The 72,089-nt window shown below is 35.1% G+C and overlaps 1 long non-coding RNA gene across 1 annotated transcript; it reads right to left on the minus strand.

The window, feature by feature from the left end:
* Window positions 1-37,803: 37,803 nt before the first annotated feature.
* On the minus strand, window positions 37,804-39,042 carry LOC139840247 (uncharacterized). Its single transcript, XR_011757285.1, has 3 exons — window positions 38,950-39,042; window positions 38,750-38,856; window positions 37,804-37,964 (listed from the first exon to the last, which is right to left on the minus strand). It is a non-coding gene; the product is annotated as an uncharacterized lncRNA (long non-coding RNA).
* Window positions 39,043-72,089: the final 33,047 nt, after the last annotated feature.

Below are 72,089 nucleotides of genomic sequence, written 5' to 3' on the forward strand. Positions count from 1 at the left end.
TGAGTAAATAAGATGAGTTTATATGTTTAAAATGGGCTCATATGATATAATCATATTTAAGTGGGTAAATATGTTATTATTAAAGTTAAGAAGGGTATATATGATAAAAACTCTAAATAAATAATAAAATATTTAATTAATGTTAATGACATCATCAAGATGGCTTAGATTTTTTTTCTTTTTCTTTTTGATTTTTTCTTAACAAAAGAAATAGCCTAATAATGACATCATCATTATAGGATTTTAATAGAAACTATAGATTTTAAAAAAAAGATTTTGTATTCGATAAAAAAGAATGAACGCTTCTTTCTCTTTTAGATATATTTTTAATTTTTAATTTTTTTTTGGTAAGCGAGAAAACCCTCTTATGAACGTGCACATTGGCTCACCCATAGAAGGTAAAACCTCGGGTAATCAAGTCCCCCGAGCGCGAGACCTGGTACCGGGTGAATTGCGCATTATGCGCACCCTCTAGTCACACTCCCTTTTTGAACAATTTGGCATGACCAGGAATTGAACCCGGATGGTGTGCTTCATTGGACAACTCGGTGGCCACTCAGGCAAGCCTGAATGGTTTTTAATTTTTAATTTTTAATTTTTAAAAAGGTTATATTCTAAACTTATATTACAGAACTTAGTAATGCGCATGTAAAATAGTGTGAATATAACTTAAAATCAATCTTATTCCACGATTCACTAATATATCTGAATTACATGTTGATGTTGATTAATTTAAGAGAATGCTTACATCACTTCATTTTTACTATTCACAATCTATGTAGACTATTTTACCATTTATCTAATAACTATTTTCATTAGGATAAAATTGATTATAAAGTTTATTTTATTTGTATATGATAAAAATGAAGTAGTACAATGATCACAATCTAAAAGCTATGAATACTAATATAATAATATACTAAAACACCTCTCTATTATTATTATTATTATTATTATTATTATTATTATTATTATTATTATTATTATTATTATTATTATTATTATTACTTTATTTGAACTACATGTTTGATTAATTTAAGAGAATGTGATTCTTACATCACCTCATTTTTGCTATACACAACCAAAATAATTATGTAGACTATTATACCCTTTATCTAATAACTGTTTTCTTTAAATAAATATTTTCATTAGAATAAAATGATGATAAAATTTATTATGATAGTATATGATAAAAATGAAGTGGTATAATGATCACAATCTAAAAGTTATGAATACTACCATATATACTCAGTTTTTCATGCATAGAACAAAAAGCGAAATATAATAATATACTAAAACAGAAAGAATCCTCCCTCGATTATTATTATTATTATTATTATTATTATTATTATTATTATTATTATTATTATTATTATTATTATTATTATATTAATTGTTATTTATTAATTATTAATATTCAAATACATATTTTCTAATAACAATAATAGTAATAATAATATAATATAATTAGTATAACATAACATAATACAATACAATAAAATATATACTATTTAAGAAATTTTAATAAATTAAGATAGATGAAACAAGCTTATTAAGTATTTCTGTATGTGTCAAACGAACAGTTACCTAGGGAAACGATTAGAAAATGTGTCATTTATTTTTTAATTTGATTTGATATATACTTTAATTTAATATTTAATATATACAGACAAAAAGTAACACAATTAAAAACATGTGACATCTGATGTAAAACATCAGTTACAATTTATAATTTTGTTTTGATCACAAGATATATATGTTCTTATGATATGAAAATATATTAAACTAGTAACTGAATATTATTGTTTTTCTCTTCATAACGAATTAAGGTTGTTTGAGAAATGATTTATTAAAAGCAGTGTCTAAACACCGATTAACGAATTACCTTTTTATTAGTTTAAAAACAACTTGCTTGTGAATAAATTTTATTAACTAAAACACCACAAACAAAAACAATTTTTTTTATTCAAAGTCTAAAATTAACAATAATAATACTTTAAATAAATATTTTATATAATCCATATATAAAATTTAATTTAACATTAATTAAAGGAAGGGGAAAATACCTGACGTTGCTCCCACCTGCAAAATAAAAAAAAATAATAAGAAGAAAATAGATTATTATTATTATTATTATTATTATTATTATTATTATTATTATTATTATTATTATTATTATTATTATTATTATTATTATTATTATTATTATTATTTAAAAAAAAAACAAGATATTGATTACTAAATCCAAGAGCAAATACATATTATGCTCCACCCACACAAAGTATGAATTCAATTCTAAAGATTTTAAAAAGTATATACAAAACTCAACACATGTCGATTGTTATGATATGTATGTATAGATTTATGGATTTTGAATCACAAAAAAAAAAAAATATTAACATCTCCAATAGTACTCCGTATGATTTTTACTTAATTTGAAAAAACTCAAAAAGAATATACGAAATAATCATGTAAGCAATATTTTCATAAAAGATAAAGATCTGACCGATCTATAGGCCACACGAGTTGATGTTCTCCAAAATCACAGTTCGATTGAAAAATCTGTACAACAAATAAAATTGATAATTACAATCATATAATTTTAGTTTATATTTATAATTAATTATTTTACTATTTATAATCTTTATATTTATATATATATATATATATATATATATATATATATATATATATATATATAAATAATAAAATAAAATATAGTAAAATCTACATTAAAGTCTACATAATTTTTTATACATAAAATCAAACATTTAAAGTGGCCTACCCCTTAACTTGTTTAGGATCAAATGAAGTTGAAATTGGGTGATGGTGATAGACTGATAGAACTTGTCCAAGTTGTGCTTGTGAGAGTGTTTTCTTCAATTAAACTTGTGATAAAAATGCAAATAAAATGAGTAATAGAAAGATAGAGAATTAGTTATTATGACAAAAGGTCCAAAATAACAACTCACACATATGTGTTCACTTTATAAAATGTGAATGCTTTATGTAAATACAAACAAATTTATTAAATTAAATTAAGATGCATAATGAGTTAAATAATTTTTATATTAAATTCTAAAATAATACTCCATAACATTCTTACATTAATTGTAATATATATATATATATATATATATATATATATATATATATATATATATATATATATATATATATATATATATATATATATATATATATATATATATATATATATATATGTGTGTGTGTGTGTGTGTGTGTGTGTGTGTGCGCGTGTGCGCGCGCGCGACACACACACACATATATATATATATTATCTATGGAAGTTTTAATTTAGAACACTAATTAAAAATTTTATATTTGCGTTTTATGTTTTTCGCCTACATTTTACTTCTACGTTTTACGCTTTACGTTTTACGTTTACATTTATATTTATAAATTACGCTAATGTTTACTCTGCATGTTTTATGGTTTACATTTACACATACATTTTACATTTTTGTTTTAAGTTTTTTTTTTTTTTACATTTTACGTTTACGTATACATTTTACAATTAATATTTTCATTAATATTTAAGCAATGTACATCATACAGATTAAGAACTTAGTGTATATATATATATATACACGCACACACACATATATATATACAATATATACACACACTATCTCTCTATATCTCTCTCTCTCTCTCTCTATATATATATATATATATATATATATATATATATATATATATATATATATATATATATATATATATATATATATATATATAGAGAGAGAGAGAGAAAGAGATAGAGAGAGATAGAGAGTGTGTGTGTGTGTGAGAGTTTGAGTTTGTTGATGGTTAACATCAATTCAGGAAATTGAATGGCAACAATAATAATTAGGTGGCTATTACAATTTACACATGTAAAAACAAACTGGATCAGTTACATTTATATTTATTTCTACACTAATAATAGTAAAACAAAGAAAGTGGTTATATTTTACTTATATATAAATAAACCATATAATTTCATTTCCGTTTCATCATTATAAGCTATATATTATAAACAATGCTGTTGTATGTGATAAACTTTTATATCGTGTATCTATATAAACAAAACATTACCGGTTACCGGAAGAACCGGTTAAAATAATTATGTGACATCTTTATTTTTCTCTATATACCACATGGATATTAACTAAAGGTTTATGACCTACAAATAAGTCATATACTTTCAAGTATGTTCAGTGTAGGTGATATACTCTAAAAAATACAATTCTAGTTAATAAACTTTCAAAATGGGTGTTAATGTAAACAAAATATGACCGGTTACCTACTAGACGAGTAAAACTAATTATTTTTCTTTTTGAATTTTATGTAACATTTTTAGATTTGAGGTTCATCTCTTCGCGCTCTACAACTCTCTTCTTTGAATTTATTGATTTGAGGTAGTCATAAAACTCCATTTTTTCAATTCTTCATAATTATGATGTTATTATGCTTGACCTAAGTTAGTTTATATCCCGAATTACTTTATTAATTAGGTTGGAGTTAAGATCATCTTTAATCTTATACATTCATGTACTTGTTATTTACTCAGTACATTCTAAGGTGAGTTATAGTCATACTTTTTCTACTATTTTAAATTCTTTGTGGGATGAGAATACATGCATTTTCTTTTTACATGTTAGACACAAGTAATCAAAAATGGTAAATTATTCATTGTGAGTTGTACGAAAATTATACCTTAGCTTGGTAACTTGTAATTACTGGTCTCTGCACCGATAGGCGCGAATCATATTAATAGATCTATTGAGCTTGACCGCCTCATTCCTTGCTAGTCACGTTAGTCTTTAAGGGAATAGTTAGTACTTCGTAGAAGATACACCTGTACAGTGTATGGTCCATAAAAGGGTAGATAAAACGAGTTAAGTTGGGTTGCTAAGTGCTCACGGGAAATATGTAATAATATTTCAACATTAAATCTTGTGGTCTAATTATATTCAAATTGTTATACTAAACCTATATCTCACCAACATTTTTAATGTTGACAGTTTACGCACGTGTTTTATTCTCAGGTACTTAAGTGATTGATTATGTGCTTCCGCTAGCTAGAGAGTCTGCATACTGTGTCGCAGATTTTATTTAAATATTTATCAATATTGCATTCAATTTTCATACAATTTATCGTTATGGTTGTTGGTTGACATTTTAAGTCAACATTTATTACATTTGGTTTGTCTTTAAAACTTACGAATGTTTGGTTTTTCCTTTTTGGGAATTCTCTTTTCAATAAATGAATGCAATGGTTGTTTAAAAATATTCATTTAGAGTTATCGATCAAGGCTTTGAGACCGAATTAACGTTGGTCGTCAGGTGGCTTTCAGACCGGACGTTAAACATATGTCTTTTTATACCCTGGATCTATAATAACGTATCATTCCCTTTCCCTTTGTTTCTAATTCGTGTTCAAAATAAACCCTAAATCTCTAATTCGATCGATTGGGGTTCTTAGACAATTAAATTAATCATGGTTTACTGTGTTTGTGGTAGGCGAGCTGTTGTCCATAAGTTGACGACCCAGAGAGACGTTTTTATACTTGCCCAATCGAGGTAAAATTTTCAATCTTTTATTGGTTTTGTAGGGTAATTTTGTTGTTGCTAGAATACATCTGATTGTATGTTTTTTCTGTTACTTAGTGGTCGGATTGCAAATTATTCTTGTGGTTAGATCCACCCATGTGCCCAAGAGCTATAAGCATTCTTCCTGGTTTACTTGCTTTGAAAGATTTGCTGGAAAAAATGTTAGGAGATTGAAGATGATGTTATTTTTGAGTTGGATTTCCTTTGCTATTTATTTTATCGTTTTAAAGTAGGTTATTTAGTCAGTTGGTTGTAGCTAGTAGCTATTTATGTTTCAATTATGGTTGTATTTTGGATATAAGATGAATCAGTGAATGTGTATTCTTCTTTTGCTAAACATGTGTGTGCAATATATGTAAAACTATTAGTTAAAACACAACAATAAAACACAAATGTAAAGCTATTAGTTAAAACACAACAATAATACACAAACTACTAATGTGGTTGTTAGTTAAAACACAACAATAATACCATAAACAATAATATGCAATAACCACTTCATAAATCAAAACATTTCAGATAAATACTTAATGTTAAACGAGTTCAAAAAGTACAAAATACCATATACTACTGATGTGACTTACTAGTTCAAAAGATGACATAAACTAAGTTCAAAACATAACATAACATGTTCAAAAGATTACACAAAACATAACATAAACTAAGTTTAACTGCATAAATTAAATAATATGATCAAACATAATAGAAATCATAAAATCGTTAGGTGGCGTTTGGTTGGAGGATTTGAAATCCTAGGATTTAAAATCCCATAGGATTTGAAATCCCAAAGGATTTAAAATGGGATTATAGCCAAAATGCCCATTCCCAGCAAGTTTCTTGCGCTGGAGCCTAAATTTTTTTTTTTTTGCCAGGTTGCCCTCGCAAGACGCAAGGTGCCTTGCGAGTTGCCCTCGCAAGGCGCAAGCTTGCGTCCTTGCGTCTTGCGAACTTGCGACCTTATCTGATCAGTAATACGATTCTGTGGATAAGATTTCGTCAGGTATCCTAGATTTTTACGGATAATATTTTGTTCCTATATATAGATTGACCCTGAGACTTTGAAATCACAGTCTCATAAAAATTTCAAAAGTTTTCAATGCAGAGCTTATACCCACGTTAAAGTACTATTTTAACCATTTTTTCACTAATTTTTGTCATTATGAATTGTGTTAATGATGATAATTTGTTGTTAATATATGTTGCGGGGATTCTTTTGAGTACATTAACAACATACCCATATATATGCCACGAGATTGTTTTAGAATTCGGTTAAGACTCCCAATTGCGCCCGTAAAACCAATGAATCGGAGAATATTGTTAAAAAATGTTCTTAAAAATATTGACTTCCCACCCAATGCAGCTGTTTCAATGAGATACATTTTTAATAATCAAGTTTTTGATATTACTGATGATGATGAAGACTTTCAAGAGTTTTTACAATATGCAATTGTAAATGGTCCTATTGATATTTATATTGTCGATAGAGTAATAATGCATCAGCCACAACGAAATCTAGAAACAAAATACTCGACAAACCAGCCACTACTACAACAAAACCAAGAAAAAGAGGTACCAAAAAAACCAAAATAATCAAAACCACCAAAACCACCAAAACACCAACCACAACAATTCTTACTACAACATGATACCGAAGAAAACCTCGCAAGTAACAATTTGGAAGTGGAAGAATCTGAATTGCCACTTCCAAACACAGAAGAGTTTGATTTGCATAACTATGGTCATGAAAACGTATGTAAAATTAAAGAATTAGACCACCCGTTTGAGGTACCTCTTGTCGAAGATAGTGATTCAGATGGAGAAAAAGACCGAGACACAGAATTCCAATATGAAGAAGAAAAGCAAGATCCTTTCTGGAATATGCCAACTCTTTTGAGTCAGCATGAGGAATAGCGCGAACAGACGACTGAAATACCAACCATGTATAGGGTGTCAGATTTAATTAAAGTCCGTCAAACTTTCTTGAACAAAGAAGAGTTTATAAACACACTATTTACAAAATGTCTTGAAGAAAACTTCCAAATAAAGCCTGTAAAGTCAGACAAATCTCGATACACCGCTAAATGTGTGTTGCCAAACTGTGAGTGGAAATGTAGTGCTTACAGAATACGATTCACTGAAAACTTTATGGTAAAGAAACTGCATGACGAACACACATGCTCACGCACACTAATTATGGAAAACAATAAACATGCAACCAAAAAGGTGTTGGGTAGTATGCTTGTGGATTTATTCAAATATGCAAACCGGGAATATAAAGCAAACGATATACGTGCGGATATAGGCAGCCGATTCGGTGTCAGCATATCTTACAATCAAGCATGGAGGGCCAAATGTCATACATTACAGATGCTTCGTGGGAGTAGTGAAGAGTCGTACCAAATGCTTCCAATTTACCTACATAACATTAAGATTCACAACCCCGGAAGCGTAACGAATTTGATCACAGACAAAGAAAATAGATTTCTGATGTGTTATTATTCCCTTGGCGTAGTTGTAAGTATCACTATTACCATTTAATAAAATTTTTAATGTTTGCGTTCCTTGCGTATCGATTAAAAAATTAAAAACATATTTGTTTTAACATTGTTCGTTCCCGCAGATTCAATCATTTGTTCAACATTGTTGCCCGATAATCATCGTCGATGGAGCGCATTTGAAGGCAAAATACTTGGGTACGAATTTAGTTGCTGTTGCGATGGATGGCAATAATGGAATTTTGCCATTGGCTTATGGAATTGCTGGCGGCGAGACAAACGAGTCTTTGGATTGGTTTTTGGGCAACCTACGAGACCATTTGATGACTTGGGGAATGGGTGATCGTATGTCAGAGCTTACTTTTATTTCGGATCGAGGTTTGCCAATAGCACATGGTGTTTCAACCGTGTTCCCCGAAGCGTTTCACTGTTTCTGCGCTCGTCATTTGTTTGCAAGCATTAAAAGTAAATCCAACAAATTCAAATATTTTGAATGACATTATTGGAAAATGGTCAAAGCTTATCGTGCGTCGGATTTTGAGGATCATCTTAATGTATTTAGAAGAAGATTGAAAGCGTCTTACAAAATTTTAAGTGATGTCGGGTTCCACAAATGGTCTAGAAGTAGAGCGGAACATGTTAGGTATTCATACCTTACTAGCAACAGTGTAGAGTCTGTTAATGCACTATCCGTACATGCTCGAAAACTACCTGTTTGCATGTTATTGGAATTTTTTCGCGCTTCGGTACAAGATTGGTATTTCAAACATCGCAACCAATCGGTTAGTCTTACTTCAACTGTTACTCCATATGCTGAACATAAACTAGCTAAGAGGACGAAAAAGTCAAGAAGATGGCAAGCAATTCCATCGACAAACAATCTAGTAGAAGTGCGCGATGGACGAAAAAATGGCCTTGTTAATCTAGCAGATAAAGTTTGTTCATGTGGGCAGTGGTAGGGATCAGGCATACCTTGCGGACATGTTATTGCAGCAGCACGAATGTTTAGAGTAGCTGATGTTACTCAATTTGTATCTCATTGGTTCACGACAGAAACTTATATAAGCACGTATATGGAACACATCCTTCCTTTGCCCCATCGGTCTGAATGGTCGGATCCGGGGCCCAACATCCTACCAATTATAAACCCTCCCATTAAGCCGAAAAGAGCTCCCGGACGCCCAAAATCAATAAAACGTCATCCGTCAACGAGTGAAGACACTGACAAAATAGTAAGAACATGCACTCGTTGCAAAGAACCAGGTCATAGTAGGGATACGTGCAAATCTTCAGTTGATCGAACTGCTGAACCAACCACGAAAAGGGTAGTAAAAACATCGGCCTCAACTTCAAAGTTGATAAAGGGTAAGGAGAAACTCACTGACAAAGAAGCGTTTCATGCTTATCACTCTCAGTTTTATGCAACGTGCAATCTAGCGAGCGATAATTAGTAAACCAATCTCCAAGTTTCTGTTTATTTTCTTTTCCTATTGTATTTTTTATGTCATATCGATGGTTGTAATAAATTCTCGAAGTTTATCTATGTTATGTGTGATAATCTATATTTTGGTTTATCTATGCTATCATTAAACCTTGAGTCCAACCATGTACAGATACGCAAGGTCGCAAGATAGACCTTGCGACTTCATTAACACGTACGCAAGGTCGCAAGATAGACCTTGCGACTTCATTAACACGTACGCAAGGTCACAAGATAGACCTTGCGACTTCATTAACCCATACGCAAGGTCGCAAGATTGACCTTGCGACCTAATCAACACATACGCAAGGTCGCAAGATAGTCCATCTTTCTTCCATAACCCTGCTACTCTGCTACTCTTACAGTCTATTCTTTCCAACCTACCAGTAAGTACTTGTATCATATAATTACAACCTGTGCATAATTTCATAAAACAACAAGTTCAACAACACATATACATATCAACAAGGGTACAATCATACAACCTGTGCAGCCTTTTTAGCATCCTTTGTCGCATCTTTTTCCTCTGGTGGTGGCGGTAGTGTATCAAAATGTGCACGGAAGAAAGTCCTTGAAATTCTGTTCCTATATTCCTGTGCAGCCTTTTTTGGATCTCCAATGTCATCAAGCCCCCCCTGTGCAAACACCAGTCTCTCCATATGGATGCACACCCAAACACCACAGTCACCGGTTTCACCTGCCTGCACTGGCACATTACGCCCAGCTTCAATCATCAACTCCATACTCTCATTGTTTTGGTAGTAATCTTCAAGCTGTGATTCTGGCGTCTTGTTATAGTAGTCAATCGCGTGCAAGTAGACGGGCAAGTTTTCACACAACATTGTGAAAACATGTTGTAGCTGTTCACTTGCAAGACCGGGTAAACTGTCGTACACATAAACTTTCATTTCTTCTAACTTTAATGATAGCAGCAAGAAATGTTCTGGTTGTCTAAAGTGTACTGGGATCAAGATCTGAAACAGAAGAGAATGTTTATTCAGAAAACCATCCATACGCAAGGACGCAAAAGGAACCTTGCGTCCAAATTATACGAAGACGCAAGGTCGCAAGACTTACCTTGCATCCAAGAACATTACGAGACGCAAGGTCGCAAGACTAACCTTGCTTCCAAGTACATTTGCAGACGCAAGGTCGCAATATGTACCTTGCGCCTGTTCCAGTTTACAAAAAACATCACTACCATTTTGCTTACTAATTATAAACAACACCAGATTAATAATTAGAATGTTTACCTGATCACATGAAGACCAAGCTGGATACATTTCATCACTACCATCCCCAAGAGCAATTATATACGTGTAATTTGGTTCCCTAAAGACAGTGATTCCTTCATTATCTTTGAAATTAGGATCTTTGGTCTTGGCCTGCTTCAACTTCTCCTCCTTTTGCTTCAACCTCTCCTCCTTCTCCTTCGGACTTAATCCCCAAAATTCTTTAAAGTTTGCAAGCTGAGCCAGGAATCCAGATGGCATAATTGTCCATCGAGAACTTGCTTTAACCACCTCATGTGGAAACTCAGGAGTGTTAAACATCTGGCTTGCTCTGGGGAGAAATCTCTGACGATATCTTAAAAGAAATGTAGCCCAGTCATCAATGTGCTACAAATTAAGAAGACAGGTTAGGATATTTGGGTACAAATTAAATCATGTCATAAACAAAACATTAAGGAGATCACTCACCAAGTTCTCCAAATATCCTGCGTTTCCTAACCCCAGCAAGCGAATCCAAAACTCCGTACTAAGGTAAATGAACTGATCACTTTGAAAGATGAACATGCAACGGGTCTCTTGCTTGCTCTGTATAATTGTCGTGGGATCTTTTGCAGGGGGTGCATGCTTTCTCTGATCTCTCCATGCTTTAGTGGGTGGTGGTTTAAGATAACCTTGATCATTGATAAGTCTGTCGATCATGGCCCAGATTTCTTCTTCAGTAGCCCAGTCCTTTTCCTTCCTTTTTCTCTTAAAACACACCTTTACATCCTTTCACTTACATTCTTTGGTCCTTCTGTTTCAACAGGTGCAACGATATCAACTACCATAGCATCAGGTTGTCCATCAACAGCTTTCTGATCAACCATTTGCTCATCAACAAATTGCTCATCTGTATCTAGGTTGACCACATTCATGTTTTCCACTTTCTCAATGACATGTCAGGACAACTGTGCAAAACAGGAAATCTGGTTAGTAAAAAACACAGACGCAAGGACGCAATAATAACCTTGCATCCATATAGCGCAAGGACGCAAGAATAACTTTGCGTCCACTAAGCGCAAGGACGCAAGATTAACCTTGCGTCCACATCAGTGAAGCAAGAACAACAAATATTTATGATTTTAAAAAAAAAACACAATTATAATATTATAATGCAGCAATTTACCTTCTCAATTGGTTTTCTATATCCAGGTGAAGTAAACGGGGATCTTAATGCGCGCGTGAGCCATCTTTCTCTAATTCAACGTCGTATTTGCATCGGAGAAGGGTTGACAATCTCATTGTCAGAGAAAGATTTATCATAATACGTATCGTCCTAAGCAAATAACAAATAAAAAACATAAATTATATAAATTCAGATGAGAACAAATATTCAAATGCAAAAAATAAAAATGCCCATTGGAGCATTTTTATATACCGGATACTCTTGCTCTGGAAAAGGGTTTTCTTCGTATTCCGACAATTTCCTTTTACATTCACTTAATTCATTTTCAACTTTGTCCAACCGCTCTTTAAATTCTTTTTCACTTTTGTCTACCCACTCGGTCAACAATGCTACCACACGATGTAATTCTTGTACCTCGGTATTTTGATGTGTTAGTGTCTGTGTCTGTGTCTGTATCTGCTCTACAGTTTCTGGAATTATTGGGGTTTCTTCTTGCTGGATCTCCTGTTCAACTAAAGTTCCAAGAAATAACGCGTCACTATCAATCCACCATTGACACTCCTCTGTATCAGTGGGGAAGAGACCACGTAGAGGTTTCTTGTTCTTGGGACAATCATCCTGCATAATCAAACACGACTTTATACACCACAAAAATACTTGGAACTTTTCTGGTCAAACAGACGCAAGGACGCAAACAAAGCTTTGCGTCTCCAATGTAGCACGTACGCAAAGCCGCAAGTACAACCTTGTGTCCAAGCTTAAGAAAGACGCAAGGACGCAGGAATGGTCTTGCGTCCTTGCCATTTCCTCTCTGTTTCAACAGTCAATTACCAATCAATGGTAATTCCAAATATTAAATGCAACTGACCTGAATATCTAAGAGTTTAATGTAATCAGAGATTCCAAAAGTCTCCGCTGTTGTACGCTTCCAAAAAAGAGCCCTCGGTACTCCATTCTTGTCTATTTTTGTAGCAAAGGATTTAATGGTACGACGGTAAGCCTCGAGGATCCAAATCTACAAATCATTTGTTTTAACAATATCAATATATATATTATCTTTAAATAATAAAAGTATTTGAAATCAAACATGTAGTTACCTTAAATGCCCACATAAATCCCGCCAAAGTGTATGCCTTGTCGCTCTCTAATTGGCTTTCCCGAACACCAAACCCTTCACTAACCGCTTCGTAAGTCGGTTCCCACATACGAGACCCCCATGGGTACTTATTAACACTTGAAAAATCTTCAACTAAATATAAGAACTTCTTGTTCACCACATGGGCAGATTGTTTACCCATAAAAGCTCTCTCTACAACTAATATGATTGCTAGTCGAACCACATCATCGTCCGAAACACCAACCCGGCTACTTTTTAGTAGCTTCTTTTCAATATCACCAATCAAAATGTTTGTGCTCTCTTTAATGGACGGAAATACACGTTGTCTAATTGGAGCCTGATCATATACATACTTATGTATATGTATATATTCAGTGCGAAAGGCCATTTGAAGGCGAAAGCACAAGACACTTGAACCGTAGTGTGAATGCGGTGGGATTGCGCAGAACATTAAAGAGTGCGAAGGCTTCTCGCAGTGTTTATGCGGAATGTATAAGTGCCCGCACAACTTACTTCCGCGTAACTCCTGGACCTATAAATAGGGAGCTTGGCCTCTCATTTTAGGTTGTTGATTCTGGAAGGGTTGCCCTAGCCATATTGATTTCTCTCGTGATTTTGCCCGAGACTAAATCATTGTTTGGTTAAGGTAATTTGCGAAGACCGGGACATGGTTGTTGATCATTTAGCACTTAATGAAATATGACAATAAGGTCCCAAAACCATAATCGACATCCACTATACCCCCTCATTGCACTCAATCCTTGATTAACCGTAATAGGATAATCCATGATTGATCAATTGGCGCCATCCATGGGACACGAATAGAATTGAAATGAGAAATTCGCGTTCGTTTTAATCGAGCTATTCAACTCATTTTTTAATTCTAATCGTGCTGTTTTCTGTCTTATATTACAGGAATAAGTAATTTGTGCAACAGCAGTTGCAAGCAAAGCGAAATGACGAAGCAACAAAAGCTTTCGTTTACTAAGAAAGTTGTTAATGAGAATTTGAAAGTGCGTAAAGCGCACAAAGCTTGTGTAAGCGAAAGCTCGCTAGCAAAACTGAACAAAGAACAATATGCGAGAATAATAAGCACAATACATAAGAAAAAAGGATTTAAAAAGCGAAAAGCAGTAGAAATGTTTGAAAAATGGCAATTCGCGCCCATTACATTTCCATTTGAGCAAAGTCGCGAAATGAATGACATGCCGTTGGTCATTTCGTGTAAAATTGCGAATACCGGGATCACAATCATGAAAATTCATGTTGAATTGTTGATACTGGCAGTAGTATTGATTTGATATACGAGCAATGTTTTTGCCAATTGCCAGAATGCATCAAGGTGGAACTAAAACCGACCGCGATATCCTTATCTGGTTTTGCGGGTGAATCTGCTTGGCCTATGGGGCAGTTATCCTTAGAAATTGAATTGTGTGATGAAACAGAGGAAAAAGTGACAAGGCAAGCGCGGTTAGATTTTTATGTTATATGCGCTGCTTCGCGTTATAACATGTTATTGGGAAGATATGCGTTGCGGAAGCTTGGCATAGTGCCATCTACAATACATGGAATGGTCAAATTCACTACCTGCAAGGGTGTGGCAACGATAAATTCTATGGCTATGCCATCGATTTGTGCGGCTATAAGCATGAAAGATGCAATTGTTCCGCATAAAATTGAAGATGATAATATGGTTGTTATAAATCCTAAGTATGTTGATCAAAAAATTAAAATTGGGATCAAGTTGAATGCAGAAATAAGAAAGAAGATTGTGCAGTTGCTGGTCGCGTATATGGATGTATTTGCGTGGAGTGAGCAAGATATGACCGGAGTTCCGCGTAATGTTTCAGAGCATAGATTAAATGCTAATCCTGCGTTAAAACCTATTGTACAACAGCGCAGAGGAATGGCTCTAGACCGCATGAAGTGGTTGTCTGCGAAAGTTGCTAAATTGGTCAATGCGGGAATATTGCGCGAAGTAAAATATCAAACATGGGTTGCAAATCCTGTTTTGGTAAAAAAGCCAGATGGTTCGTGGAGGATGTGTATAGATTTCAAGGACATAAATAAAGCTTGTCCGAAGGACAACTATCCACTTCCTGAAATTGATCTTAAAGTGGAATCTTTGCATGATTATCCCTACAAATGCTTTTTGGATGCCGCAAAAGGATACCATCAAATACCAATGGCGTTGGAAAATGAAGATAAAACCGCATTCCATACTGGAAAAGGCATTTATTGTTATATCAAAATGCCTTTTGGTTTGAAGAATGCGGGAGCCACTTATCAGCGGTTAATTGATAAAGCATTTGAAGGTCAGATAGGCAGCAATATGGAAGCTTATGTTGATGACCTTGTTATAAAAAGTAAAACACAAGAAAGTATTTTGGTAGATATACAAGAAACATTTGAAAGTTTGCGGAAAATAAACATGAAGTTGAATCCGTCTAAGTGCAGTTTCGGAGAAAGGGAAGGCAAGTTTCTGGGATACTATGTCACTGAGCAGGGCATACAAGCAAATCCTAAGAAAATTGCCGCAATCGAAAACATGACTGCGCCTAAAACCGTTAAAGAAGTGCAAAGTCTAACTGGAAAAATCGCGGCTTTAACTAGATTTCTTTTGAAGGCCGCTGAACGTCAGTTGCCTTTCTTTCGCACTCTTAAAGGATGTTTAAAGCAGAAGAACTTTGCATGGACTGAAGAGGCTGATAAGGCATTTCAAGAAATGAAGCAATTGCTTGCTGCATTACCTACATTGATTGCGCCTGTTGATGGTGAAATATTATATCTTTACATTTCGGTCGTGAATGAAGCATTTAGCTCAGTACTTATCGCGGAAAGGAACAAGGTTCAAAAGCCAGTCTATTTTGTTAGCAAGGCGCTTGCGGGAAGTGAAATAAATTATGCGCTGATAGAGAAATTTATTTACGCGTTAGTTTTAACTTCACGGTGATTGTGCAGATACTTTCAAGGTCATCCAATACATGTTTTAATTGATTTGCCGGTTAAAAATGTGTTGAACAAACCTGCGGTATCTGGAAGACTTGCCCAATGGGTGATTGAGCTTGGAGCATTTGAAATATCATATATACCGCGTACATCTGTAAAGGGGCAAGTTTTGGCAGATTACCTCACAGAAATGACGGGTGATTTAGAGGTGATCCATGAAAGAACGCAATTAATGCCACCCTCGCATGAGATCTGGGATTTATATACAGATGGTGCCTCATGTATTGAAGGGGCAGGTGCGGGGCTAGTGTTGACAAATTCAAGTGGAGAAGAGCACACGTACGCACTGCGCTTTAATTTTGATGTGACTAACAATGAGGCTGAATATGAAGCATTGCTTGCGGGATTGAATTTGGCACGTAAGATGAATATAACGCATCTGCGCGCATATGTTGATTCGCAACTGGTGGCAAATCAATTCAATGGCTCTTTTGAAGCACATGAGTTGTCCATGCAGAAGTATTTGAAACTTGTAAAGGAATCTGCAGAAAAGTTTGAGTTCTTTGAATTATCACAAGTGTCGAGAAGTCAAAATAAAAAAGCAGACGCGTTATGCAAACTTGCTGCATTAGCGTTTTCGCACTTTCAAAAACAGGTGTGGGTGGAAGAACTTCCTAATAAGTCCATTGATGAAAATTTATTTGTTGCGGTTATAGAAGAAGTTGGACCAAATTGGATGGATCCTATTGTCAATTATCTGCGAAATGGTACGTTGCCAGAAGATAAAAAGGAGGCTCGTTTGGTACGTGAAAGAGCACCCATGTATGTACTTGAAAATAATGCGTTATATCGTAAATCATATTTGGGACCATTAATGCGGTGTGTGGGACCCGCAGAAGCTGCAACCATTGTTGAAGAGGTGCATAGTGGATCTTGTGCTCTTCACTCGGGATATAAAACTATTGCTGGCAAGATAATGCGCATGGGCTATTTCTGGCCTACTCTATATCGTGATGTTGCACAAATTGTTAAGCGGTGTAAAAGCTGTCAAAGACATGCACCGCAGAATCGCAAACCACGACATGATATGATTCCAATTGATTCACCGTGACCATTTTATAAATAGGCCATCGATATTGTGGGACCCTTTCCACCAGGTGCAGGAAATGTAAAGTTCCTGATTGTAGCTATTGATTATTTCACTAAATGGGTGGAGGCAAAGGCCTTACGCACAATTACGGGAGTGCAAGTGCGGAATTTTGTATGGGAATACATTGTATGTAGATTTGGTATTCCGCGGGAACTTGTAAGTGATAATGGAGCGCAGATTTCAAAAGATCCATTTTTAAGTTGGTGTGCGGAACTAAATATAATTCAAAGATTCACATCTGTGGCACATCCGCAAGCAAATGGATTGTGTGAAGTCACTAACCGCGACATTGTTAGCGGTATTAAAAAACGTTTGAATGAAAAGCGGAAAGGATGGGTTGATGAACTTTCAAATGTACTATGGGCTCATCGCACTACTTTCAAGAAAAGTACAGGCGAAACACCTTTTAGCCTAGTATATGGTTCCGAAGCAATGATCCCCGCAGAAATCTTTGTTGAAACGCACAGAGTTGCTAATTTTGATGAAAGTGCGAATGCGGAAGGCATTTGTGAAAATATAAATTTCATTGAAGAACGCAAGCTTATGGCCGCAATACGTGAGGCAAATAATAAGCAGCAAATTGCTAAGTATTATAACAAGAAGGTGCGCGCATTAGCCTTTGATGTTGGAGAATGGATTTTGCGTAATAATGAAGCAAGTCGTGCTGAGAAACAAGGGAAGTTGGGACCCAATTGGGAGGGACCATACCAGATAGTGGGAATTAATGCAGCAGGCTCTTATAAACTCCAAGACATCGAAGGGCGCAATATACCTAACGCGTGGCATGCTACTTTGTTGAAATGATATTATATGTAAATAACAAAAGTATGCGAAATTTTATGTGCATTCTAGTGATTCATGTTAATGTGTGTAGCAAATAAGTTTGCAATATTGTGTAAAATGAATAAAACTAAAGGTTTTTGTTCATCATAATGATTGTATGTCTATGCGTAATTTCAAAGTACAACGCGTTTAATACAACCATAAATGAAATCAAACAAGTGATGGAGAAGAGCACTTGATGCTAAATGAAAACAATTTGACGTGTATGCGAAAGGAATTCAGTTTGTTAACTTTCTCCCAAAGTATTAGATCTATCCATACTTGGATGCTTCGCAATAAACACAAATTTTTGCCTAAGGATCGTTTCGGCGGACTTAGAAGATTCATAATGTGCAGAATAGCACGTGCATACAGGTTGTTTCGCATAAAGTAGTTGTTTGTTATGTGCACAATAATAAACAATGAAATTGCAAAGGACAATGCTAGTAATTATGAATGATATAATCAAAGCGCTATATAATTAAAGGCAATTGCAATTGATAAATAAAATTTTATTATAAGTTCCGCGGAAGGTACAACAAATCATATCATTAAAACGCGCTTATAAATGCGCTTACATAATGCGAAATCCTATTCTTGGGTAGTTAAGTCTAAACTAATGATGTCTTCGACGGGAGCATCCTTGTTTTGACTTATAGCTTCTAATTTTGGAATAGGGATAACGCGGATTCCTTCCCTAGCCAATGCGACCATCTATTCTGCCTCTTCAATAGGGCAGATTAATTTCTCAATATACTCTGGCATTGGCTCCGGAAGAACAACAATCTTGCCAACCTCCTGAAGAAATTTTACTCGCTCAAGTTGTTGTAGCGCAGTCACATAAGTATCAAATTTCTGCGAAACGTCCGCAGAATCCATGATTTTTTGCCCAAGTTCAGGCAAATGTTCGTGGAGTTTCGCAAAGCTAGATTCTGCGGTTGCTTTTGCGGATAAGGCTGCGGTTAGTTCAGTTTGGGTTCGCAAGAGTTTGTTTTTCATTGTATCATGCGCGACTTGAAGGTTGTCCATTTCAATTGCTTTTTCAGAAAGTTGCTTTTTTAAATCATCCACGGAATTTTTTGTTGTTTGTAATTCCGTGGTGATGGAAGAGAGTTGGGACTGTGTGATTACGTGCTTGGTTTGTTCTTTCTTCAAAATTTCAGCAAACTTCTCTTGTCGGGACATTGCATCATATGCAGATGCAAGTGTCATATAGAAGTTCTGCGCGAAACAGTTGAATGAGTCGCTGTATGAAAGTTTGCTAAGTTCAGAGCATAGATCATGGGGAAGGGCAAGCTTCATATGTTGCCTTTGGTCCAGTGCGGCTTCTGGAGAGGCGCATAGATAACCCTGCAGGCCATCTATTTTGATTGACTTTATTGCGCTGGGAGGAGTGCGCCAGATGTATTCATATTTGGATAAGTCGAAGGTTGGTGGAGAACTAGCCTGTGTAGATGGTGGTGGAGTAATGGATGTCTCTGCTGCAACACGTATAAGGAATATAAACGAAGGAAGAAATATTAAAATGACAGAACACTATAGGTGTTATTGGAAATACAAATTATAATATGTGACGATTCGCATTACCAGTCTCAGATGCAGGTGGAACAACTGAGCTAGACCGCGTAAACCTCTTCGTGGATCCTGTAAGTGGAGAGGTAGCGGGTCATTTGCTGGGAGTCATTGTTGTTCGTTGAGCGCTGGTGGTAGGAGATTTTTGTGCAGCCTTTGATGATGAGTTTGACTCGGGGCTCTTAAGCCTCTCTGCGAGAAATGCTTTTGTGTCATCTTTCTTTTCGATTTCAGAAACCCTCATGATGATGATGATGATGATGATGAGTAAATGTGAAAGTTGTTTGTGTGAATGAATCGATATAACGGAGAGAGAAAGTATGATGGAAAAAATGATAATCAACTTCTATATATATGGAGGAAAATGTAATTTCAACGGTATAATCCCTTAACGGCTATATGCGCAGATAAAAACTCAGCAAATACAACAATAGCCGTTACGGAAAAATAATAATACTTTTATGCCTCACTGTAGTGCGTGCATCATATGCACAAAAGGACAAACTATAACTTTTTCTTTTTTAAGAGTTTATTGTCTTACTTTTTCTGCGAAAATGTAACACAATAAACTGGGAGGACTTGATCGTATACATACTTATGTATATGTATATATTCAGTGCGAAAGGCCATTTGAAGGCGAAAGCACAAGACAATTGAACCGCAGTGTGAATGTGGTGGGATTGCGCAGAACATTAAAGAGTGCGAAGGCTTCTCGCAGTGTTTATGCGGAATGTCTAAGTGCCCGCACAACTTACTTCCGCGTAACTCCTGGACTTATAAATAGGGAGCTTGGCCTCTCATTTTAGGTTGTTGATTCTGGAAGGGTTGCCCTAGCCATATTGATTTCTCTCGTGACTTTGCCCGAGAATAAATCATTGTTTGGTTAAGGTAATTTGCGAAGACCGAGACATGGTTGTTGATCGTTTAGCACTTAACGAAATATGACAATAAGGTCCCAAAACCATAATCGACATCCACTATACCCCCTCATTGCACTCAATCCTTGATTAACCGTAATAGGATAATCTAGGATTGATCAGAGCCGTCTCCTTTTCATAATTTTTAGGGATGTAATGTGCCATATCCGTACGGGTACCAAACAAAAACCCCGTTACTAGACAAAATTCACGGCGACCAAATCTAATAGAAAAATTAGGCTTGAATCTAAACCATATGTCATCTTGCTCCTCTGGGTACTTATCATCATCAATTCTTTCCGGCCGTACAGTTTTACGTTGGAGCATTGCACGTACAAGTCCGGGATCATTTCCCATGTATTCAAGATCTAACCATACACCAAAACACGTTTCTTTAAATATTTTTATTTGATTTTCGGTCATTACTTTCTTCACATCACCTATAATACTTATTTTATTCTTCATCATCAGTTTACCTTCAACCCACCCCTGTAGAATTAACAATAACAACATCAGCATAATATACACAAATACGCAAGATTGGTCTTGCGTCCTAAACTACAGGTACGCAAGGTCGCAAATTTGGTCTTGCTACCATATATAAACCGGAACGCAAGGACGCAAAATGAACCTTGCGTCCTGGACAGTCAAGTTATTTTGACCAGCAACAAATTGTTGTTTCACCAAAAAACTATACAAAACAAGAGATAATATACCCCATTAATTAAAAAAAAGCAAGAATAAGGTTAAATAATGATGATTATCATAGAGACATTTCATCGAACAGTTGGTGTGCACATTTTCACATTTATATATGAACATATGAAATTGATATACAACTCCCATATAACTAACATATATAGTGAAAGAAGAACTAACCTGAGGATTTGCCATTGTTATTAGGTTGATTTCTTGATTTCTTTCGTAGTTAAAATGAAGCAGACGAAGACGATGGTGACGTAGTTGGTGACGTAGGCACTGGTACGTGGTGGTTGTGGTGAATACGATGGATGAACTGGTGGTAGTGCAGGTGGTGATGGTGGTTACGATCTACTGTTCGAACGAGAGAGGAGATGATGGAGGTTTGCGTATTTGCGTTTGGCTAGGTTTCACGTAATTTGTTTCTCTGCGTCTGGGTAAGTGTGTGTGTGTCAAGTGAATGTTATTATCAGGTTTATAACCTAATAATAACAAACGCAAGACGCAAGAACGCAAGAGCCATAAAATTTGCGTCTTGCGTCCAGTCACAAGGTTTGATTTGCGTCTTTGCGTATGGTATGATTAATATTTTTTTGTTGCTGCTGTTTGATTTTTTTTTATTTGTTTAACTTCTGTTAATGTATATGTCCATCTATAAAAGTTTTTGGTACTCAATTAAATTTGAGTTCTTTTATTTGTTACTGCTTAAGTGTAAGTTTATAAAAGTTATTGACCAAATTACTCCCGTCGTCCTTGAACTTGTACTGAAATTAAAATGACCAATAAAACAGATAGGCTAAAATTAAAATACCATTTCATTAACCAGAATGACATACTACAAACACACAAACTAAGTAGTACAAAAGGCCCTACGACCTACTTTATTACAAGATCAACCAAGATTAATTAAATTGGAGCAGCATACATAATCTGAGCATTCAACACCTCTCGATCAGAAGGATACACCAACTCATCTTCATCAGCAAAGAAGTTGTTCAACAACATGCCATACGGCAATCCACTCCCACCAGCTGCAGGCAATCCTGCCATCCGATTAGCAACCACACATGCCAGATTAATTGGGATTTGTTCGAGCAAACACATCAAAATCAAAACATCAGTTACAGATAGCTCCACATCAGCATCATCTCGAAACATGACATTCTTCTTGATGACGTTCATCATCTGTTGATACTGGTCCTGAATATCTTCCTCCCTGATAATGACAGGACCACTGTTTGGCATGTAAAAACCAGGTTTACATAGTCCCGAAACAAACCCAAAAGCGGAGAATGAATTTCCTGTAGCTGACCTCCTCGGGGCTTTTTTCACATCCTTGCTAAGACTGAAAAACTTGAAATCTCCATCTGGAATATCCAGAATCTCACCAAACTCCTCCAACGTCCAATCGTAGGAATAACTGATGTGCAGAAAGTAGTATATGAATTGTTGTATAAAATAATATGGAAAAATACTGATTAGAGATTGCTACACACTAACGGGCAGTGTACCCGATCGTGTAGTAGTATAATAACTGGTTTAGTTCCGTGTATCGTTCCAAAGACAGTTGTATTAGTCAAACTAGAATTATAAACTATATTATGATTAACTAAGTAAATGAAGCTTAAAGGTACAAGTTTTATGTTTTGGTGGCTATTTAACGATTTAGCCAAATCAGAGAAGGTTAAATGTAAAAACAATATTTTTGGTCTTTTAAGTTTATAAGATGAAAATAAGTGCAAAGAAAGCAAGTAAGATAGTTTTGATATCAATTTAAGGAAAAATGCTCATCTAGACTTTTTACCCTCGATGTTGAATGTTATTTAGGATTAAGACCGGATTGATTGGTTATGCACGAGAACTAATTGATCGGTTTACCAAGAGTAGTCTTGAGTAAACACTCAAATGGGATTACAAGACGCAAGTGATGTTCTTGTCATCTAAGACCTCCTATTTGTATTCAACTAATTCAACTAGTCTAAAGACTTGAAGAATGATCAAGTCAATGGTGTGTCGATCATGATCCACTCCTATGTCAACTTATGATTTAGCCTAGTTCATTCCCTTGGTCCGGTTAAATGCTCAATTCACCCAACCCAAGTAATCAATTTAGGGTGGTAATAAGATCCCTATAAACGTCACTAGATAAGGCAAATTACTAACACCTATTAGTTATATGGAATCGAGTAATGAAAATATGTATAATATAATCTAGGGAATTGATCGTTCACCTATATAACTACACATATCAATTAGGCTATCCGAAAGTGTCTACAAGAGTCGTTCTTACATTCCTATGTAAGCTGACCATTTGAACTCAACTTATCCCTTTTGGTAAAAGATGGATAAACACATGTCACTAGGTGTAAATCAATACATTAATTTAACAAGATGATGTTTCTTAATCAAATGAACATATCAATTAGTTGAATCGAAAGGATTAAACTTTAACAAGAATGGTTCTTGTATTCAAACATTAAACTATCGTGCATAATAACAATCAATCAAAAGTAAACATTCAACATCTCGGTTATTTATCTAGACAAACATTATAGAGTTTAGCCAACAATCATAATTACAAACAAAATAACAATCAACTGATAAGTAGAATTCATTGTTGGAGAACAAGAAAACTGTAGTGACCCGAACTTTTCCATGTTTATATATATTAATTGAGATTGATATTTACATGATTAAATGTTTCCAACATGTTAAGCAATCAAACTTGTTAAGACTTGATTAATTGAAATATGTTTCATATAGACAATTGACCACCCAAGTTGATCGGTGATTCACGAACGTTAAAACTTGTAAAAACTATATGATGACATATATATGGATATATATATATATATATATATATATATATATAGTTAACATGATACTATGATAAGAAAACATATCATAAAGTATATTAACAATGAACTACATATGTAAAAACAAGACTACTAACTTAATGATTTTTAAACGAGACATATATGTAACGATTATCGTTGTAAAGACATTTAATGTATATATATCATATTAAGAGATATTCATACATGATAATATCATGATAATATAATAATTTAAAATCTCATTCGATATTATAAACATTGAGTTAACAACATTTAACAAGATCGTTAACCTAAAGGTTTCAAAACAACACTTACATGTAACGACTAACGATGACTTAACGACTCAGTTAAAATGTATATACATGTAGTGTTTTAATATGTATTTATACACTTTTGAAAGACTTCAATACACTTATCAAAATACTTCTACTTAACAAAAATGCTTACAATTACATCCTCGTTCAGTTTCATCAACAATTCTACTCGTATGCACCCGTATTCGTACTCGTACAATACACAGCTTTTAGATGTATGTACTATTGGTATATACACTCCAATGATCAGCTCTTAGCAGCCCATGTGAGTCACCTAACACATGTGGGAACCATAATTTGGCAACTAGCATGAAATATCTCATAAAATTACAAAAATATGAGTAATCATTCATGACTTATTTACATGAAAACAAAATTACATATCCTTTATATCTAATCCATACACCAACGACCAAAAACACCTACAAACACTTTCATTCTTCAATTTTCTTCATCTAATTGATCTCTCTCAAGTTCTATCTTCAAGTTCTAAGTGTTCTTCATAAATTCCAAAAGTTCTAGTTTCATAAAATCAAGAATACTTTCAAGTTTGCTAGCTCACTTCCAATCTTGTAAGGTGATCATCCAACCTCAAGAAATCTTTGTTTCTTACAGTAGGTTATCATTCTAATACAAGGTAATAATCATATTCAAACTTTGGTTCAATTTCTATAACTATAACAATCTTATTTCAAGTGATGATCTTACTTGAACTTGTTTTCGTGTCATGATTCTGCTTCAAGAACTTCGAGCCATCCAAGGATCCATTGAAGCTAGATCCATTTTTCACTTTTCCAGTAGGTTTATCCAAGGAAATTAAGGTAGTAATGATGTTCATAACATCATTCGATTCATACATATAAAGCTATCTTATTCGAAGGTTTAAACTTGTAATCACTAGAACATAGTTTAGTTAATTCTAAACTTGTTCGCAAACAAAAGTTAATCCTTCTAACTTGACTTTTAAAATCAACTAAACACATGTTCTATATCTATATGATATGCTAACTTAATGATTTAAAACCTGGAAACACGAAAAACACCGTAAAACCGGATTTACGCCGTCGTAGTAACACCGCGGGCTGTTTTGGGATAGTTAATTAAAAACTATGATAAACTTTGATTTAAAAGTTGTTATTCTGAGAAAATGATTTTTATTATGAACATGAAACTATATCCAAAAATTATGGTTAAACTCAAAGTGGAAGTATGTTTTCTAAAATGGTCATCTAGACGTCGTTCTTTCGACTGAAATGACTACCTTTACAAAAACGACTTGTAACTTATTTTTCCGACTATAAATCTATACTTTTTCTGTTTAGATTCATAAAATATAGTTCAATATGAAACCATAGCAATTTGATTCACTCAAAACGGATTTAAAATGAAGAAGTTATGGGTAAAACAAGATTGGATAATTTTTCTCATTTTAGCTACGTGAAAATTGGTAACAAATCTATTCCAACCATAACTTAATCAACTTGTATTGTATATTATGTAATCTTGAGATACCATAGACACGTATACAATGTTTCGACCTATCATGTCGACACATCTATATATATTTCGGAACAACCATAGACACTCTATATGTGAATGTTGGAGTTAGCTATACAGGGTTGAGGTTGATTCCAAAATATATATAGTTTGAGTTGTGATCAATACTGAGATACGTATACACTGGGTCGTGGATTGATTCAAGATAATATTTATCGATTTATTTCTGTACATCTAACTGTGGACAACTAGTTGTAGGTTACTAACGAGGACAGCTGACTTAATAAACTTAAAACATCAAAATATGTTAAAAGTGTTGTAAATATATTTTGAACATACTTTGATATATATGTATATATTGTTATAGGTTCGTGAATCAACCAGTAGCCAAGTCTTACTTCCCGACGAAGTAAAAATATGTGAAAGTGAGTTATAGTCCCACTTTTAAAATCTAATATTTTTGGGATGAGAATACATGCAGGTTTTATAAATGATTTACAAAATAGACACAAGTACGTGAAATTACATTCTATGGTTGAATTATCAAAATCGAATATGCCCCTTTTTATTAAGTCTGGTAATCTAAGAATTAGGGAACAGACACCCTAATTGACGCGAATCCTAAAGATAGATCTATTGGGCCTAACAAACCCCATCCAAAGTACCGGATGCTTTAGTACTTCGAAATTTATATCATATCCGAAGGGTGTCCCGGAATGATGGGGATATTCTTATATATGCATCTTGTTATTGTCGGTTACCAGGTGTTCACCATATGAATGATTTTTATCTCTATGTATGGGATGTGTATTGAAATATGAAATCTTGTGGTCTATTGTTACGATTTGATATATATAGGTTAAACCTATAACTCACCAACATTTTTGTTGACGTTTAAAGCATGTTTATTCTCAGGTGAATATTAAGAGCTTTCGCTGTTGCATACTAAAATAAGGACAAGATTTGGAGTCCATGTTTGTATGATATTGTGTAAAAACTGCATTCAAGAAACTGATTTCGATGTAACATATTTGTATTGTAAACCATTATGTAATGGTCGTGTGTAAACAGGATATTTTAGATTATCATTATTTGATAATCTACGTAAAGCTTTTTAAACCTTTATTTTTGAAATAAAGGTTATGGTTTGTTTTAAAAATGAATGCAGTCTTTGAAAAACGTCTCATATAGAGGTCAAAACCTCGCAACGAAATCAATTAATATGGAACGTTTTTAATCAATAAGAACGGGACATTTCAGTTGGTATCCGAGCGTTGGTCTTAGAGAACCAGAAAATTTGCATTAGTGTGTCTTATCGAGTTTGTTAGGATGCATTAGTGAGTCTGGACTTCGACCGTGTTTTCTTTAAAAATGATTGCTTAACATTTTTGTTGGAAACTATATATTTTTAACATATGAATATTATGTGATATATTAATCTCTTAACGTGTTTGATATTATGTGATAGATGTCTACCTCTAGAACAAGTCCCATTGACTCACCTAATAATAATGAAGAGTCAAATGTAAATTGGAATGATTTGTGGACTGATTCACAAGTTCCCGAAGAGGAACCAGAAGAAGTGTCGGAACCGGAAGAAGAATCGGAACCGGAAGAAGAATCGGAACCGGATGAAGAAATAGAACCGGTGGGGGAAATAATAAAACGGTTAAGTAAAAGAAAATCCTCAACCAACCGACCAAAGTTAATTATGGTCAATGGTGTTTCCGCCAAGGAAGCAAAATATTGGGAGGATTACCAATTCTCCGATGAATCGGATTCCGACGAGAATTCCGATGATGTTATAGAAATTACCCCAACTGAATTTAAAAAGGCAAAAGAAAATAATAAGGGAAAGGGCATAAAAATAGAGAAATCTAATTCCAACCCCGATGAACTTTATATGTATCGTCAACCCCCGAAGTCCTTAAGTTGTAACAATGACCCGGGAACCTCTAAACCACCAGGTTTTTCTAAACCAATGTGGACAACGACGGCTCGTATTAGGGGAACATCATATATCCCTAGAAACTTGGCAAAATGAACCAAAACCGAAGAAGAAGAAACGAGCGAGTCGGAGTAAGATAGTTGTATTCGTGTGGTGTAATATATGTAATATAGTGTTCTTATGCTTTATGATATATCTAAAAATTGCTTGTATTAATAAGTATTTTTTTATGAAACTAACTCTTGTCTATTTTACAGTTTAAAAACACAAAATGGATAGACAACCCAATATTTTAAGAGACCTACCCGGAGACATGATTGATGAAATCTTGTCTAGAGTCGGCCAGAATTCTTCGGCACAACTATTTAAGGCGAGATCAGTTTGTAAGACATTCGAAGAACGTTCCAAGAATGTCTTGGTTTATAAGAGACTTTCGTTTGAAAGATGGGGGATATCACATTGGGAAACCCATAAGTTACGATGTGTTTACTTTGACGCATATATTGCGGGGAACCCAAATGCTATTTTACGCAACGGGTTAAGAAATTATTTTGACTCAATATATCCGAATATTGGACTTCGTGATTTAGAAAAAGCGGCTAACATGCAACATAAAGAAGCATGTTATGCTTACGGATTAGTAATGTTCGCTTCTCACCAAAGTGAGAACAAGAACATCGGGCTACAACTATTAAACAAAACGTTTCCACAAGTGACGGAGTCGGTAATTGGGGTAAGAAATGAGGTTTTTAGATTATTACGGGACTGTTGGACATTACGTAACCCTCGTCCCTTTGATGACGTTACAACACGCTGTCTTATCAACAGCCATAACGGTTATGTTGCACAAGACCAAGGATGGGAAGTAGTCCTAGTAAAACCAGAATGCATGACTTGTTTCTGGACGTATGAATTACGTGTCTTTATTGCCTTTGCCGAACGACTTGTGTACTAGCTAGAATTGTCTTCACAACTATCTTGTATCAAAGTTATTGTGTGCTATATTTCATGCTTTATGTAAAATAAGCGGTATTGTAAGTTTGTAAAATATTGTATAAAAGTTTGAACGCGAAATATTATTACAATCAGTTTTTCATATAGAATTGTAGTAGTTGAATTGTATATTAGCTACTAAGTATGAACTTAACGGGTAGGTACTACCCGAATTTAAACTTATAAAACGCTAATATGAAGAAAAAGCTTTTATAAATGAGTTCATATTATGCTACGAAATACTATTAACTACTCTTAATATTCTGTATGATTAACTTGTTCCATTTAACTATTTTGAAGGAAATGGCACCGACTACTCGACACACCGTGAATATGAATGAAGAGGAATTCCGTACTTTTCTAGCTTCAAACATAGCCGCAGTACAGGCTGCGCTACATACCAACAATAACCTTGGATCTAGCAGTACAGGAAATCATGTAGGATGCACCTACAAAGAATTCACTGCCTGCAAACCTTTGGAATTTGATGGAACCGAAGGACCGATCGGATTGAAACGGTGGACCGAGAAGGTTGAATCGGTGTTTGCCATAAGTAAGTGTACTGAAGAGGACAAAGTGAAGTACGCTACGCATACCTTCACAGGTTCTGCGTTAACATGGTGGAATACCTATCTAGAGCAAGTGGGACAAGATGATGCGTACGCACTACCGTGGTCAGCATTCAAGCACTTGATGAACGAGAAGTACCGTCCCAGAACCGAGGTCAATAAGCTCAAGACAGAACTTAGAGGGTTACGAACCCAAGGATTTGATATTACCACGTACGAAAGACGATTCACAGAATTGTGCCTATTGTGTCCGGGAGCATTCGAAGATGAGGAAGAGAAGATCGACGCGTTTGTGAAAGGATTACCGGAAAGAATCCAAGAAGATATAAGTTCACACGAGCCCGCCTCCATACAACAGGCATGTAGAATGGCTCACAAACTAGTGAACCAGATTGAAGAAAGAATTAAAGAACAGACTGCTGAAGAGGCCAATGTGAAGCAAGTCAAAAGAAAGTGGGAGGAAAACGGTGATAAGAATCACCAATACAACAACAACAGTAATTACAACAATAATCGCAACAATTATCCCAACAATCGCAACATCAATCGCAACTACAACAAACGGCCCAACAACAACAACAACAACAACAACAATAACAGCAACTACAACAATCATCCCAACAACAATAATAACCGCAACAACAACAACAATCAGAAGCAGCTATGCCAAAGGTGTGAAAAGAATCACTCGGAGTTCTGCACCAAATTTTGCAACAAGTGTAAAAGAAATGGTCATAGCGCGGTGAAGTGTGAGGTCTACGGACCAGGGGCTAATAGAATGAAAGGAACAAATGGTGTCGGAACGAGTAATGGCGGAGCAAGTAGTGTCGGAGCAAGTTATGCCAATGTAGTTTGTTATAAATGTGGAAAACCAGGCCACATTATTAGAAATTGCCCGAACCAGGAGAACACGAATGGACAAGGCCATGGAAGAGTTTTCAATATTAATGCGATAGAGGCACAGGAAGACCCGGAGCTTGTTACGGGTACGTTTCTTATTGACAATAAATCTGCTTACGTTTTATTTGATTCGGGTGCGGATAGAAGCTATATGAGTAGAGATTTTTGTGCTAAATTAAGTTGTCCATTGACGCCTTTGGATAGTAAATTTTTACTCGAATTAGCAAATGGTAAATTAATTTCAGCAGATAATATATGTCGGAATCGAGAAATTAAACTGGTTAGCGAAACATTTAAGATTGATTTGATACCAGTAGAGTTAGGGAGTTTTGATGTGATAATCGGTATGGACTGGTTGAAAGAAGTGAAAGCGGAGATCGTTTGTTACAAAAATGCAATTCGCATTATAAGAGAAAAAGGAAAACCCTTAATGGTGTACGGAGAAAAGGGCAACACGAAGCTACATCTTATTAGTAATTTGAAGGCACAAAAACTAATAAGAAAAGGTTGCTACGCTGTTCTAGCACACGTCGAGAAAGTACAAACTGAAGAAAAGAGCATCAATGATGTTCCCATTGCAAAAGAATTTCCCGATGTATTTCCGAAAGAATTACCGGGATTACCCCCACATCGATCCGTTGAATTTCAAATAGATCTTGTACCAGGAGCTGCACCAATAGCTCGTGCTCCTTACAGACTCGCACCCAGCGAGATGAAAGAACTGCAAAGCCAATTACAAGAACTTTTAGAGCGTGGTTTCATTCGACCAAGCACATCACCGTGGGGAGCTCCTGTTTTGTTTGTCAAGAAGAAAGATGGTACATTCAGGTTGTGTATCGACTACCGAGAGTTGAACAAACTTACCATCAAGAACCGCTACCCACTACCGAGAATCGACGACTTATTTGATCAACTACAAGGCTCGTCTGTTTATTCAAAGATTGACTTACGTTCCGGGTATCATCAAATGCAGGTGAAAGAAGATGATATTCCAAAGACTGCTTTCAGAACACGTTACGGTCATTACGAGTTTATGGTCATGCCGTTTGGTTTAACTAATGCACCAGCTGTGTTCATGGACCTTATGAACCGAGTGTGTGGACCATACCTTGACAAGTTTGTCATTGTTTTCATTGATGACATACTTATTTACTCAAAGAATGACCAAGAACACGGTGACCATTTGAGAAAGGTGTTAGAAGTATTGAGGAAGGAAGAATTGTACGCTAAGTTTTCAAAGTGTGCATTTTGGTTGGAAGAAGTTCAATTCCTCGGTCACATAGTGAACAAAGAAGGTATTAAGGTGGATCCGGCAAAGATAGAAACTGTTGAAAAGTGGGAAACCCCGAAAACTCCGAAACACATACGCCAGTTTTTAGGACTAGCTGGTTACTACAGAAGGTTCATCCAAGACTTTTCCAGAATAGCAAAACCCTTGACTGCATTAACGCATAAAGGGAAGAAATTTGAATGGAATGATGAACAAGAGAAAGCGTTTCAGTTATTGAAGAAAAAGCTAACTACGGCACCTATATTGTCATTGCCTGAAGGGAATGATGATTTTGTGATTTATTGTGATGCATCAAAGCAAGGTCTCGGTTGTGTATTAATGCAACGAACGAAGGTGATTGCTTATGCGTCTAGACAATTGAAGATTCACGAACAAAATTATACGACGCATGATTTGGAATTAGGCGCGGTTGTTTTTGCATTAAAGACTTGGAGGCACTACTTATATGGGGTCAAAAGTATTATATATACCGACCACAAAAGTCTTCAACACATATTTAATCAGAAACAACTGAATATGAGGCAGCGTAGGTGGATTGAATTATTGAATGATTACGACTTTGAGATTCGTTACCACCCGGGGAAGGCAAATGTGGTAGCCGATGCCTTGAGCAGGAAGGACAGAGAACCCATTCGAGTAAAATCTATGAATATAATGATTCATAATAACCTTACTACTCAAATAAAGGAGGCGCAACAATGAGTTTTAAAAGAGGGAAATTTAAAGGATGAAATACCCAAAGGATCGGAGAAGCATCTTAATATTCGGGAAGACGGAACCCGGTATAGGGCTGAAAGGATTTGGGTACCAAAATTTGGAGATATGAGAGAAATGGTACTTAGAGAAGCTCATAAAACCAGATACTCAATACATCCTGGAACGGGGAAGATGTACAAGGATCTCAAGAAACATTTTTGGTGGCCGGGTATGAAAGCCGATGTTGCTAAATACGTAGGAGAATGTTTGACGTGTTCTAAGGTCAAAGCTGAGCATCAGAAACCATCAGGTCTACTTCAACAACCCGAAATCCCGGAATGGAAATGGGAAAATATTACCATGGATTTCATCACTAAATTGCCAAGGACTGCAAGTGGTTTTGATACTATTTGGGTAATAGTTGATCGTCTCACCAAATCGGCACACTTCCTGCCAATAAGAGAAGATGACAAGATGGAGAAGTTAGCACGACTGTATTTGAAGGAAGTCATCTCCAGACATGGAATACCAATCTCTATTATCTCTGATAGGGATGGCAGATTTATTTCAAGATTCTGGCAGACATTACAGCAAGCATTAGGAACTCGTCTAGATATGAGTACTGCCTATCATCCACAAACTGATGGGCAGAGCGAAAGGACGATACAAATGCTTGAAGACATGCTACGAGCATGTGTTATTGATTTCGGAAACAGTTGGGATCGACATCTACCGTTAGCAGAATTTTCCTACAACAACAGCTACCATTCAAGCATTGAGATGGCGCCGTTTGAAGCACTTTATGGTAGAAAGTGCAGGTCTCCTATTTGTTGGAGTGAAGTGGGGGATAGATAGATTACGGGTCCGGAGATTATACAAGAAACTACCGAGAAGATCATCCAAATTCAACAACGGTTGAAAACCGCCCAAAGTCGACAAAAGAGCTACGCTGACATTAAAAGAAAAGATATAGAATTTGAAATTGGAGAGATGGTCATGCTTAAAGTTGCACCTTGGAAAGGCGTTGTTCGATTTGGTAAACGAGGGAAATTAAATCCAAGGTATATTGGACCATTCAAGATTATTGATCGTGTCGGACCAGTAAATTACCGACTAGAGTTACCTCAACAACTCGCGGCTGTACATAACACTTTCCACGTCTCGAATTTGAAGAAATGTTTTGCTAAAGAAGATCTCACTATTCCATTAGATGAAATCCAAATCAACGAAAAACTTCAATTCATCGAAGAACCCGTCGAAATAATGGATCGTGAGGTTAAAAGACTTAAGCAAAACAAGATACCAATTGTTAAGGTTCGATGGAATGCTCGTAGAGGACCCGAGTTCACCTGGGAGCGTGAAGATCAGATGAAGAAGAAATACCCGCATCTATTTCCAGAAGATTCGTTAACACCTTCAACAGCTTAAAATTTCGGGACGAAATTTATTTAACGGGTAGGTACTGTAGTGACCCGAACTTTTCCATGTTTATATATATTAATTGAGATTGATATTTACATGATTAAATGTTTCCAACATGTTAAGCAATCAAACTTGTTAAGACTTGATTAATTGAAATATGTTTCATATAGACAATTGACCACCCAAGTTGATCGGTGATTCACGAACGTTAAAACTTGTAAAAACTATATGATGACATATATATGGATATATATATATATATATATATATATATATATATATATATATATATATATATATATATATATATATATATATATATAGTTAACATGATACTATGATAAGAAAACATATCATAAAGTATATTAACAATGAACTACATATGTAAAAACAAGACTACTAACTTAATGATTTTTAAACGAGACATATATGTAACGATTATCGTTGTAAAGACATTTAATGTATATATATCATATTAAGAGATATTCATACATGATAATATCATGATAATATAATAATTTAAAATCTCATTCGATATTATAAACATTGAGTTAACAACATTTAACAAGATCGTTAACCTAAAGGTTTCAAAACAACACTTACATGTAACGACTAACGATGACTTAACGACTCAGTTAAAATGTATATACATGTAGTGTTTTAATATGTATTTATACACTTTTGAAAGACTTCAATACACTTATCAAAATACTTCTACTTAACAAAAATGCTTACAATTACATCCTCGTTCAGTTTCATCAACAATTCTACTCGTATGCACCCGTATTCGTACTCGTACAATACACAGCTTTTAGATGTATGTACTATTGGTATATACACTCCAATGATCAGCTCTTAGCAGCCCATGTGAGTCACCTAACACATGTGGGAACCATCATTTGGCAACTAGCATGAAATATCTCATAAAATTACAAAAATATGAGTAATCATTCATGACTTATTTACATGAAAACAAAATTACATATCCTTTATATCTAATCCATACACCAACGACCAAAAACACCTACAAACACTTTCATTCTTCAATTTTCTTCATCTAATTGATCTCTCTCAAGTTCTATCTTCAAGTTCTAAGTGTTCTTCATAAATTCCAAAAGTTCTAGTTTCATAAAATCAAGAATACTTTCAAGTTTGCTAGCTCACTTCCAATCTTGTAAGGTGATCATCCAACCTCAAGAAATCTTTGTTTCTTACAGTAGGTTATCATTCTAATACAAGGTAATAATCATATTCAAACTTTGGTTCAATTTCTATAACTATAACAATCTTATTTCAAGTGATGATCTTACTTGAACTTGTTTTCGTGTCATGATTCTGCTTCAAGAACTTCGAGCCATCCAAGGATCCATTGAAGCTAGATCCATTTTTCACTTTTACAGTAGGTTTATCCAAGGAAATTAAGGTAGTAATGATGTTCATAACATCATTCGATTCATACATATAAAGCTATCTTATTCGAAGGTTTAAACTTGTAATCACTAGAACATAGTTTAGTTAATTCTAAACTTGTTGGCAAACAAAAGTTAATCCTTCTAACTTGACTTTTAAAATCAACTAAACACATGTTCTATATCTATATGATATGCTAACTTAATGATTTAAAACCTGGAAACACGAAAAACACCGTAAAACCGGATTTACGCCGTCGTAGTAACACCGCGGCCTGTTTTGGGATAGTTAATTAAAAACTATGATAAACTTTGATTTAAAAGTTGTTATTCTGAGAAAATGATTTTTATTATGAACATGAAACTATATCCAAAAATTATGGTTAAACTCAAAGTGGAAGTATGTTTTCTAAAATGGTCATCTAGACGTCGTTCTTTCGACTGAAATGACTACCTTTACAAAAACGACTTGTAACTTATTTTTCCGACTATAAATCTATACTTTTTCTGTTTAGATTCATAAAATATAGTTCAATATGAAACCATAGCAATTTGATTCACTCAAAACGGATTTAAAATGAAGAAGTTATGGGTAAAACAAGATTGGATAATTTTTCTCATTTTAGCTACGTGAAAATTGGTAACAAATCTATTCCAACCATAACTTAATCAACTTGTATTGTATATTATGTAATCTTGAGATACCATAGACACGTATACAATGTTTCGACCTATCATGTCGACACATCTATATATATTTCGGAACAACCATAGACACTCTATATGTGAATGTTGGAGTTAGCTATACAGGGTTGAGGTTGATTCCAAAATATATATAGTTTGAGTTGTGATCAATACTGAGATACGTATACACTGGGTCGTGGATTGATTCAAGATAATATTTATCGATTTATTTCTGTACATCTAACTGTGGACAACTAGTTGTAGGTTACTAACGAGGACAGCTGACTTAATAAACTTAAAACATCAAAATATGTTAAAAGTGTTGTAAATATATTTTGAACATACTTTGATATATATGTATATATTGTTATAGGTTCGTGAATCAACCAGTAGCCAAGTCTTACTTCCCGACGAAGTAAAAATCTGTGAAAGTGAGTTATAGTCCCACTTTTAAAATCTAATATTTTTGGGATGAGAATACATGCAGGTTTTATAAATGATTTACAAAATAGACACAAGTACGTGAAATTACATTCTATGGTTGAATTATCAAAATCGAATATGCCCCTTTTTATTAAATCTGGTAATCTAAGAATTAGGGAACAGACACCCTAATTGACGCGAATCCTAAAGATAGATCTATTGGGCCTAACAAACCCCATCCAAAGTACCGGATGCTTTAGTACTTCGAAATTTATATCATATCCGAAGGGTGTCCCGGAATGATGGGGATATTCTTATATATGCATCTTGTTATTGTCGGTTACCAGGTGTTCACCATATGAATGATTTTTATCTCTATGTATGGGATGTGTATTGAAATATGAAATCTTGTGGTCTATTGTTACGATTTGATATATATAGGTTAAACCTATAACTCACCAACATTTTTGTTGACGTTTAAAGCATGTTTATTCTCAGGTGAATATTAAGAGCTTTCGCTGTTGCATACTAAAATAAGGACAAGATTTGGAGTCCATGTTTGTATGATATTGTGTAAAAACTGCATTCAAGAAACTGATTTCGATGTAACATATTTGTATTTTAAACCATTATGTAATGGTCGTGTGTAAACAGGATATTTTAGATTATCATTATTTGATAATCTACGTAAAGCTTTTTAAACCTTTATTTATGAAATAAAGGTTATGGTTTGTTTTAAAAATGAATGCAGTCTTTGAAAAACGTCTCATATAGAGGTCAAAACCTCGCAACGAAATCAATTAATATGGAACGTTTTTAATCAATAAGAACGGGACATTTCAAAAACAACCTACTAGAGAATGAATCTTGGATGGAGAAGGTTTTGATCTTTGAAGACTTGATGTTGAGCCTCTTCCAAGAGCTTGGAGTTCACCAAATTTGCTCCCAAAATCGTTTCTGTAACCTCTGGTTTCGTATGTGATAAAACAGTTCCTCAATCAGTAGCTTTTAAAGTGGAGAAAGTAGGTCAGAAAGTCAAAAGTGGCTGAAACCTACTTCTGGACGGCGTCCTAAAGGCTGGACGGCGTCCCGTTGTAAAGAGCTAGACGGCGTCCCAATTCCCCGGACGGCGTCCAAGAATAAAGCGCTGGACGGCGTCCCAAAGCCCCGGACGGCATCCAAGTGTAAAGAAAGCTACTGTCTCGTTTTGTTTTCAGTCTTCTTTCATTTGGACGAAGCCTAACACATTTGAAGCTTTGTTTTACCATTTTAGAGCACTAAATAGACCTTAACTCGTATCGGGATCAACCAAGGTCATAAATCATCAAAACTCTTTATAAATCATCTCCGATACAAATTTGCATATCTTGGCCTATCACTTGTAGAAACGCCTTCATTATCCTTGATTCTAGAGCATTTTCACACGATATTGCGATAGATATATATGATGTTATTGAGCAATATCAATAACCAAACATGTTCACGTGAACACATTTCAGTTTACGTGGATCAAACACATAGTTAGCATAGAATTCCCTAACAAATCTGGGATAGTACTCATTAACTTGACGATATAGAAAAGCTCCAACATCTATTCCCAGTCAGTACGCGGAAAAACCACCTTGAGCAACAACGTTAATACCAGGAAGAATGGGACGGTCGGCTAATAGTCGTCGTCTTTCAGCAACTTGTTGTGATGACTCTCCTTGTGATGGTCGGTGTGAAGCTCTAGCTCTTCTGTCCTTGGATATTAACTGAGATTAACTGTAAATAACAAACTAATTAAAAATAATTATCATACAAACAAATAATAAATACTATAATTAGTGAAGAAAAATGCTTAAATTAGTACCTTAAAGTGCTTTTAATCAATGAATTGCACAAGGATGGAATTTTTATGAGACTGTGCAATAACATGTTCCAGGGTTATACTATAAATAGGGTAAAATCTTATCCGACAAAAATCTAAGAAATCTCACTAAATCTTATCTGAAAATCCAACATCTGATCAGATAAGGTCGCAAGTTCGCAAGACGCAAGGACGCAATCTTGCGCCTTGCGAGGGCAACTCGCAAGGCACCTTGCGTCTTGCGAGGGCAACCTGGCAATTTTTTTTTTGGGCTCCAGCGCAAGAAACTTGCTGGGAATGGGCATTTTGGCTATAATCCCATTTAAAATCCTAGTATTTGAAATCCCATACCCTGTTTGGTTCAAGAATTTCATCCAAAGGATTTCAAAACCAAAATACATCATCTTCTTTCTTTTACAAAATCACAATTACTTCAATAGTTCTATCTTCATCAAAAAAAAATGATAAGAACAAACACTAACAAAAAGACCAGTTCACACACCAAATTTCTATTTTTATCTCTCTACATAAAAAACTATTGTGCAGGTAACGATTTGAATAAAAACAAAACTTGCAAGAAAACAAAGATAAATTAAGTCATACAGTTTATGGAACTTTATTAGTTTCATAAAGTTACCTGAAATGAAGAATATGGAAACAATAGCAGTGGAAAACAATTATTAGAGTTTCATAAAGTTACCTGAAATGAAGAATATGAAACTTAACGATTGAGATATAATCAATAAGCAAGTCAACTTGAATCAAACCTTGATACTCCGTATTTGATATTAGGTTATATTGTTTAACCTAAAAAAATTAAGAAATTTGCAATTAGATGCCCTTTGCAGATAGAATTGGATAGAAGAAGAAATTAAAAAAAAAAAAAAATTGAATCTTTACCTTGTACTCCGTAATAAATTTTTATGGAGAGAAAGTGGAGTTGATAGTTTAATGGAACTGAGATAGATTTAGTAATGGGGAAGATAGAGATTTTTTAGGGAAAGAAGAAAAGTGGGTGGGTTTTGTAAGAGAAGACATCAGGGATTTGAAATCCTCCCCCAACCCCAAGGATTTAAGAATCCCTTGTACGTATCATTTTAAATGCAAATCCCATTCTCAAAAACTTCAACCAAACACATCATTTCACTGGATTTCAAATGCAAATCCCATGAAACTCATGAAATGACACCAACCAAACGCACCCTTAGTGCATTTAACATTATTTAGGTAGATTTATAATAATTGATGACAACGTAATTTACATACCGTAACAGACATTTAAATCCTTGACATAGTAATCCTCATCGTCTCCTCTAGTCTGGTACTTGTCGCTCTCCATTGATGTTAGGGTTTCAATCATAAAAGAACTGATGCAAAGTTCTAATGTTCGGGTTTTAATGGTTATGGTGTGTTTCGAATTAAAAAAGAATGTAAAGTGAAGAGACACCGTATGATTAAAGGGTTGGAATGCAATGTAATACCCTTTTTGCTCATCACGTAGTAGGCACATGATGCCTAATTCCATCTAATTCACACGTCGGTTTAGGCTATGGATGATTTCAGAAATGTTTTCAAACGATAAGGATGATACATTTTTAAAAAAACACAGGTAATGTATCAGAAATCAGTGTAAAACCATAAGGATGATTTCAGTAATTTTGTCATGTTTTTTTAGCGTGTCTTAAATGATTTTTAAAAAATAAAAAATAAAAAATTCATTTGGGGGTCTATTAAAAAAAGTATTTAAGGTATAGAACGAAATTATTTTCCACAACAATGCGCGAGCATCACCACTCGTTAATAACATAAATATACACTACATAAAATTATATTCGGATACTCCGAACTATCTCTATGACTATATCTCCCACGTTTGTCCTAAAATGTATACCTCAAATTTTACATCTACTACTACCCTCAGCTCCCAAATGGTAAAATCAAATTTCTCCGAAATGGTAGAATCAAATTTCAGTAGGTTTTAAATCATGATTGAAATTCAATATACGCTATAAGCGATAGTCAAGTCGCCAACAAATCGACGTTTACTTAAAATGAAAGAAGATTTGAAAATTAATCAATTCTCAGTTGTTTTCTTCTAAGTTGGGGCACATCAGTGACGAATTCAGGATTAAAACTCAATTGGGTTTCAAAATATTTTTTAAAGCGAATTATATTTTAAAGGTAATTTAGTAGTTGTTTACATAAAAAAAAAAAACTATAATTCCTAAAATTATATGGGTCTTATAGTTAAATTTAGTGGTGTAATGTACGATTTGAAAATACATTGTAATTTTTTTTTTCAAAGTTGTGGTTTTAAGGACCCCACCCTCATAGCACTAGACTCGCCACTGGAGCACGTGCCTTGGCTTTTCGGTTTGTAGTCTGTTTTTAACTTCTTCGAGAGGCTATAGGGTTTTTCCCTATAGTCATTAATGTTATGTGCTAATTGCTTCTTTATAAGAAAATTTTTGATGAGTGATACTTTTTGCCAAAAAAAAGAAATTTTTTTTTTGAACAGCAAAACAAAATTTTATTACTCAATATGTAAAGTTCAGTACATCATGAACATACAAGTACAACTTGAAAGTGAGCAGCATCGCAAATTACATAAAAACTAAAAATTGCGACATATGCTGAGATAGCAAACAGACTAGGAAACGAAACTAGGAAATATTAAGGTACACTTGTGTAGTGACCCGAACTTTTCCATGTTTATATATATTAATTGAGATTGATATTTACATGATTAAATATTTCCAACATGTTAAGCAATCAAACTTGTTAAGACTTGATTAATTGAAATATGTTTCATATAGACAATTGACCACCCAAGTTGACCGGCGATTCACGAACGTTAAAACTTGTAAAAACGACATGACGATATATATATGGATATACATATGGTTAACATGAGATTATGATAAGTAAGTATCTCCATAAGTATATTAACAATGAGTTATATACATATAAACAAGACTACTAACTTAAGGATTTCGAAACGAGACATATATGTAACGATTATCGTTGTAACGACATTTAAATGTATATATATCATATTAAGATATATTAATATATCATAATATCATGATAATATAATAATTTAACATCTCATTAGATATAATAAACAATGGGTTAACAACATTAATTGAGATCGTTAACTTAAAGGTTTCAAAACAACACTTACATGTAACGACTAACGATGACTTAACGACTCAATTAAAATGTATATACATGTAGTGTATTTAGATGTATTAAAATACTTTTGGAAGACTTCAAGACATATATCAAAACACTCATACTTAACGAAAATGGTTACAGTTACTTTCCCATTCTTTTCTTTCATCAAGAATTCTAGTCGTATTCTTACCCGTATTATACACAGCTTCAAAACGTACTTACTATGGGTATATACTAATAGGAACTAGCATGGGATTACACTCTTGATTATGTCATGTATGACTAATCAATTTTAACTTCTACCATGAGCTAGTCAACTAACTAGAACTCCTTTTAACCCCACTCACCACTCACCAATTACCACTCATCATTCACTCCATTTCACTTCCAATTCTCTTTCTAATTCTCTCTCAACACACACACTATTATGAACGTATTTTTCCAGTAGTTAATCATCACCTTCATCAAAAATCACTTCAAGAATCAAGCTATAATCATCATAGGAAGAACACTTCAAGAACACTTCAAAAATCCCTTCAAGTTTACTAATTTACTTCCAAGCTTTCTAATCCATTCCAAGTAATCATCTAAGATCAAGAAACCTTTGTTATATACAGTAGGTTATCTTTCTTATTCAAGGTAATATTCATATTCAAACTTTGATTCAATTTCTATAACTATAAACTATCTTAATTCGAGTAAAAATCTTACTTGAACTTGTTTTTGTGTCATGATCCTACTTCAAGAACTTTCAAGCCATCCAAGATTCTTTGAAGCTAGATCATTTCTTGTCACTTCCAGTAGGTTTACCTACTAAACTTGAGGTAGTAATGATGTTCATAACATCATTCGATTCATATATATAAAACTATCTTATTCGAAGGTTTAAACTCGTAATCACTAGAACATAGTTTAGTTAATTCTAAACTTGTTCGCAAACAAAAGTTAATCCTTCTAACTTGACTTTTAAAATTAACTAAACACTTGTTCTATATCTATATGATATGCTAACTTAATGATTTAAAACCTGGAAACACGAAAAACACCGTAAAACCGGATTTACGCCGTCGTAGTAACACCGCGGGCTGTTTTGGGTTAGTTAATTAAAAACTATGATAAACTTTGATTTAAAAGTTGTTATTCTGAGAAAATAATTTTTATTATGAACATGAAACTATATCCAAAAATTATGGTTAAACTCAAAGTGGAAGTATGTTTTCTAAAATGGTCATCTAGACGTCGTTCTTTCGACTGAAATGACTACCATTACAAAAACGACTTGTAACTTATTTTTCTGACTATAAACCTATACTTTTTCTATTTAGATTCATAAAATAGAGTTCAATATGAAACCATAGCAATTTGATTCACTCAAAACGGATTTAAAATGAAGAAGTTATGGATAAAACAAGATTGGATAATTTTTCTCATTTTAGCTACGTGAAAATTGGTAACAAATCTATTCCAACCATAACTTAATCAACTTGTATTGTATACTATGTAATCTTGAGATACCATAGACACGTATACAATGTTTCAACCTATCATGTCGACACATCTATATATATTTCGGAACAACCATAGACACTCTATATGTGAATGTCGGAGTTAGCTATACAGGGTTGAGGTTGATTCCAAAATATATATAGTTTGAGTTGTGATCAATACTGAGATACGTATACACTGGGTCGTGGATTGATTCAAGATAATATTTATCGATTTATTTCTGTACATCCAACTGTGGACAACTAGTTGTAGGTTACTAACGAGGACAGCTGACTTAATAAACTTAAAACATCAAAATATATTAAAAGTGTTGTAAATATATTTTGAACATACTTTAATATACATGTATATATTGTTATAGGTTCGTGAATCAACAGTGGCCAAGTCTTACTTCTCGAAGAAGTAAAAATCTGTGAAAGTGAGTTATAGTCCCACTTTTAAAATCTAATATTTTTGGGATGAGAATACATGCAGGTTTTATAAATGATTTACAAAATAGACACAAGTACGTGAAACTACATTCTATGGTTGAATTATCGAAATCGAATATGCCCCTTTTTATTAAGTCTGGTAATCTAAGAATTAGGGAACAGACACCCTAATTGACGCGAATCCTAAAGATAGATCTATTGGGCCTAACAAACCCCATCCAAAGTATCGGATGCTTTAGTACTTCGAAATTTATATCATATCCGAAGGGTGTCCCGGAATGATGGGATTATTCTTATATATGCATCTTGTTAATGTCGGTTACCAGGTGTTCACCATATGAATGATTTTTATCTCTATGTATGGGATGTATATTGAAATATGAAATCTTGTGGTCTATTGTTACAATTTGATATATATAGGTTAAACCTATAACTCACCAACATTTTTGTTGACGTTTAAAGCATGTTTATTCTCAGGTGAATACTAAGAGCTTCTGCTGTTGCATACTAAAATAAGGACAAGATTTGGAGTCCATGTTTGTATGATACTGTGTAAAAACTGCATTCAAGAAACTGATTTCGATGTTACATATTTGTATTGTAAACCATTATGTAATGGTCGTGTATAAACAGGATATTTTAGTTTATCATTATTTGATAATCTACGTAAAGCTTTTTAAACCTTTATTTATGAAATAAAGGTTATGGTTTGTTTTAAAAATGAATGCAGTCTTTGAAAAACGTCTCATATAGAGGTCAAAACCTCGCAACGAAATCAATTAATATGGAACGTTTTTAATCAATAAGAACGGGACATTTCAGTTGGTATCCGAGCGTTGGTCTTAGAGAACCAGAATTTTGCATTAGTGTGTCTTATCGAGTTTGTTAGGATGCATTAGTGAGTCTGGACTTCGACCGTTTTTACTTGAAAAATGATTGCTTAACAAATTTTGTTGGAAACTATATATTTTTAACATGTGAATATTATGTGATATATTAATCTCTTAACGCGTTTGATATTATGTGATAGATGTCTACCTCTAGAACAAGTCCCAATGACTCACCTAATAATAATGAAGAGTCAAATGTAAATTGGAATGATTCGTGGACTGTTTCACAAGTTCCCGAAGAGGAACCGGAAGAAGAGTCGGAACCGGAAGAAGAATCAGAACCGGAAGAAGAATCGGAACCGGATGAAGAAATAGAACCGGTGGGGGAAATAATAAAACTGTTAAGTAAAAGAAAATCTTCAACCAACCGACCAAGGTTAATTATGGTCAATGGTGTTTCCGCCAAGGAAGCAAAATATTGGGAGGATTACCAATTCTCCGATGAATCGGATTCCGACGAGAATTCCGACGATGTTATAGAAATTACCCCAAATGAATTTAAAAAGGCAAAAGAAAATAATAAGGGAAAGGGCATAAAAATAGAGAAATCTAATTCCAACCCCGATGAACTTTATATGTATCGTCAACCCCCGAAGTCCTTAAGTTGTAACAATGACCCGGGAACCTCTAAACCACCAGGTTTTTCTAAACCAATGTGGATAACGACGGCTCGTATTAGGGGAACATCATATATCCCTAGAAACTTGGCAAAACGAACCAAAACCAAAGAAGAAGAAACAAGCGAGTCGGAATAAGATAGTTGTATTTGTGTGGTGTAATATATGTAATATAGTGTGCTTATGCTTTATGATATATGTAAAAATTGCTTGTATTAATAAGTATTTTTTTTATGAATCTAACTCTTGTCTATTTTACAGTATAAAAACACAAAATGGATAGACAACCCAATATTTTAAGAGACCTACCCGGAGACATGATTGATGAAATCTTGTCTAGAGTCGGTCAGAATTCTTCGGCACAACTATTTAAGGCGAGATCAGTTTGTAAGACATTCGAAGAACGTTCCAAGAATGCCTTGGTTTATAAAAGGATTTCGTTCGAAAGATGGGGGATATCACATTTGGAAATCCATAAGTTACGATGTGTTTACTTTGACGCATATATTGCGGGGAACCCAAATGCTATTTTACGCAATGGGTTAAGAAATTATTTTGACTCAATATATCCGAATATTGGACTTCGTGATTTAGAAAAAGCGGCTAACATGCAACATAAAGAAGCATGTTATGCTTACGGATTAGTAATGTTCGCTTCTCACCAAAGTGAGAACAAGAACATCGGCCTACAACTATTAAACAAAACGTTACCACAAGTGACGGAGTCGGTAATTGGGGTAAGAAATGAGGTTTTTAGATTGTTACGGGACTGTTGGACATTACGTAACCCTCGTCCCTTTGACGACGTTACAACACGCTGTCTTATCAACGGCCATAACGGTTATGTTCCACAAGACCAAGGATGGGAAGTAGTCCTAGTAAAACCAGAATGCATGACTTGTTTCTGGACGTATGAATTACGTGTCTTTATTGCCTTTGCTGAACGACTTGTGTACTAGCAAGAATTATCTTCACAACTATCTTGTATCAAAGTTATTGTGTGCTATATTTCATGCTTTATGTAAAATAAGCGGTATTGTAAGTTTGTAAAATATTGTATAAAAGTTTGAACGCGAAATATTATTATAATCAGTTTTTCATATAGAATTGTAGTAGTTGAATTGTATATTAGCTACTAAGTATGAACTTAACGGGTAGGTACTACCCGAATTTAAACTTATAAAACGCTAATATGAAGAAAAAGCTTTTATAAATGAGTTCATATTATGCTATGAAATACTATTAACTACTCTTAATATTCTGTATGATTAACTTGTTCCATTTGACTATTTTGAAGGAAATGGCACCGACTACTCGACACACCGTGAATATGAATGAAGAGGAATTCCGTACTTTTCTAGCTTCAAACATAGCCGCAGTACAGGCTGCGCTATGTAGTGATCCGAACTTTTCCATGTTTATATATATTAATTGAGATTGATATTTACATGATTAAATGTTTCCAACATGTTAAGCAATCAAACTTGTTAAGACTTGATTAATTGAAATATGTTTCATATAGACAATTGACCACCCAAGTTGACCGGTGATTCACGAACGTTAAAACTTATAAAAACTATATGATGACATATATATGGATATATATATAGTTAACATGATACTATGATAAGTAAACATATCATTAAGTATATTAACAATGAACTACATATGTAAAAACAAGACTACTAACTTAATGATTTTTAAACGACACATATATGTAACGATTATCGTTGTAAAGACATTTAATGTATATATATATCATATTAAGAGATATTCATACATGATAATATCATGATAATATAATAATTTAAAATCTCATTTGATATTATAAACATTGGGTTAACAACATTTAACAAGATCGTTAACCTAAAGGTTTCAAAACAACACTTACATGTAACGACTAACGATGACTTAACGACTCAGTTAAAATGTATATACATGTAGTGTTTTAATATGTATTTATACACTTTTGAAAGACTTCAATACACTTATCAAAATACTTCTACTTAACAAAAATTCTTACAATTACATCCTCGTTCAGTTTCATCAACAATTCTACTCGTATGCACCCGTATTCGTACTCGTACAATACACAGCTTTTAGATGTATGTACTATTGGTATATACACTCCAATGATCAGCTCTTAGTAGCCCATGTGAGTCACCTAACACATGTGGGAACCATCATTTGGCAACTAGCATGAAATATCTCATAAAATTACAAAAATATGAGTAATCATTCATGACTTATTTACATGAAAACAAAATTACATATCCTTTATATCTAATCCATACACCAACGACCAAAAATACCTACAAACACTTTCATTCTTCAATTTTATTCATCTAATTGATCTCTCTCAAGTTCTATCTTCAAGTTCTAAGTGTTCTTCATATATTCTACAAGTTCTAGTTACATAAAATCAAGAATACTTTCAAGTTTGCTAGCTCACTTCCAATCTTGTAAGGTGATCATCCAACCTCAAGAAATCTTTGTTTCTTATAGTAGGTTATCATTCTAATACAAGGTAATAATCATATTCAAACTTTGGTTCAATTTCTATAACTATAACAATCTTATTTCAAGTGATGATCTTACTTGAACTTGTTTTCGTGTCATGATTCTGCTTCAAGAACTTCGAGCCATCCAAGAATCCGTTGAAGCTAGATCCATTTTTCTCTTTTCCAGTAGGTTTACCTACTAAACTTGAGGTAGTAATGATGTTCATAACATCATTCGATTCATATATATAAAACTATCTTATTCGAAGGTTTAAACTCGTAATCACTAGAACATAGTTTAGTTAATTCTAAACTTGTTCGCAAACAAAAGTTAATACTTCTAACTTGACTTTTAAAATTAACTAAACACATGTTCTATATCTATATGATATGCTAACTTAATGATTTAAAACCTGGAAACACGAAAAACACCGTAAAACCGGATTTACGCCGTCGTAGTAACACCGCGGGCTGTTTTGGGTTAGTTAATTAAAAACTATGATAAACTTTGATTTAAAAGTTGTTATTCGGAGAAAATGATTTTTATTACGAACATGAAACTATATCCAAAAATTATGGTTAAACTCAAAGTGGAAGTATGTTTTCTAAAATGGTCATCTAGACGTCGTTCTTTCGACTGAAATGACTACCTTTACAAAAACGACTTGTAACTTATTTTTCTGACTATAAACCTATACATTTTCTGTTTAGATTCATAAAATAGAGTTCAATATGAAACCATAGCAATTTGATTCACTCAAAACGGATTTAAAATGAAGAAGTTATGGATAAAACAAGATTGGATAATTTTTCCCATTTTAGCTACGTGAAAATTGGTAACAAATCTATTCCAACCATAACTTAATCAACTTGTATTGTATATTATGTAATCTTGAGATACCATAGACACGTATACAATGTTTCGACCTATCATGTCGACACATCTATATATATTTCGGAACAACCATAGACACTCTATATGTGAATGTTGGAGTTAGCTATACAGGGTTGAGGTTGATTCCAAAATATATATAGTTTGATTTGTGATCAATACTGAGATACGTATACACTGGGTCGTGGATTGATTCAAGATAATATTTATCGATTTATTTCTGTACATCTAACTGTGGACAACTAGTTGTAGGTTACTAACGAGGACAGCTGACTTAATAGACTTAAAACATCAAAATATATTAAAAGTGTTGTAAATATATTTTGAACATACTTTGATATATATGTATATATTGTTATAGGTTCGTGAATCAACCAGTGGCCAAGTCTTACTTCCCGACGAAGTAAAAATATGTGAAAGTGAGTTATAGTCCCACTTTTAAAATCTAATATTTTTGGGATGAGAATACATGCAGGTTTTATAAATGATTTACAAAATAGACACAAGTACGTGAAACTACATTCTATGGTTGAATTATCGAAATCGAATATGCCCCTTTTTATTAAGTCTGGTAATCTAAGAATTAGGGAACAGACACCCTAATTGACGCGAATCCTAAAGATAGATCTATTGGGCCTAACAAACCCCATCCAAAGTACCGGATGCTTTAGTACTTCGAAATTTATATCATATCCGAAGGGTGTCCCGGAATGATGGGGATATTCTTATATATGCATCTTGTTAATGTCGGTTACCAGGTGTTCACCATATGAATGATTTTTATCTCTATGTATGGGATATGTATTGAAATATGAAATCTTGTGGTCTATTATTATGATTTGATATATATAGGTTAAACCTATAACTCACCAACATTTTTGTTGACGTTTTAAGCATGTTTATTCTCAGGTGATTATTAAGAGCTTCCGCTGTCGCATACTTAAATAAGGACGAGATTTGGAGTCCATGCTTGTATGATATTGTGTAAAAACTGCATTCAAGAAACTTATTTTGTTGTAACATATTTGTATTGTAAACCATTATGTAATGGTCGTGTGTAAACAGGATATTTTAGATTATCATTATTTGATAATCTACGTAAAGCTTTTTAAACCTTTATTGTTGAAATAAAGGTTATGGTTTGTTTTAAAATGAATGCAGTCTTTGAAAAAACGTCTCATATAGAGGTCAAAACCTCGCAACGAAATCAATTAATATGGAACGTTTTTAATCAATAAGAACGGGACATTTCAGTTGGTATCCGAGCGTTGGTCTTAGAGAACAAGAATTTTGCATTAGTGTGTCTTATCGAGTTTGTTAGGATGCATTAGTGAGTCTGGATTTCGACCGTGTTTACTTGAAAAATGATTGCTTAACAAATTTTGTTGGAAACTATATATTTTTAACATGTGAATATTATGTGATATATTAATCTCTTAACGCGTTTGATATTATGTGATAGATGTCTACCTCTAGAACAAGTCCCATTGACTCACCTAATAATAATGAAGAGTCAAATGTAAATTGGAATGATTCGTGGACTGATTCACAAGTTCCCGAAGAGGAACCGGAAGAAGAGTCGGAACCGGAAGAAGAATCGGAACCGGAAGAAGAATCGGAACTGGATGAAGAAATAGAACCGGTGGGAGAAATAATAAAATGGTTAAGTAAAAGAAAATCCTCAACCAACCGACCAAGGTTAATTATGGTCAATGGTGTTTCCGCCAAGGAAGCAAAATATTGGGAGGATTACCAATTCTTCGATGAATCGGATTCGGACGAGAATTCCGATGATGTTATAGAAATTACCCCAACTGAATTTAAAAAGGCAAAAGAAAATAATAAGGGAAAGGGCATAAAAATAGAGAAATCTAATTCCAACCCCGATGAACTTTATATGTATCGTCAACCCCCGAAGTCCTTAAGTTGTAACAATGACCCGGGAACCTCTAAACCACCAGGTTTTTCTAAACCAATGTGGAAAACGATGGCTCGTATTAGGGGAACATCATATATCCCTAGAAACTTGGCAAAATGATCCAAAACCGAAGAAGAAGAAACAAGCGAGTCGGAATAAGATAGTTGTATTCGTGTGGTGTAATATATGTAATATAGTGTGCTTATGCTTTATGATATATGTAAAAATTGCTTGTATTAATAAGTATTTTTTTTATGAATCTAACTCTTGTCTATTTTACAGTATAAAAACACAAAATGGATAGACAACCCAATATTTTAAGAGACCTACCCGGAGACATGATTGATGAAATCTTGTCTAGAGTCGGTCAGAATTCTTCGGCACAACTATTTAAGGCGAGATCAGTTTGTAAGACATTCGAAGAACGTTCCAAGAATGCCTTGGTTTATAAAAGGCTTTCGTTCGAAAGATGGGGGATATCACATTGGGAAATCCATAAGTTACGATGTGTTTACTTTGACGCATATATTGCGGGGAACCCAAATGCTATTTTACGCAATGGGTTAAGAAATTATTTTGACTCAATATATCCGAATATTGGACTTCGTGATTTAGAAAAAGCGGCTAACATGCAACATAAAGAAGCATGTTATGCTTACGGATTAGTAATGTTCGCTTCTCACCAAAGTGAGAACAAGAACATCGGCCTACAACTATTAAACAAAACGTTACCACAAGTGACGGAGTCGGTAATTGGGGTAAGAAATGGGGTTTTTAGATTGTTACGGGACTGTTGGACATTACGTAACCCTCGTCCCTTTGACGACGTTAAAACACGCTGTCTTATTAACGGCCATCACGGTTATGTTCCACAAGACCAAGGATGGAAAGTAGTCCTAGTAAAACCAGAATGCATGACTTGTTTCTGGACGTATGAATTACGTGTCTTTATTGCCTTTGCTGAACGACTTGTGTACTAGCTAGAATTATCTTCACAACCATCTTGTATCAAATTTATTGTGTGCTATATTTCATGCTATATGTAAAATAAGCAGTATTGTAAGTTTGTAAAATATTGTGTAAAAGTTTGAACGCGAAATATTATTATAATCAGTTTTTCATATAGAATTGTAGTAGTTGAATTCTATATTAGCTACTAAGTATGAACTTAACGGGTAGGTACTACCCGAATTTAAACTTATAAAACGCTAATATGAAGAAAAAGCTTTTATAAATGAGTTCATATTATGCTACGAAATACTATTAACTACTCTTAATATTCTGTATGATTAACTTGTTCCATTTAACTATTTTGAAGGAAATGACACCGACTACTCGACACACCGTGAATATGAATGAAGAGGAATTCCGTACTTTTCTAGCTTCAAACATAGCCGCAGTACAGGCTGCGCTACATACCAACAATAACCTTGGAACTAGCAGTACACGAAATCGTGTACGATGCACCTACAAAGAATTCACTGCCTGCAAACCTTTGGAATTTGATGGAACCGAAGGACCGATCAGATTGAAACGGTGGACCGAGAAGGTCGAATCGGTGTTTGCCATAAGTAAGTGTACTGAAGAGGACAAAGTGAAGTACGCTACGCATACCTTCACAGGTTCTGCGTTAACATGGTGGAATACCTATCTAGAGCAAGTGGGACAAGACGATGCATACGCACTACCGTGGTTAGCATTCAAGCACTTGATGAACGAGAAGTACCGCCCCAGAACCGAGGTCAATAAGCTCAAGACAGAACTTAGAGGGTTACGAACCCAAGGATTTGATATTACCACGTACGAAAGACGATTCACAGAATTGTGCCTATTGTGTCCGGGAGCATTCGAAGATGAGGAAGAGAAGATCGACGCGTTTGTGAAAGGATTACCGGAAAGAATCCAAGAAGATATAAGTTCACACGAGCCCGCCTCCATACAACAGGCATGTAGAATGGCTCACAAACTAGTGAACCAGATTGAAGAAAGAATTAAAGAACAGACTGCTGAAGAGGCCAATGTGAAGCAAGTCAAAAGAAAGTGGGAGGAAAACGGTGATAAGAATCACCAATACAACAACAACAGCAATTACAACAATAATCGCAACAATTATCCCAACAATCGCAACATCAATCGCAACTACAACAAACGGCCCAACAATAACAACAACAACAACAACAACAGCAACTACAACAATCATACCAACAATAATAATAACCGCAACAACAACAACAATCAGAAGCAGCTATGCCAATGGTGTGAAAAGTATCACTCGGGGTTCTGCACCAAATTTTGCAACAAGTGTAAAAGAAATGGTCATAGCGCGGCGAAGTGTGATGTCTACGGACCAGGGGTTAATAGAACGAAATGAACAAATGGTGTCGGAACGAGTAATGGCGGAGCAAGTAGTGTCGGAGCAAGTTATGCCAATGTAGTTTGTTATAAATGTGGAAAACCAGGCCACATTATTAGAAATTGCCCGAACCAGGAGAACACGAATGGACAAGGCCGCGGAAGAGTTTTCAATATTAATGCGGCAGAGGCACAGGAAGACCCGGAGCTTGTTACGGGTACGTTTCTTATTGACAATAAATCCGCTTACGTTTTATTTGATTCGGGTGCGGATAGAAGCTATATGAGTAGAGATTTTTGTGCTAAATTAAGTTGTCCATTGACGCCTTTGGATAGTAAATTTTTACTCGAATTAGCAAATGGTAAATTAATTTCAGCAGATAATATATGTCGGAATCGAGAAATTAAACTGGTTAGCGAAACATTTAAGATTGATTTGATACCAGTAGAGTTAGGGAGTTTTGATGTGATAATCGGTATGGACTGGTTGAAAGAAGTGAAAGCAGAGATCGTTTGTTACAAAAATGCAATTCGCATTATACGAGAAAAAGGAAAACCCTTAATGGTGTACGGAGAAAAGGGCAACACGAAGCTACATCTTATTAGTAATTTGAAGGCACAAAAACTAATAAGAAAAGGTTGCTATGCTGTTCTAGCACACGTCGAGAAAGTGCAAACTGAAAAAAAGAGCATCAATGATGTTCCCATTGCAAAAGAATTTCCCGATGTATTTCCGAAAGAATTACCGGGATTACCCCCACATCGATCCGTTAAATTTCAAATAGATCTTGTACCAGGAGCTGCACCAATAGCTCGTGCTCCTTACAGACTCGCACCCAGCGAGATGAAAGAACTGCAAAGCCAATTACAAGAACTTTTAGAGCGTGGTTTCATTCGACTAAGCACATCACCGTGGGGAGCTCCTGTTTTGTTTGTCAAGAAGAAAGATGGTACATTCAGGTTGTGTATCGGCTACCGAGAGTTGAACAAACTTACCATCAAGAACCGCTACCCACTACCGAGAATCGACGACTTATTTGATCAACTACAAGGCTCGTCTATTTATTCAAAGATTGACTTACGTTCCGGGTATCATCAAATGCGGGTGAAAGAAGATGATATTCCAAAGACTGCTTTCAGAACACGTTACGGTCATTACGAGTTTATGGTCATGCCGTTTGGTTTAACTAATGCACCAGCTGTGTTCATGGACCTTATGAACCGAGTGTGTGGACCATACCTTGACAAGTTTGTCATTGTTTTCATTGATGACATACTTATTTACTCAAAGAATGACCAAGAACACGGTGAACATTTGAGAAAGGTGTTAGAAGTATTGAGGAAGGAAGAATTGTACGCTAAGTTTTCAAAGTGTGCATTTTGGTTGGAAGAAGTTCAATTCCTCGGTCACATAGTGAACAAAGAAGGTATTAAGGTAGATCCGGCAAAGATAGAAACTGTTGAAAAGTTGGAAACCCCAAAAACTCCGAAACACATACGCCAGTTTTTAGGACTAGCTGGTTACTACAGAAGGTTCATCCAAGACTTTTCCAGAATAGCAAAACCCTTGACTGCATTAACGCATAAAGGGAAGAAATTTGAATGGAAGGATGAACAAGAGAAAGCGTTTCAGTTATCGAAGAAAAAGTTAACTACGGCACCTATATTGTCATTGCCTGAAGGGAATGATGATTTTGTGATTTATTGTGACGCATCAAAGCAAGGTCTCAGTTGTGTATTAATGCAACGAACGAAGGTGATTGCTTATGCGTCTAGACAATTGAAGATTCACGAGCAAAATTATACGATGCATGATTTGGAATTAGGCGCGGTTGTTTTTGCATTAAAGACTTGGAGGCACTACTTATATGGGGTCAAAAGTATTATATATACCGACCACAAAAGTCTTCAACACATATTTAATCAGAAACAACTGAATATGAGGCAGCGTAGGTGGATTGAATTATTGAATGATTACGACTTTGAGATTCGTTACCACCCGGGGAAGGGAAATGTGGTAGCCGATGCCTTGAGCAGGAAGGACAGAGAACCCATTCGAGTAAAATCTATGAATATAATGATTCATAATAACCTTACTACTCAAATAAAGGAGGCGCAATAACGAGTTTTAAAAGAGGGAAATTTAAAGGATGAAATACCCAAAGGATCGGAGAAGCATCTTAATATTCGGGAAGACGGAACCCGGTATAGGGCTGAAAGGATTTGGGTACCAAAATATGGAGATATGAGAGAAATGGTACTAAGAGAAGCTCATAAAACCAGATACTCAATACATCCTGGAACGGGGAAGATGTACAAGGATCTCAAGAAACATTTTTGGTGGCCGGGTATGAAAGCCGATGTTGCTAAATACGTAGGAGAATGTTTGACGTGTTCTAAGGTCAAAGCTGAGCATCAGAAACCATCAGGTCTACTTCAACAACCCTAAATCCCGGAATGGAAATGGGAAAACATTACCATGGATTTCATCACTAAATTGCCAAGGACTGCAAGTGGTTATGATACTATTTGGGTAATAGTTGATCGTCTCACCAAATCAGCACACTTCCTGCCAATAAGAGAAATGGGAAAACATTACGAGCATGTATTATTGATTTCGGAAACAGTTGGGATCGACATCTGCCGTTAGCAGAATTTTCCTACAACAACAGCTACCATTCAAGCATTGAGATGGCGCCGTTTGAAGCACTTTATGGTAGAAAGTGCAGGTCTCCAATTTGTTGAAGTGAAGTGGGGGATAGACAGATTACGGGTCAGGAGATTATACAAGAAACTACCGAGAAGATCATCCAAATTCAACAACGGTTGAAAACCGCCCAAAGTCGACAAAAGAGCTACGCTGACATTAAAAGAAAAGATATAGAATTTGAAATTGGAGAGATGGCCATGCTTAAAGTTGCACCTTGGAAAGGCGTTGTTCGATTTGGTAAACGAGGGAAATTAAATCCAAGGTATATTGGACCATTCAAGATTATTGATCGTGTCGGACCAGTAGCTTACCGACTTGAGTTACCTCAACAACTCGCGGCTGTACATAACACTTTCCACGTCTCGAATTTGAAGAAATGTTTTGCTAAAGAAGATCTCACTATTCCGTTAGATGAAATCCAAATCAACGAAAAACTCCAATTCATCGAAGAACCCGTCGAAATAATGGATCGTGAGGTTAAAAGACTTAAGCAAAACAAGATACCAATTGTTAAGGTTCGATGGAATGCTCGTAGAGGACCCGAGTTCACATGGGAGTGTGAAGATCAGATGAAGAAGAAATACCCGCATCTATTTCCAGAAGATTCGTCAACACCTTCAACAGCTTAAAATTTCGGGACGAAATTTATTTAACGGGTAGGTACTGTAGTGACCCAAACTTTTCCATGTTTATATATATTAATTGAGATTGATATTTACATGATTAAATGTTTTCAACATGTTAAGCAATCAAACTTGTTAAGACTTGATTAATTGAAATATGTTTCATATAGACAATTGACCACCCAAGTTGACCGGTGATTCACGAACATTAAAACTTGTAAAAACTATATGATGACATATATATGGATATATATATATAGTTAACATGATACTATGATAAGTAAACATATCATTAAGTATATTAACAATGAACTACATATGTAAAAACAAGACTACTAACTTAATGATTTTTAAACGAGACATATATGTAACGATTATCGTTGTAAAGACATTTAATGTATATATATCATATTAAGAGATATTCATACATGATAATATCATGATAATATAATAATTTAAAATCTCATTTGATATTATAAACATTGGGTTAACAACATTTAACAAGATCGTTAACCTAAAGGTTTCAAAACAACACTTACATGTAACGACTAACGATGACTTAACGACTCAGTTAAAATGTATATACATGTAGTGTTTTAATATGTATTTATACACTTTTGAAAGACTTCAATACACTTATCAAAATACTTCTACTTAACAAAAATTCTTACAATTACATCCTCGTTCAGTTTCATCAACAATTCTACTCGTATGCACCCGTATTCGTACTCGTACAATACACAGCTTTTAGATGTATGTACTATTGGTATATACACTCCAATGATCAGCTCTTAGCAGCCCATGTGAGTCACCTAACACATGTGGGAACCATCATTTGGCAACTAGCATGAAATATCTCATAAAATTACAAAAATATGAGTAATCATTCATGACTTATTTACATGAAAACAAAATTACATATCCTTTATATCTAATCCATACACCAACGAACAAAAACACCTACAAACACTTTCATTCTTCAATTTTCTTCATCTAATTGATCTCTCTCAAGTTCTATCTTCAAGTTCTAAGTGTTCTTCATATATTCTACAAGTTCTAGTTACATAAAATCAAGAATACTTTCAAGTTTGCTAGCCCACTTCCAATCTTGTAAGGTGATCATCCAACCTCAAGAAATCTTTGTTTCTTACAGTAGGTTATCATTCTAATACAAGGTAATAATCATATTCAAACTTTGGTTCAATTTCTATAACTATAACAATCTTATTTCAAGTGATGATCTTACTTGAACTTGTTTTCGTGTCATGATTCTGCTTCAAGAACTTCGAGCCATCCAAGAATCCGTTGAAGCTAGATCCATTTTTCTATTTTCCAGTAGGTTTACCTACTAAACTTGAGTTAGTAATGATGTTCATAACATCATTCGATTCATATATATAAAACTATCTTATTCGAAGGTTTAAACTCGTAATCACTAGAACATAGTTTAGTTAATTCTAAACTTGTTCGCAAACAAAAGTTAATACTTCTAACTTGACTTTTAAAATTAACTAAACACATGTTCTATATCTATATGATATGCTAACTTAATGATTTAAAACCTGGAAACACGAAAAACACCGTAAAACCGGATTTACGCCGTCGTAGTAACACCGCGGGCTGTTTTGGGTTAGTTAATTAAAAACTATGATAAACTTTGATTTAAAAGTTGTTATTCTGAGAAAATGATTTTTATTATGAACATGAAACTATATCCAAAAATTATGGTTAAACTCAAAGTGGAAGTATGTTTTCTAAAATGGTCATCTAGACGTCGTTCTTTCGACTGAAATGACTACCTTTACAAAAATGACTTGTAACTTATTTTTACGACTATAAACCTATACTTTTTCTGTTTAGATTCATAAAATAGAGTTCAATATGAAACCATAGCAATTTTATTCACTCAAAACGGATTTAAAATGAAGAAGTTATGGGTAAAACAAGATTGGATAATTTTTCTCATTTTAGCTACGTGAAAATTGGTAACAAATCTATTCCAACTATAACTTAATCAACTTGTATTGTATATTATGTAATCTTGAGATACCATAGACACGTATACAATGTTTTGACCTATCATGTCGACACATCTATATATATTTCGGAACAACCATAGACACTCTATATGTGAATGTTGGAGTTAGCTATACAGGGTTGAGGTTGATTCCAAAATATATATAGTTTGAGTTGTGATCAATACTGAGATACGTATACAATGGGTCGTGGATTGATTCAAGATAATATTTATCGATTTATTTCTGTACATCTAACTGTGGACAACTAGTTGTAGGTTACTAACGAGGACAACTGACTTAATAAACTTAAAACATCAAAATATATTAAAAGTGTTGTAAATATATTTTGAACATACTTTGATATATATGTATATATTGTTATAGGTTCGTGAATCAACCAGTGGCCAAGTCTTACTTCCCGACGAAGTAAAAATCTGTGAAAGTGAGTTATAGTCCCACTTTTAAAATCTAATATTTTTGGGATGAGAATACATGCAGGTTTTATAAATGATTTACAAAATAGACACAAGTACGTGAAACTACATTCTATGGTTGAATTATCGAAATCGAATATGCCCCTTTTTATTAAGTCTGGTAATCTAAGAATTAGGGAACAGACACCCTAATTGACGTGAATCCTAAAGATAGATCTATTGGGCCTAACAAACCCCATCCAAAGTACCGGATGCTTTAGTACTTCGAACTTTATATCATATCCGAAGGGTGTCCCGGAATGATGGGGATATTCTTATATATGCATCTTGTTAATGTCGGTTACCAGGTGTTCACCATATGAATGATTTTTATCTCTATGTATGGGATATGTATTGAAATATGAAATCTTGTGGTCTATTATTATGATTTGATATATATAGGTTAAACCTATAACTCACCAACATTTTTGTTGACGTTTTAAGCATGTTTATTCTCAGGTGATTATTAAGAGCTTCCGCTGTCGCATACTTAAATAAGGACGAGATTTGGAGTCCATGCTTGTATGATATTGTGTAAAAACTGCATTCAAGAAACTTATTTTGTTGTAACATATTTGTATTGTAAACCATTATGTAATGGTCGTGTGTAAACAGGATATTTTAGATTATCATTATTTGATAATCTACGTAAAGCTTTTTAAACCTTTATTGATGAAATAAAGGTTACGGTTTGTTTTAAAATGAATGCAGTCTTTGAAAAAACGTCTCATATAGAGGTCAAAACCTCGCAACGAAATCAATTAATATGGAACGTTTTTAATCAATAAGAACGGGACATTTCACGCTACATACCAACAATAACCTTGGATCTAGCAGTACAGGAAATCGTGTAGGATGCACCTACAAAGAATTCACTGCCTGCAAACCTTTGGAATTTGATGGAACCGAAGGACCGATCGGATTGAAACGGTGGACCGAGAAGGTCGAATCGGTGTTTGCCATAAGTAAGTGTACTGAAGAGGACAAAGTGAAGTACGCTACGCATACCTTCACAGGTTCTGCGTTAACATGGTGGAATACCTATCTAGAGCAAGTGGGACAAGACGATGCGTACGCACTACCGTGGTCAGCATTCAAGCACTTGATGAACTAGAAGTACCGTCCCAGAACCGAGGTCAATAAGCTCAAGACAGAACTTAGAGGGTTACGAACCCAAGGATTTGATATTACCACGTACGAAAGACGATTCACAGAATTGTGCCTATTGTGTCCGGGAGCATTCGAAGATGAGGAAGAGAAGATCGACGCGTTTGTGAAAGGATTACCGGAAAGAATCCAAGAAGATATAAGTTCACACGAGCCCGCCTCCATACAACAGGCATGTAGAATGGCTCACAAACTAGTGAACCAGATTGAAGAAAGAATTAAAGAACAGACTGCTGAAGAGGCCAATGTGAAGCAAGTCAAAAGAAAGTGGGCGGAAAACGGTGATAAGAATCACCAATACAACAACAGCAATTATAACAATAATCGCAACAATTATCCCAAAAATCGCAACATCAATTTCAACTACAACAAACGGCCCAACAACAACAACAACAACAACAACAACAACATCAACTACAACAATCATCCCAATAACAATAATAACCGCAACAACAACAACAATCAGAAGCAGCTATGCCAAAGGTGTGAAAAGTATCACTCGGGGTTCTGCACCAAATTTTGCAACAAGTGTAAAAGAAATGGTCATAGCGCGGCGAAGTGTGAGGTCTACGGACCAGGGGTTAATAGAACGAAAGGAACAAATGGTGTCGGAACGAGTGATGGCGGAGCAAGTAGTGTCGGAGCAAGTTATGCCAATGTAGTCTGTTATAAATGTGGAAAACCGGGCCACATTATTAGAAATTGCCCGAACCAGGAGAACACGAATGGACAAGGCCGCGGAAGAGTTTTCAATATTAATGCGGCAGAGGCACAAGAAGACCCGAAGCTTGTTACGGGTAAGTTTCTTATTGACAATAAATCTGCTTACGTTTTATTTGATTTGGGTGCGGATAGAAGCTATATGAGTAGAGATTTTTGTGCTAAATTAAGTTGTCCATTGACGCCTTTGGATAGTAAATTTTTACTCGAATTAGCAGATGGTAAATTAATTTCAGCAGATAATATATGTCGGAATCGAGAAATTAAACTGGTTAGCGAAACATTTAAGATTGATTTGATACCAGTAGAGTTAGGGAGTTTTGATGTGATAATCGGTATGGACTGGTTGAAAGAAGTGAAAGCAGAGATCGTTTGTTACAAAAATGCAATTCGCATTATACGAGAAAAAGGAAAACCCTTAATGGTGTACGGAGAAAAGGGCAACAAGAAGCTACATCTTATTAGTAATTTGAAGGCACAAAAACTAATAAGAAAAGGTTGCTATGCTGTTCTAGCACACGTCGAGAAAGTACAAACTGAAGAAAAGAGCATCAATGATGTTCCCATTGCAAAAGAATTTCCCGATGTATTTCCGAAAGAATTACCGGGATTACCCCCACATCGATCCGTTGAATTTCAAATAGATCTTGTACCAGGAGCTGCACCAATAGCTCGTGATCCTTACAGACTCGCACCCAGCGAGATGAAAGAACTGCAAAGCCAATTACAAGAACTTTTAGAGCGTAGTTTCATTCGACCAAGCACATCACCGTGGGGAGCTCCTGTTTTGTTTGTCAAGAAGAAAGATGGTACATTCAGGTTGTGTATCGACTACCGAGAGTTGAACAAACTTACCATCAAGAACCGCTACCCACTACCGAGAATCGACGACTTATTTGATCAACTACAAGGCTCGTCTGTTTATTCAAAGATTGACTTACGTTCCGGGTATCATCAAATGCGGGTGAAAGAAGATGATATTCCAAAGACTGCTTTCAGAACACGTTACGGTCATTACGAGTTTATGGTCATGCCATTTGGTTTAACTAATGCACCAGCTGTGTTCATGGATCTTATGAACCGAGTGTGTGGACCATACCTTGACAAGTTTGTCATTGTTTTCATTGATGACATACTTATTTACTCAAAGAATGACCAAGACCACGGTGAACATTTGAGAAAGGTGTTAGAAGTATTGAGGAAGGAAGAATTGTACGCTAAGTTTTCAAAGTGTGCATTTTGGTTGGAAGAAGTTCAATTCCTCGGTCACATAGTGAACAAAGAAGGTATTAAGGTGGATCCGGCAAAGATAGAAACTGTTGAAAAGTGGGAAACCCCGAAAACTCCGAAACACATACGCTAGTTTTTAGGACTAGCTGGTTACTACAGAAGGTTCATCCAAGACTTTTCCAGAATAGCAAAACCCTTGACTGCATTAACGCATAAAGGGAAGAAATTTGAATGGAATGATGAACAAGAGAAAGCGTTTCAGTTATTGAAGAAAAATCTAACTACGGCACCTATATTATCATTGCCTGAAGGGAATGATGATTTTGTGATTTATTGTGACGCATCAAAGCAAGGTCTCGGTTGTGTATTAATGCAACGAATGAAGGTGATTGCTTATGCGTCTAGACAATTGAAGATTCACGAACAAAATTATACGACGCATGATTTGGAATTAGGCACGGTTGTTTTTCCATTAAAGACTTGGAGGCACTACTTATATGGGGTCAAAAGTATTATATATACCGACCACAAAAGTCTTCAACACATATTTAATCAGAAACAACTGAATATGAGGCAGCGTAGGTGGATTGAATTGTTGAATGATTACGACTTTGAGATTCGTTATCACCCGGGAAAGGCAAATGTGGTAGCCGATGCCTTGAGCAGGAAGGACAGAGAACCCATTCGAGTAAAATCTATGAATATAATGATTCATAATAACCTTACTACTCAAATAAAGGTGGCGCAACAAGGAGTTTTAAAAGAGGGAAATTTAAAGGATGAAATACCCAAGGGATCGGAGAAGCATCTTAATATTCGGGAAGACGGAACCCGGTATAGGGCTGAAAGGATTTGGGTACCAAAATTTGGAGATATGAGAGAAATGGTACTTATAGAAGCTCATAAAACCAGATACTCAATACATCCTGGAACGGGGAAGATGTACAAGGATCTCAAGAAACATTTTTGGTGGCCGGGTATGAAAGCCGATGTTGCTAAATATCTAGGAGAATGTTTGACGTGTTCTAAGGTCAAAGCTGTGCATCAGAAACCATCAGGTCTACTTCAACAACCCGAAATCCCGGAATGGAAATGGGAAAACATTACCATGGATTTCATCACTAAATTGCCAAGGACTGCAAGTGGTTTTGATACTATTTGGGTAATAGTTGATCGTCTCACCAAATCAGCACACTTCCTGCCAATAAGAGAAGATGACAAGATGGAGAAGTTAGCACGACTGTATTTGAAGGAAGTCATCTCCAGACATGGAATACCAATCTCTATTATCTCTGATAGGGATGGTAGATTTATTTCAAGATTCTGGCAGACATTACAGCAAGCATTAGGAACTCGTCTAGACATGAGTACTGCCTATCATCCACAAACTGATGGGCAGAGCGAAAGGACGATACAAACGCTTGAAGACATGCTACGAGCATGTGTTATTGATTTCGGAAACAGTTGGGATTGACATCTACCGTTAGCAGAATTTTCCTACAACAACAGCTACCATTCAAGCATTGAGATGGCGCCGTTTGAAGCACTTTATGGTAGAAAGTGCAGGTCTCCGATTTGTTGGAGTGAAGTGGGGGATAGACAGATTACGGGTCCGGAGATTATACAAGAAACTACCGAGAAGATCATCCAAATTCAACAACGGTTGAAAACCGCCCAAAGTCGACAAAAGAGCTACGCTGACATTAAAAGAAAAGATATAGAATTTGAAATTGGAGAGATGGTCATGCTTAAAGTTGCACCTTGGAAAGGTGTTGTTCGATTTGGTAAACGAGGGAAATTAAATCCAAGGTATATTGGACCATTCAAGATTATTGATCGTGTCGGACCAGTAGTTTACCGACTTGAGTTACCTCAACAACTCGCGGCTGTACATAACACTTTCCACGTCTCGAATTTGAAGAAATGTTTTGCTAAAGAAGATCTCACTATTCCGTTAGATGAAATCCAAATCAACGAAAAACTCCAATTCATCGAAGAACCTGTCGAAATAATGGATCGTGAGGTTAAAAGACTTAAGCAAAACAAGATACCAATTGTTAAGGTTCGATGGAATGCTCGTAGAGGACCCGAGTTCACCTGGGAGCATGAAGATCAGATGAAGAAGAAATACCCGCATCTATTTCCAGAAGATTCGTCAACACCTTCAACAGCTTAAAATTTCGGGACGAAATTTATTTAACGGGTAGGTACTGTAGTGACCCGAACTTTTCCATGTTTATATATATTAATTGAGATTGATATTTACATGATTAAATATTTCCAACATGTTAAGCAATCAAACTTGTTAAGACTTGATTAATTGAAATATGTTTCATATAGACAATTGACCACCCAAGTTGACCGGCGATTCACGAACGTTAAAACTTGTAAAAATGACATGACGATATATATATGGATATACATATGGTTAACATGAGATTATGATAAGTAAGTATCTCCATAAGTATATTAACAATGAGTTATATACATATAAACAAGACTACTAACTTAAGGATTTCGAAACGAGACATATATGTAACGATTATCGTTGTAACGATATTTAAATGTATATATATCATATTAAGATATATTAATATATCATAATATCATGATAATATAAAAATTTAACATCTCATTAGATATAATAAACAATGGGTTAACAACATTAATTGAGATCGTTAACTTAAAGGTTTCAAAACAACACTTACATGTAACGACTAACGATGACTTAACGACTCAATTAAAATGTATATACATGTAGTGTATTTAGATGTATTAAAATACTTTTGGAAGACTTCAAGACATATATCAAAACACTCATACTTAACGAAAATGGTTACAGTTACTTTCCCATTCTTTTCTTTCATCAAGAATTCTAGTCGTATTCTTACCCGTATTATACACAGCTTCAAAACGTACTTACTATGGGTATATACCAATAGGAACTAGCATGGGATTCCACTCTTGATTATGTCATGTATGACTAATCAATTTTAACTTCTACCACGAGCTAGTCAACTAACTAGAACTCCTTTTAACCCCACTCACCACTCACCAATTACCACTCATCATTCACTCCATTTCACTTTCAATTCTCTTTCTAATTCTCTCTCAACACACACACACACACACACTATTATGAACATATTTTTCCAGTAGTTAATCATCATCTTCATCAAAAATCACTTCAAGAATCAAGCTATAATCATCATAGGAAGAACACTTCAAGAACACTTCAAAAATCCCTTCAAGTTTACTAATTTACTTCCAAGCTTTCTAATCCATTCCAAGTAATCATCTAAGATCAAGAAACCTTTGTTATATACAGTAGGTTATCTTTATTATTCAAGGTAATATTCATATTCAATCTTTGATTCAATTTCTATAACTATAAACTATCTTAATTCGAGTAAAAATCTTACTTGAACTTGTTTTTGTGTCATGATCCTACTTCAAGAACTTTCAAGCCATCCAAGATCCTTTAAAGCTAGATCATTTCTTGTCACTTCCAGTAGGTTTACCTACTAAACTTGAGGTAGTAATGATGTTCATAACATCATTCGATTCATATATATATAAAACTATCTTATTCGAAGGTTTAAACTCGTAATCACTAGAACATAGTTTAGTTAATTCTAAACTTGTTCGCAAACAAAAGTTAATCCTTCTAACTTGACTTTTAAAATTAACTAAACACATGTTATATATCTATATGATATGCTAACTTAATGATTTAAAACCTGGAAACACGAAAAACACCGTAAAACCGGATTTACGCCGTCGTAGTAACACCGCGGGCTGTTTTGGGTTAGTTAATTAAAAACTATGATAAACTTTGATTTAAAAGTTGTTATTCTGAGAAAATGATTTTTATTATGAACATGAAACTATATCCAAAAATTATGGTTAAACTCAAAGTGGAAGTATGTTTTCTAAAATGGTCATCTAGACGTCGTTCTTTCGACTGAAATGACTACCTTTACAAAAATGACTTGTAACTTATTTTTCTGACTATAAACCTATACTTTTTCTATTTAGATTCATAAAATAGAGTTCAATATGAAACCATAGCAATTTGATTCACTCAAAACGGATTTAAAATGAAGAAGTTATGGGTAAAACAAGATTGGATAATTTTTCTCATTTTAGCTACGTGAAAATTGGTAACAAATCTATTCCAACCATAACTTAATCAACTTGTATTGTATACTATGTAGTCTTGAGATACCATAGACACGTATACAATGTTTTGACCTATCATGTCGACACATCTATATATATTTCGGAACAACCATAGACACTCTATATGTGAATGTTGGAGTTAGCTATACAGGGTTGAGGTTGATTCCAAAATATATATAGTTTGAGTTGTGATCAATACTGAGATACGTATACACTGGGTCGTGGATTGATTCAAGATAATATTTATTGATTTATTTCTGTACATCTAACTGTGAACAACTAGTTGTAGGTTACTAACGAGGACAGCTGACTTAATAAACTTAAAACATCAAAATATATTAAAAGTGTTGTAAATATATTTTGAACATACTTTAATATACATGTATATATTGTTATAGGTTCGTGAATCAACAGTGGCCAAGTCTTACTTCTCGACGAAGTAAAAATCTGTGAAAGTGAGTTATAGTCCCACTTTTAAAATCTAATATTTTTGGGATGAGAATACATGCAGGTTTTATAAATGATTTACAAAATAGACATAAGTACGTGAAACTACATTCTATGGTTGAATTATCGAAATCGAATATGCCCCTTTTTATTAAGTCTGGTAATCTAAGAATTAGGGAACAGATACCCTAATTGACGCGAATCCTAAAGATAGATCTATTGGGCCTAACAAACCCCATCCAAAGTATCGGATGCTTTAGTACTTCGAAATTTATATCATATCCGAAGGGTGTCCCGGAATGATGGGGATATTCTTATATATGCATCTTGTTAATATCGGTTACCAGGTGTTCACCATATGAATGATTTTTATCTCTATGTATGGGATGTATATTGAAATATGAAATCTTGTGGTCTATTGTTACAGTTTGATATATATAGGTTAAACCTATAACTCACCAACATTTTTGTTGATGTTTAAAGCATGTTTATTCTCAGATGAATACTAAGAGCTTCCGCTGTTGCATACTAAAATAAGGACAAGATTTGGAGTCCATGTTTGTATGATACTGTGTAAAAACTGCATTCAAGAAACTGATTTCGATGTAACATATTTGTATTGTAAACCATTATGTAATGGTCGTGTGTAAACAGGATATTTTAGATTATCATTATTTGATAATCTACGTAAAGCTTTTTAAACCTTTATTTATGAAATAAAGGTTATGGTTTGTTTTAAAAATGAATGCAGTCTTTGAAAAACGTCTCATATAGAGGTCAAAACCTCGCAACGAAATCAATTAATATGGAACGTTTTTAATCAATAAGAACGGGACATTTCAACTTGAGGGTTTGAGCGGATATATTGAGTCGACAACAATCATCGATTTATTGACGACTTGACTGACTCTTAGAGCCTAAATCAAATTCCAGGCAGGATTTAAAACCCATGGAAATTTGATTCTACCATTTTTATGGCGTCTATTATTATTATTTTTATTTTAGTATTTTTATTTTTATTTTAAAGAAAACTTTTTCCTACTTAAAGGCCGGAGGTCCTCTCGGAAGCAATCTCTTTATCCGTCGAATAAAGAGAGGACTCAACCTCATATTATTAACACTACTAACCAAATTATCCCAACTAGATTGGGACGGATGCCAAGGACCCTGATCACCAACGTCCGTTTGCGCCTCCATTTCTGCTTCCTCCTCTACCTGCTGTTCTTGCTGGACGCCACTACCACTCGCGCCACCTGCGCCACCTGCCACAAAAGGTACTAAATGCCCATTTGCATCCTTCATGAGAATTTCAGCGTTGATATAAGAAATTTTCTTTAATGGGTTAATGACGTTAGTACACTCCATCAATCGGCTGAAATCTATGTCGAAGCGACGAGAAATCCTCGTGATATAGTGGCCTCCAAGAAGCGGCTTTTCTCTCCGTGTCTCGGTAGCGATGGCCAGAAAATAGTTTCCTATCAATCCAGGAATATCAGTATAGCAACCTCGTTTTATCTGATCCATGATCCACAGATCCAACGTCTTAACCTTTTCGTTGCCTTCGACTCTCACATTGAAAGTGCATGCAATGAGTCGATGAAGAAGTCTATCATCCCTGGATGCAATCTCATTATACCTGTGTCTGCTCGATTTGAATGGTGTAGATGCATTTGGCCCACAAATTCTTCGCCAATAAGCAATCTCATTAAAGGGCTCTCGACCAACGTAATCGGAACCCCGCAAGTAATCACCCAATTGGTTGTCGGTAAGTTCCTCAAACATCCTCAACACTCTGCACAACTCAAATCTGCTCATCCCTCTATTTTCGTCCCCTAACAGAAACCGAAGAAAATCATTCGACAAATAATCCCGAACATTATTAAACCGTACAGTTGAGTAAAATTCTTTTAACAACACCGGAAAAATTGGTTCGCGGATGCTAAAAACATGCTCCCATGCGTAGGTAACGATCCTATCATAGGGGATGGCTAGCAAACGGGAAACATGTTGTTGCATATTTGCCTCATCCAATGGGCCCCAAATAAAGTACCACGTTGCATTTATGGGCCTACTGTTTATCCTCTCAAATGTTTCTGCGTAATAGTTGTCGTTTTGAACCTGTGTCAACCAAACTCGAGGATCATTTAGATCCTCCTCTTCTTCGTCACCAGATGATGAAGATGAATGTTGTTGCGGTGGTGGTGGTGGTGGAACCAAACCTGAGGTCCTCCCTCTTTTTGGCTGTCCTCTTCTGCTAGATTGTCCCTGCAAAACATAATAACACCAAACCAAAAGAACATAGAAACCGTTGTGTTAATGTTAGCTAAAAACATAACCGAGTAGCAAGAGAACCTATTCATTCCATTCAAAGTTCATAAGTATTATGATTCATTTAAACAAAAGCGTATGTTCACCATTTTTAACCAAAGTCAACCAAAGTTAACATAAACCCGCTAATACACTTTCAAAAATGAAAATCACAACTTCACAATTTAGCATCAACTTAGGACTCAAGTATGTTACGTTCATAGGTCATAACATTTAAACTTGCATTCTAATGATATTCATCACAAATTTTCACAATTTTAGCTCAAAAGGACCATTATAACGCCATACATTATGGCATCCCATACCAGCAATCTACTTCAACAGGCTCACACAAATGAAAATCAAACATACATGTTTCATAAGTTCATTTCAATTCAAAAATATGCTAAAAATTCAAGAACATTCTAATTATGACCCGGCCAAATTGACATCTATATCACCAACACAATTAAACACTTCACAAGCTTCATTAACATCATACACAAACTCAAAATCATGAATTAACCACCCTAAATTCAGATTCAATTTCCACAAACCCTAGAATCATGAGCATACCTTAAAAACATGTAATCTTTGCAAAAATCAACACATTATGGGCAATTAAACAACTAAGGCATGTTAATCTAAAAAATAATCATGCAAATCAAACACCCACACTTATCTTTCACCAATTTAGACATATAAACATACAATTCAAAGAATTGAGAAAGAAAAATGTGAAAATGAAGTAACCATACCCTAGAAAACATGATTGAAGCTTGGAATTGGTAGAAGAAAACGCGAATTTGAGGTAGGAAATTAGGGTTTTTGGAAGTGGGTTCGTGTTTGGCAGAGAGAACTTGATAAAAAATGTGTTTTGTGGTTGAGAAATGGGGTGGATAGGGTATAAAACGCGTATATTTTTTCTGAGTCAGACAGTTGGGACGGCGTCCAGATAGTGGGACGGCGTCCAACATTTAAAAGTGGGACGGCGTCTGGGATATGGGACGGCGTCCTGGTTTAAAAAGTGGGACGGCGTCCTGGAAAACAAAACGGCGTCCAAATGCACTACAACTTACCGGCCTCATTTTTTTTTCGACACTCGCCAGTTTAACTACCATACGTTAATCATTTTGCACCAAACTAAAAATTATCGTACACACAATTCAAAATATTTACATTTGTGAACCACTTTTTAACGAGTCGTTCACCCAACTCGTCCCCATTTCGATTTATGCTTTGTTCTCGAAGTTGAGGCTAACCTCATCTTCGATTTCTAGGGGACCATCAACATAGTGCTTGACCCGGTGGCCATTCACCTTAAATGTTTCACCTTTTGCATTCCTTAACTCCATCATTCCATATGGAAAAGCCTTGTTAACAACAAATGGTCCCATCCATAGGGACTTGAGTTTTCCAGGGAAAAGTTTAAATCGTGAGTTAAATAGCAAAACACGATCACCCTCTTTAAAATCTTTCAGATTCCTAAGACGGTTGTCGTGCCAAACTTTTGTCTTTTCCTTGTATATGAGCGAGTTTTCATAGGCATTTTGTCTCAACTCATCCAACTCATTAAGTTGGTTTAAACGAAGGTTTCCCGTTTTTTCAAGATCGAGATTACATGTCTTAAGAGCCCAATGTGATTTGTGCTCTATCTCCAAAGGGAGATGACATGCCTTCCCATAGACTAGGCGGTAAGGTGTGGTTCCAATAGGAGTTTTGTGGGCGGTTCTAAATGCCCACAAAGCATCGTCAAGCTTCATTGACCACACCTTAGGATTTGATCCAACCGTTTTCTCAAGAATCCTTTTTAGTGCCCGATTTGTATTTTTAACTTGCCCACTTGTTTGTGGGTGATAAGATGTAGAAATTTTATGGGTTACCCCATATCCTTTCAACACCTTTTCTAATTGGGTGTTGCAAAAATGGGTACCACGGTCACTAATTAATGCTTTCGGGGTACCAAATCGGGCAAAGAGCTCTTTAAGAAAAATTACAACAACTCGTGCATCGTTTGTGGGGAGAGCCTTTGCTTCCGCCCATTTTGATACGTAGTCAATTGCAACGAGTATGTATTGGTTGGAATTAGATTTTGGGAATGGTCCCATGAAATCAATGCCCCAAATATCGAAAACCTCACAAACTTGGATTATGTTTTGAGGCATTTCGTCTCTTTGACTAATTTTTCCTGCCCTTTGGCAAGAATCGCATGATTTACAAATTTGGTGGGCATCCTTGAAGATGGTAGGCCAATAAAAACCGGCCTCATAGACTTTTCTCCCCGTGATTTGGGGTCCGAAATGTCCACCAGTGGGACCAAGATGACATTGGAGAAGAATTTGATTGCATTCTTTCCCGGAGACACAACGACGGATTATCTCATCGGGACACCGTTTAAAGAGATACGGGTTTCCCAAAAATAGTATTTTATATCACTGAAAAATTTCTTTCGTTTTTGATGTGACATACCGGTTTCTAGGAATCCACCCGCAAGATAGTTGGCTATGTCTACAAACCAGGGATCATCAATTTTCTCAATTTTCATGAGATTTTCATCAGGAAAATTATCTTGAATAACGGTCTCATGGAGCACCTCAAGATTCGGGTTCTCAAGTCGAGAAAGGTGACCGGCTGCTAGGTTTTCGGCCCCCTTTTTGTCTTTAATATCAATGTCGAATTCTTGCAAAAGCAAGACCCAACGTATTAATCGGGGTTTAGCATCTTGCTTAGCAAGCAAGTACTTTAATGCCGAATGGTCTGTATAGACAATCGTCTTTGCTAGTACCAAATAGGATCAGAATTTATCAAACGAAAATACAATTGCCAGAAGTTCCTTCTCGGTGGTAGTGTAATTAAGTTGGGCTCCTTGCAATGTCTTACTAGCATAATAAATGGGCTTGAAATGTTTTTCAATTCTTTGCCCCAAGACTGCACCAATAGCAAAGTCACTAGCGTCACACATAAGTTCGAATGGAATTGACCAATTCGGCGATATGAGAATGGGTGATTGCGTGAGTTTTGCTTTAAGGAGGTTAAAGGCGTTAAGACACTCGTCTGTAAAGACAAATGGAGCATCTTTCTCAAGAAGTTTGTTCATCGGGGTTGCAATTTTGAAAAAATCTTTAATGAACCGCCGGTAAAAACTGGCGTGCCCCAGAAAACTTCTTACACCTTTCACATTTGACGGTGGTGGTAATTTAGCTATAACTTCCACTTTAGCTCTGTCCACCTCCAGTCCTGCAGAGGAAATTTTATGACCTAAAACAATGCCCTCTCTTACCATAAAATGGCATTTTTCCCAGTTAAGCACAAGATTAGATTCTTCACACCTAATCAACATACGCTCAAGATTATTAAGACATGAGTTAAAAGAATCACCAAAGACTGAAAAGTCATCCATGAATACTTCCATAAAGTCTTCGATCATATCATGAAAAATAGCTACCATACACCTTTGGAAGGTAGCAGGAGCATTGCATAAGCCAAAGGGCATACGTCGATAAGAGAAAGTACCATAAGGGCATGTAAAGGTGGTTTTCTCTTGGTCCTCGGGTGCTATAGGGATTTGGAAATATCTCGAGAAACCGTCAAGAAAACAATAAAAATTCTTTCCTGCCAACCTTTCCAACATTTGATCAATGTAAGGAAGGGGAAAATGGTCTTTTCGGGTAGCATCATTTAATTTTCTGTAATCAATGCATACCCTCCAACCCGTGATAGTCCTGGTGGAAATTAATTGGTTGTCTTCATTGGTGATAACGGTCATGCCACCCTTTTTGGGTACACATTGGACTGGACTCACCCAAGGACTATCAGAAATTGGGTAAATGAGACCTGCATCAAGGAGTTTGACAATCTCCTTTTTAACGACTTCTTGCA

The sequence above is a fragment of the Rutidosis leptorrhynchoides genome, chromosome 4 (assembly GCF_046630445.1).
Source record: "Rutidosis leptorrhynchoides isolate AG116_Rl617_1_P2 chromosome 4, CSIRO_AGI_Rlap_v1, whole genome shotgun sequence".
In the NCBI taxonomy this organism is placed as follows: Eukaryota; Viridiplantae; Streptophyta; class Magnoliopsida; order Asterales; family Asteraceae; genus Rutidosis; species Rutidosis leptorrhynchoides.